Source organism: Protopterus annectens, chromosome 4.part0, assembly GCF_019279795.1.
Source record: "Protopterus annectens isolate FY-2018-M chromosome 4.part0, PAN1.0, whole genome shotgun sequence".
NCBI classification, from domain to species: domain Eukaryota; kingdom Metazoa; phylum Chordata; order Ceratodontiformes; family Protopteridae; genus Protopterus; species Protopterus annectens.
This window is the reverse complement of record NC_056733.1, coordinates 1,112,571,828-1,112,643,916: the sequence shown is the minus strand read 5'-3', so window position 1 is coordinate 1,112,643,916 and position 72,089 is coordinate 1,112,571,828.

Genomic DNA, 72,089 nt, shown 5'->3' with positions numbered 1-72,089 from the left:
GGGAAAGAGTCTTACAAGAATTTTATTACTGTTATTTATTTTAATAATTAAGTTTTTATGTTTAATTGGTGTTTCCATGGTCATGTGATTGCTTTAGATTGTTTATTTAATAATAGTTTTGTTGTGATTTGAACAGCTCTGATGAAGTCCAGATTAGGATGAAAGGACTTAACTATTCAACGATAACTTGTTTGTTATAATAATTTTTGACTTGTTGACATTGTGGCCGTTTGGCGTAGTTCTGGTTGACTGGAAGTGCTGAGGAATTTTGAGGTAGGACAGAAAAATAACTAGTGCCAAAGCCATGGCCTAAAGCTCAATGCCAAAAAAATGTATTATAATGCCCTTTAGGAAACTGTCAACCCAAGCTAATTACTCCAGTGATAAAACACCTCTAACAGTCGATCCAGTAGTTAAGGGATCTGGGAGGATATTTAGACAGCAATCTAGCCTTTGACCAAGAAGATAGCAAGACAATCATTCTATTTTGCACATCTTACAGGTAAAGGTATGGCATCTAGAGCCAAGGAAGTTATAGTATCACTTTACTTGGCCTTTTTCAGACCTTTCATTGAGTACTATGCCACCTTTGTCATGTACCTAACCAGACACTTGCAATAGTTGGAATGCCCACAAAGATATCTCACCAGGAGAATTCAGGTCATGGATACACTGTCTTACATTAATTGCCTAAAGGCACTGTCTTTGTATTCATTCTCCTACGTGCTACTGAGAGGGGATCTTTGCCTGGGTTACAGGGTTTCCTCAGACTAATCCCTGATGGATCTGTTGCACATGTGCAAACCAAATAGCCCAGAAACAATAGATCCAGTTATATGAACTTTCCTTGTGACATAGAACATGCTGGAGACAGAGATATGTGTCACAAAGGATCCACATGCTATGGAGTAGGCTCCCATCCATGTAAAACAGATTTCATCACTAACCCTATTCAAACCAAACATTGACAACTGGATAGGAAACCATAAATGTACTCTCTGTATGCCTCCCATATCCGAAGAGCAGAAATTAGCAGCAAAGGATGAGAACCACAGGTGCAAAATCCAGTAAAATACAATTTATTGGTACCAATAAACAGTATTTTACTGGATTTTGCACCTGTGGTTCTCATCCTTTGCTGCTAATTTTTACTCTTCTGGTTGGTGAAAGTTTGTTTTTTCCTGCCTCACATATCCCTTATGGACAGAGGCCATAAAAAAAGATTATTACCCTAACTAACAACCCCCCATCACACACATACCTTAGTTACTTCCCTATTAATATGCCCACCCCCACCCCCATATAGATGTGCATAACACTCTGGTTTGCGATCCAAATGGTTTGGGGTGCAATGCTAGACTTGTAAGGGCCTTAGTGGTTGTTAGCCTAGTAACAATCTATGAACTTATAATCATTCATTACAGCACATCTTGTAAATATAGAGAATCCTCAGAAAATCCCTGGTGGAAAATCTGGGAGCAATGGATCGAATCAAAAAGCCACATCTTGAGGTGAAGCCATCTGTTGTACCACCTGAGAAACTTGCCATTGGATTAGATGAGTATAGTTTTCTCTACTGGCAGGAAAATGAGTACCAGAAACCACACAAAGGATGAGTTTTGATCCTTGTTTACTCTGAACTCACAATTAAGATGCAGAATCAGGATGGCATACAGAAATCATACCTGCAGGAAAAATAGTATACATCTAACAGTGACTTCTCTTCCTTTCTGAAATGAGCAGAATGTGTTTGGGGATATTTTTGAGAGAAAGGTTGATCTCTTGTTAGCCCCGATCCTGGAAGACCTTGTCAAAGCAGGATTCTGTTATCCTCAGCATTAAGAGAAGCTTGAAGCAGCGTCTCTGAGAGAGACTGACAACACACATTTCATGGGATGCTCTGGTCTGTGACCAACTTGCAAGATCCACATCACCTCTCCACACAGTAGGTGCGATTGGATTCACTCTGTCTGTTCATGTACCATATTCAGTCCTGGACTAACAGGAGAAGGTAAGAGATCAAAGGATCCACATTTTCTCATCTGTAATATAAGATTTGATAATACTAACACTAAAGGTGTAATTATACACTGGATACTGGTCTCTGACCCCAGAAAATGTACAACCTCTGGAATCTATTCATACTCATTTAGTGACCATCTTCTAGCTTATACCCATAGAAGTACCACCCACCAACATAACACTCACCAAGACACCAACTTAAAACCAGAAACCTTTCAAAATTAAATATACACTCCATAATCAATACTTTGAAAGCCTTTAATCAGTCTGACCTAAAACTTCATCTACTCAGTGAGGCAGTCAATATTTTTAATACCTTAAATTTAAATACTTTAAACATCTATGCCCCACTCCACAAAAAAGAGTGAAAATTAAACACTCACCATGACTCACTACACAGACAAAAGCTACAATGTCTTACAGAGGCAAAGCTTGGAAAGACTGGCCTAAACTTAAAAACTGTGTATAACCTGCAACTTTACAGAGAATAGCACAATCTGAGTTAAAAACAAGTTAAACTATATAAAAAACAATATTATAGCCATCTTCAACTTCAACACAAAAATGCCCCCCCCCCCCCCAGTTTTAAACATCATCACATAACATGTCATACCTGGGCTCAAACAAGAACCCCAACCCTTCTCAATGGGAAAAAATATTTATTCCACTTCATAAAGGTGGCATCTCGGCTGACATCTCTAACTTTAGATTGATTGCAATATTATTGCCTCTCTCAAAAACTTTTGAAAGATGCATTCATAAGCAACTCCTCCACTGTCTTCTACAAGAACTGTTGTCAACATCCACCCAACATGGCTTCTTCCCAACACACAGCACAACTACTGCCCACCTACCATTCACTGACACCGTAAACAAATACAGGGACTCAGGCAAATGTCCTCCTTATTCCCTGACCTGTCAAAAGCTTTCAATCCAGTTTCTCACCCTAAACTCATCTATACACTGTCTCAGCTTGCACTATCCCCTTTTTCATAACTGGGGTTCAATTGCTACTTAACTGATAAGTTTCACTCTGTAAAATGCAGAATACTATCCATCCATACCTCCAAATATCCACTGGGATACCTCAAGGCTCTATTCTTGATCCCCTCCTGTTTAATATCTTTATCAATGACCTTTATACCTCCATAGGTCCAGCCTCTGTTATACAAAATGCAGATGATTTTACACTTGTATGTGCATTTAATAACTTGCTTCACCTCTTGCATATCACACAAAAAGCTTTTTCCTCAGTTGGGAAATAGCTCCATAATGCCCAGCTAATCTTCAATCCTAAAAAAAAAATGTTACTGCTATTTTTCCCCAAATCACACTTCTGATAAAGTGAATTTCAAAATCATTTCACTAATCAAAAAAACTGAAGTCTCCCATGAAAAATGTCTTGGAGTGATTATAGCTGATAACCTTAAATTTGACCTACATATTCAAAATTACATAAAAAAGACTCACCAAAAATTAGGAATGTTTTAAAGGCATAGCAGCACCACCAAAACCATTCTTACCACTGTCTACCTTCTTCCATCTCTCCTGTACGGTGCACCCATCCTTACCAACCTTCAGCCTACAGTTAAAAATAAGCTGGAGGAACACTATAATAAGGTTGCAAAATATGCCACCAACAAACAATACTGCAGGCAGCACTGTATTGCCCTTAAGGCTTTGAATTGGCTGAAACTGTCTCACCATGTAGATTCCATAGACCTTCCCCGGGATTCAAGAAGCTTGGTGCAAGGACGGTTTTAGCCTTGCGCTGAGCATCCTCACTACAGATGGCGCAGCAGCGCCATATGAATATGTATGAGGGTGCGCCGCTGCACCTTCGATGTGCACAGGAAACATGTGCGAGTGCAGGGGGTGTGTACAAGTGCTCTACAGAGGCGTAAACATGACCCGACAGTTGCAGAACCTACTATACCTACTAGTAGAGCCCGCCCCTAATAGTAAGTCAGTAATTCAGTGTCCGTGGATACCGAAATGTATGCTAAGCATACAAGGGTGTCCACAGACAGTGAAATAAAATCAAAGTAGTAAACACACAAGCACGTAGTGGAATGTTGAGTCCTGTCCCTAGAACTTTCACAATTAGATTTCCCCATGTCCCTATTATACATTTGAATTGCTGCAATATCAAGGGGTAAGCAAAGCGTAGTGTGTTTGCGCTTTGCTGCCCTCCGCCGAGCGTAGCTTACACATCATATTCATTCAAATAGAGAAAAACATGCGGGATCAACATAAATGTCAATAGTGTAGTGTTTAGAGCTTCCGCCTAATGAACAGGCATTCACAGTTCAAACCCAACAAAAGCACATATCATTTTCCATGTGGAATTAATGTCGTTTTGCTGTCAAACCAACATAAGAGTATCGCATGAGATATTTAGCTTAAATATAATTCAAGCAAAGTGGTAGTGTCATAATGAATAAGGCACTAGTAAGCAGGTGTAAGCACAAATAAGCAGCACTAAACACATATAAGTACCAGTAAGCAAGTCCGAGTGCGCTTGCGCGAGTCTAAGCAGTGCCCAGCATAGGAAATGTATATAAGTATGTACAGATATATAATATATATACATATATACATATATATATATCTGTCTATGAAGAAAGAACATCGTAACAATAAAGCATACAAAAGGAATGAGAAGGGAATCAACAGCAACCCCAGTATTATATAGCGCTGTCAGCGTATGTCATATCAAGCTGGGCAGGAGTGAGCAAAGCACTGCTACTCACACCACAGGCGATGTGGGAACAACACCGTTGATCTGCTAAGTCTACTTTACACACAGAGGGTAGTCCCTGGTGGGACTACCTAAAAATTGATAGACAATTTGTCCATCCGACCATTGCACAAGCAAGGGCAGGTAAGTTCAAGGACTAAATGATGGGAGAGCCTGAGAATACATGGGTTGGGACAACATACGTGTAGGGCCCCTAATGCTCGGGAGAGGGCAATGTGTGGAGGTGTGTCATGGCTGCGATAACAAGTGAACAATGGATGGTATGCATGTATGTTGAACACGGGTGGGGTGGAGGAACTATGGGTATGAAATTATGGAGCCAGGCGTGCCAGGGTTGGATGGGCTAGTTCTAATTGGACCGCCCCGTGGAGATCAGCGAGTTCGTTATAAGTATATATGCATACACACATGCAGACATCAATATGTAGAAGTACATTCTCTGTAATGCATTCATTCCATTTGCAGACATAAATAACATGAATGTGCCTTTACAAACCTTGACAGTAGATAGAATAATAGGTTGTGCATAAGAGGGATGGGACAAAACTGCTAAAATACAGAAGTGTGTACAATGTCCGAAGTCAGTGCTGTGCTGAAAAAATAAATGTGAGGACTTTCCCACACATGGAATCATTCCTGTGATCTGCCAGCTACAGCAACGCCAATTACTAAACCGGTATATTTGTAAAAGAAATACACCGAACACATAAATAATTAGGCTTTCATGTGTAACGTGTGCGTTACTACATAGTCATACTTATTAATTTATTGTAGTGTCATGTTAACGAGAGTAAGGATGTAATGAAGTACAGAGTCTAATATTGACATAAACACGTGTGTCCCATGAGGGATAACCCAAAAATTGCGAATAGTATTATTTTGGTCACTCATGTCACCAATGTATGTGGACTAAACGTTTGGGAGTTCTGAGGATACGTAGAGTGAGTCAACCGATGGGATGGGTCTATAGGAGTAGGGAGTGGCCAATGTGTAGTGGTGTGGATCCACTTCGAATCCAACTGGAGAATGGATGACTGCAGTGTTAGGGAGGCGTTGGGGTGTGTGTTTGGGGAACCAGGAGCCATGGGTATATGGGTATATATGCAAATGAAGCAGCACAGCAATAGTGTATTGGTTAGAGCAACCACCTAACGAAGAGACATTCCCGTACCGAATCCCACTGCATCACATGCCATTTACCATCGGTAATCTGTACATGAACATATTGCAACATCTGTCCACTGTATAACCTGCAAAATATCAATTAAAAGTTAACTGGAGCAAAGTGTCAGTGTCATAATAAATAAGGCACTAGTAAGCAGGTTAAGCATTTATAAACACAAGTAAGCATGAGTAAGTGCGTTTGCGTGGGGTATGCATTGCTTTACAGACACACACACACACACACACACACACACACACACACACACACACACACACACACACACACACATATATATATATATATATATATAAATATTCATATATGTATGTATATATATATATATATATATATATATATATATATATATATATATATGTGTGTGTGTGTGTGTGTGTGTATATATATATATATATATGTGTGTGTGTGTGTATGTGTATATATATATATATATATATATAGTTGCAAACATATATATATATGTGTGTGTGTGTGTGTGTGTGTGTGTGTGTGTGTGTGTGCGTGCGTAGATATACACAGATATACAGCTATGATAGAAAACAGCACACAAGAATGACATATGTTCACAGGCTATGCCAATGGAAGTGAGGGGCCCAAGCAAGAAACATGAAACAAGTAGCATGATCTTCCACGCCCCCCACCCCAGCCGGACACGGGAAACATACACACAAAAAAAAAAAAATTGGTAAGACCAAAAGAAGGTGATAGACCGAACATTCTGGCTGGGGTGTATACATACTCGGAATATAGGAGTGGGAAAGCCTGATGACCCATGGGTCGAGACAATTGTATGAAATTGGTCCCGTGAAGTGGAGAGTGGTCAAAGTATAGTGGTGTGTCCAGAACCGACCAGGACCCAGAGTAACAATAGGGGAAATTGAGGAGGTGCGGGTGGGGGAACTATGGGTAGCTACTTATGGGTCTAAGTGTGCAGGTGTTGGCTGATGTGGGCCTATATGGACAGCCCTAGGGATGTAAGCAAATGTGTTCATTGGGCAGAGGAATCGCTCAATGAGCAGCCACACCCACTACGAGTCCCACTGCAGCAAAGTGTAATCTATATGGCAAGGAATAGAATAACCAGATGTAGATGTATATATGTAGAGGTGTGTGTGTGTATATCTACCCATAGCGACATAGAGATAAGCCTCTCCCTCTCTGTAGTACAAATGTATACATACAGAGACAGAATACAGATACATACCCACGTATAAATATATACATATGCAGACACCCATAGACCCATATGTTGTTAGATATATATATATATATATATATATATATACAGCAAAATATAAATATACATGTATGCATACATATACAGATATATCTGTATATAGTAATGTATATAGATATATACATATATATGTGACTGTAAATATATACATGTATATAGCTAGGATATGATACAGCAGTTATGAGTTACATATATTCACAGGCCATGCATATGGTTGTGAGGGGTCCAATAAACAAACGTGTAACACGTAGCATCAACCCCCCTCCCCACCCCACCCCCAGCTAGGCCGGTGAGACATACAGACACACAATAAAGGTAAACACACCATGGCTTCCCAGACCACCGACAGGATACTACCAGTGGGAGAGACCTGCCATGTTTAATCTTGAAACATAGACATCGATGTCCCTTGTGGGACACCAAAAATTAATGATCATCGGAGGTAGTCCCAGTAATGATTCATCAAACCAGGCTGTAGATGTACACGGACCAGTAGGTTGTGCAAGCCTGATAACCCATGAGTCGACACAACATACGACATGTGTCCCGACATGGGGTGAGTGGGCAGTGTGTAGTGGTGTGTTTATACCCCAACTGCACCCACAGTAAGGATGAGTGCTGTAATGGAGTGGCAGGTGGGGGAACTATGGGCATGCAATTATGGGCCTAGGCATGCAGGTGTTGGTTGGGGCAGTCATATTAGGACCACCCTGGGGATGTAAGTAATATTCCGAAATGGACATAGCTGATGCCCATACCTCTCAACCCCTAAGAGCAAATCCACTGGACAGGACATAAACCATTGGGGGAACAAATAGGGACCATACCTCCGAACTGTCCCCGATTTCCAAGGAGTCCCTGATTTCGACTCAATTTCTAATTCTGTCCCACTTAATCCCTCCTAAAACTAGTGACATTTGGAGGAAAGGTGGTGAATTACACATAATGAATAATGACAACCTCAGAAAATGTGTATGAATTCATATGCTCTGAGTCTGTCAATGTGTCAGGTTAATAGCACCAATAATTTGTGTCCCTGATGTTGTTATGCCGTGTCCCTGATTCAGTTTGTATTTTCCCCAATCGTATGAGAAGTCCGATAGGGATAGAAAGCACATATTCCACTGACAACCTTAGAAAGATGATAAAATATTAAGTATGCAGTAGCATGACTTGGCTGAAGGATGTGGGTTCCAAAACCCAATTACTTGTTTGTATTGAAAAGTGTCAGTTCCCATGTATTAGCCAGACAGGTGCAGATTGTAAGAGGAACACACCAATAATATGAATCAAACTCTGGGCAGGCCGCAGATTCTGTACAGTTGAATGACATGTTTTCGCCTAATGGGTAGCCATTCCTGATACTGTAGGCATATAATCCGATGTAATAGGCATCACAAGGTAATATCGTAGTCCTCACTCCCACCCAGGGGTGTGAGTGTCAGATACAAACACCAAATGCAGTGCATTCGCAAGTGCAGGAGCAAGCGTGTGTAAGCCTGTTTGGCCACCAGTATGCGAGTATTACACTAGTAAAGCAATGTAGAGGCTAACTGAGTGTAAGAAACTGTAACTGGGGGTTAGCATTGCTTAGCTCCATGCAAACCCATGCACACCTGCTCACAATGTGCCTTAATCACTCCGTATCCAACGGCCTTGTTCTGCCCAGCAACAAAATAAACAGCCTCTGCAAGGCTCGAAACCAGGTTCCTGCACACACAGCTACTGTGATTTACCACTAAGCCATGGCAGATATACAGACATCAGATCTTATCACAAACATATCATCCAGGGCAGTCATTCAAAAGTATAGGAAATGTATTCCATTATTTAGATGTATGTGTGAGTGTTTATGTCCAGATATAGATACATACATATATATATATATATATATATATATATATATATATATATATATATATATATATATATATCAAGAACATCCCATGTGACAGCAAAACATTACAAAGGAATGAAAAGGGAAACACCAGCAATGCCTGTATTATGTAGTGGTGTTGTCTTATGTAATATCTAGACTCCCTCAGACAGACATGTGTCATTCATACACGCAAACATTTGTACATTGGCCAAATACATCACTCTGTGCATGTTATTTACATTAACACAACAGTTCCTGTCCAGTCATTATGTGAGAACAGTACTCTTGCAAGGTACTGTGTGTGACATCATCAACATGAAAAAGGTAAATGGGGTAACCATAGAGGGACCGGTAGTGTTATGTGTACAATGGGATTGTCCACATCACGTGTACCTGGAACCTTTAGGAGTCATGTGCATACTAGGATCGTGTGCCTGAGAGACAGGGGTGAGGACAACTGGAGTATGTCGTGATGCATATTAAAAGGGTTACATGTGTCCAGTAGACACGTGTGTGAAATGGACAGCTATGTATGGGGCAAATGTTGTTCTAGGAACCAATTGGCCTTTTGTTTCCATAGGGTGAGAGTGGGATGTGGGGGAAGGAGAGTAGGTATGCTCATGGAGGATAGGTAGGGTAGGATGACAGACAAGACATCATACAGGTTCAGTATATGACACATGTGCGGGGGATGCACCTCGGACGGGGGGGGTGTTCGGCAGTCACAAGCCCATGAGCCCCCAGATGGAAACAGTGAGACAGAGGTCCCCAGCCATGGGCAGCCACCACTGCACCAAAACAGCTGCAAAGGTGGCAGTGCTGGGGTTGTCTAGGAGTGGCAGGCTCACCCTATAAATGTGAAACTCTGCCCTCGAGCTGGCATATCTGGCCTTGAAACCCCTTATTGAGCCCCCTACGTACCATGCCTGGGACTGTACGACAGCAGACATGTTCCTGTCTGGACCTGCTACCAGGAGGGACAAGCCCCATCCTAAGTGGCGGTACCACCAGAAGGTGGTGCAGAACCAACAGAGGTGGTGGTCCAAGGCTGGGCCCCAGATATGCTGGTGCCTGGTGCCATGGCCAGCTGAAGTGGGACAGGAGGTTCTGCCATGACCTCCAAACCCATACAGCCTATGGTGTTGCAGTTTAAACACAGATATGGCTTAGTAATAGTCAACAGCATTCAGGATTACTTATAACAGCATGCATTGATATGACCATCAACCCAACCCAACAGATGGTATACATTTGCAGAGGGAGCACAACACATTCATATATACTGCATGACATATGTACAAAGTGTAGAAGACTTGCGACTGCAGCTATGAACAGTGGCCCATTATTGGCATGTCACTGAGAACCCCAGACATTGTCTGTCATACCACTGTTTCATGTGACATATGTCCAGTCAGTGATGTGATGGCAGTAATTCATCACTATCACCATGGACTGACTGCAATCCTCACACTATGCTCCTGCAGTTCACAGATGTGTGTTCAGTGAGTAACACAGGAAACAAATGCTTCCACACACTGACCAGTCCACAGATGGCCCTACAGATGGGGTCCATCACAAACAGAGCACTGTCTTGTCAGTTTTAAAACATGCAGAATAGCCATTACCACACAAAACTTGTTAAACAGGCAGTAGTCTCAATGAAGCATAGCTACACTTACATGCTGCAGTCATGTCTGGCACATTGCCCTCCTGTCTTTAGGCTATTTCCCACTGTATATGTTGTTTGAGGAACATCCAGATATCATCTGTGATGCCGTTTACCAAACACCAGATCCAGGTACCACTCAGAGCAACTGTCATGGGCAAACACCAACATGATGTTCCTAGATACTGTACTGTGTTTCCATGCGATTGGCTATGGGAACATCATCACAGCTTTTCCACATGCAATCAGCTAGAGGAGGACTGCAATAGGTGCAGAGGCCATCACCTGATCATGACCATCACTTACAAAACACAAGCTGCTGCTGAGCAGGTGTACAACTCCACATCCACCACAGAGTGTGTGGGAGGGACAGACAGAGGCAAAGTACATCAGAGAAGGGCTTGGAGACTAAAACCTAAGCATCGTCTGTCACACACCTACCAGTACAGAGTTTCTAACACCTAACTGACTAGTCATTACTATTACAAGTGCATGCAGTTACTCCATGTGCCACAAAGCTGACATGTTGGTGTGCTGTGAGAACATATATGTGTGCTGGTGAGCGACATCTGCAACAGAGATATAGTAGACATACATTAGGTGTAGCACACATGGCTGTCCACATGAACAGATGTCATTGTCAACACAACCCCACTCTCTAATGGACTCACATTGACACTCTTTGCCAGGCCCACAAATACACTTCCAAACTACTTAGTTTGCCACACTGCAGTAATGCACAGGTACTACATGCACCACAGGGGATATCCGGAGGTTCTATGGGCTAGGGCATGTGAACGTGTTTGACATCTGTTGGTATGCCAGTGGGAGTTATACTGGGAGTGGCTGTGGTTGGGAGCATCATACCCCACATGCAGACACAAGGTGTCAGTACTGACATGAATGTGTGCATTGCTTCATGGGTGTGTAGTGGTTGGCTGTGCAAGATGGCTGTACAAGGCTGGGTGAGGGGTAATCCTTGGCATCACGCCACCCAACAATGGTGTGCAGTGTGGTACGGGGTGTAGTGTCTGCAATGTCCAACACAGATGGGTATTGTATGAACTGTAATGCAACAAAGACAAACCAGTACTGGATGAAGTGTCTCTTAAGAAAAGTCCTATTTGTATCCAAAAACACAAAAGAGGCACACCACGATGATTCTTCAGGCTTTAATAGAGAATTAAAACATCAAACGAACAGCTGTAGGAAGGAGTAAGCGCTTTCACGTTTTAATAACGCTTCTTCAGACTTAAAATACATCTAAAAAAATGTGTTCTTATATACTCATAGTTAATTGAATAATTAAAGCAATTAGAATAATTAAAACTCTATCACAGTCATCCCTTGTTAAAGGTGTATTACTATGTTAGTAGCTTATATAAAAGACTATATCTTGTGACTGTATATATAGTAAATGCAATATACTTATATATTATACAAGACATATCTACTAAAATTAAGAATAGAACAATTTAAAATGATAATAATTAGCAGTACTAATATAAAGTAACCTACAACTTATAAAAACAAGCTAAAAAAATGGTGTCACATGTTTAACACTATCATATGTGGCCTAGCTAAATTAATAACTAGAATAGTGTAGGAAGATAATAATAACAAAATTATTGAACATATATATATATATATATATATATATATATATATATATATATATGTGAAAAATATATATATATATAAAAAATGTCACTGAATATTCACTGAAGAAAAGGAAAACAAATGGATATTAAGGCTACAAGCACATAGAGGCCATGGCCTCAATGATAAAATATCACTGAAACCTTTTCTAAAAGGGAGACCCTATAGTCATTAATATCCATACATGCACAGTAAACAAGTTAATATAACTTGTATACACTATCTCTGTACATGTATACTTAGCCAAACATTCACTGTAAGTATGTACGAACATACACATTTTATATATATATATATATTTTTCATATATATATATATATATATGTATGTTCAATAATTTTGTTATTATTATCTTCATACACTATTCTAGTTATTAATTTAGCTATGCCACATATGATAGTGTTAAACATGTGACACCATTTTTTTAGCTTGTTTTTATAAGTTGTAGGTTACTTTATATTAGTACTGCTAATTATTATCATTTTAAATTGTTCTATTCTTAATTTTAGTAGATATGTCTTGTATAATATATAAGTATATTGCATTTACTATATATACAGTCACAAGATATACACCAGGATTCACGAAGCCTCCGTGTAAGAGTTATAACTCTTACACGGAGGCTGCAGTTAAACTGAGTGATGTCAGCATGCTCTGCATATTCATGAGAGCATGCTGAATCACACCTAAGTCGAACACGGTCCGTGTAAGACAGTAGGGGGCATGACCGTAGGCAGAGCCCTGCAAGCGGACACGCCCCCAGAAGTGTAAAAGTGCCCAAAGCAGACACCCACAACAGAGTCCACGGAAATGTGAATAAACACAACACAACACATGCCCCTACAGACTATGAAACATAAAACAATCTAAATGAACATGTCATATTTTTTTTAAATTGTAAAGATGTTTAACCGTGACTGCGCTCGTTTGCGCGGGCGTGCCCGTAGCGCAGCTACAGTTAGCAGTCAATGGGAAAGCATATAAGAACTAAATATGCAAAATAAGCCAGGAAGCAATAGCGAAGTGGTAGAGATGCTGGCTGCAGAGCAGGCATTCATGGTTCGAGCCCCCACAACACAAATTTTTTTTTTTTCAAAATAAGCAGGAAACAAGTCCCTGACACATATGTACACATAAAACCAGAATATATGTAAAATGCAATGAAATAGCCCATTTATATTGAATAAATGTGAGCTAAGAAATGAATATAAACTGCCAGATGTGCCCATAGCTGAGCTACAGTTCAACAGAGTGAGGGTATGTGCCCGTAGATAAGCATTGGTTTAACTGGTGCAAAATGAGTGCCTGTAGCCGAGCAGTGGTTTACCACGCTAAATATATGTGCCCCTAATTGAGCTAAGTGGCATATGCGTGCCAATAGCCAAATGAGGCTTAAACCAGCGTACCCCGTTTGCGCGGAGCTGCGCACCGCGCAAACAAGCTAACCGACGGGCAACGTTGAGCAAGCCGTATCAAAACTGCCTTTACACAGACACACCCCTCAGCATGTCTAGACAGTCATGAAAAATAAAAAGCAGTGGTCAGGTTCGAACCCAGGATACTATACACCATAGTCAAGGCACAGAACCACTGAGCCATGACAGCAGTACCTAGAAATGCAATAATAGCTTATATATAGGAATGAATACAAACTGCAGCATGACAATGCAGGTTTACTGAAGTTGATACAATTCCAAATTGGCCAATCACAGATATGTGCGGGAAAAACGGACTATATAAGCCCCATAGGCGGGAATACACAGCATAAACGATTGTAGAACAGACCTGCAGGCAGAATGTCAGGTGTAGGTGAGGGTAGTCGCTTTCGAGCGCAGAGGTGGGGTGTTGAGGAGTCCAGGTACATGGCCTGGCTCCTAGTCCACAACCATGAGGCCCAACTCATGCAGGGCCAGGTCCTCTGGGGAGCGTACAAGGCTGAGGCGTGGGACCAGTTGGCTCATGAACTCACCAGTGCCACAGGAATTCCTAGGACAGGTGAGCAGGTCCGTCACCACCATGCGGACCTGAAGAGACGGAAGCAGGACCAACTGAACCTTTGGATCCAGGAGGCCCGGCAATCACCCAACGCCCCACCACTGAGTAAGTATCAATTAATTATGTTTGTAGAAAGTTAAACTACCTGAAATCATGGAGATGTGTATTCCAATATTACTTCATTTATATTACAGCTGCAGGTGTCCGTTCTGCGAACCGCAGAGCCTATGCCGATAGGCTGGTGCGGTTGCGCCACCAGGCAGGTCAGTAATCCACTACTAGTAACTGTAAAGATATATAAATGTATGACAGTCAGCATAAGAGTGCAGTGTAGCCAGGAAGGAATTAAATCTGCAAGTCACAGTGTGAAAGTGTATGCAAGTATTGCCTGATTACAACAGTTCCCAGCCTGTAAGTTGAAACTAATCATGAGACTGTCCAACACATATTTTGAAATAAAACTGCCCTGCCTGTAAGAAAATAGTACACAACCTGCAGCAGCAGGTAAAGTATAGCTGCAGAAGAGGATGAAATCACATGTGTGAAATATATCCCTGTGGAAATACTGAAACATGACAGAAGTGAGACTGCTGGAAAGAACTGTAATAACTACTGTTAAAACATGTCAATAAAGCCTAGAAGTACCAGTCTGAATAGTAACATGAAAGCAAGTGAGAGAGTGTGAGAAAGTGTCAGGAATACAGCACTACAGTAGTAATAACCCCTGAATAAACTATACTGCAGTCAGGACATAATTAAATGCATGTGAGACTCAGAACCAAACAGAAACATCTGTTCAAAGTGTTGCTGCATGTGGAATGTGTACACCAAAATCTGGATATGTTGCTCCCAGTCTGAAATATGCAGATAGGATGATTGTCTGATATACCAAACATCCACACCTGTCTACAAGTATAGAAAGCACAGTTAACAGGATGATGTATCTGCACAAAGTTCGATATGAATGTGTATGAACAGCAATAAAATGTAGAGTTATGTTGCAGTAACAGTCCCATCTGCAAGGTTAAGTAGTTAACATATAGGACACTGTAGTTAGAACAGTAGTGTGTATATAACTGTAGCTATTAGAAATGTACAGCATATGTAGTTGTATTCGAAGGTGTTAATATTATGTTTGATTTACCCCACCCTCTAACCATCTATAACCCATTCCACGTGAAAATGGTATGTGCAATCACAATTACCACCCCTGGACGTCTGTCCTGTTGGGTCATATATATTTGCATGTCTGTTGATGCATCCGCCCCGTTCATACATCCACACCTGATGGCCTGTTGCCATCAATCAACCCTGCATGTTGTTGGACTGTGTATTACTGTTCAAATTATGCATGTGTTATGCACGCTGTTCAATGGTGTGAATAACTGGGTGTTTGGTTAATGGGAATACTAATGCATGCTGTTACAACTAACTGTGAATGGTATTTATATGTCACTAACCCAAACTGTCATGACATAATGCAAAACATAGAACGACAGGGAAGGCGGGTTCCGGCGGACCCACCTCTCCCACCTCAGCTGGCGAGTGCACCTGGCACTAGTGCCCAGTCCGGACCCTCCTCCGGTGGCCCTGTGCCACCTGCGGGTGGAAGCGCTGCAGGGGATGGGGCTCGCCCCCCCTCTGCAAGTGTGGCCGGAGGAGATCCACCACTCACCCTCCGTAGCGTCCGGACTGTGGTGCGTAGGGAGATTCGGGACTCTGTCCTTGAGCCAGCTCGAGGCACGGGTGGCGCAACTAACGGGCATGCCTGTTGCCCCGCCTACACAGCCCCCAGCACAGCCCCGTCCTGGGCAGTGAAGGAACAGTGGCAACTGCCTATGGGTGGGGATATCAGTTCCACTGTTGCCATCTGTGGGCTCATGGGCTCTGGACATCCAAACCTCCGTCCCCGTCAATTGTGTAACCCCCCACACGTGTCATACACCGCCCCTGTATGCGTCTTGTTTGTCTTGTCTGTTAACCTACCCAACCTACCTCCCCAGCTGTACCGACTACCTTCACCTGACATACCACTCTCACCTGAAAAAAAAAAAAAAAAGGGCACTCTGTACCCACAAAAAAATTACGCCCCATACATAGCTGCCCATTCCGCACATATGTCTACTGGACATGGAACCCATCAATTCCAATTGGCTGTACAACAGGTATTATTGTTGTCCTGACACCTCTCTCAGGGGTGGAAGGTTTCAAATGTCACACCAAATTACATACATATGCACAGCTGTTGCTGATGAAGAAATGGGCAGCTATGGGCCTAACCTACATCCCTCCTGCACATCCCAAGCTTGTTTCCCTACTGTCTTACCCTCTTTGTGACCCCTTTTTCACCACTTTCCTGTCTCCCCATTTTCTTTTCTTTCAAAGAAAATAGCGCGGGTGTGCGCAAGAGTAAGCACGTTTAAGCGGTTGTAAGCAGGTGTGCGCATGCGTGAGCTCCGCGCAAACCAGCGCTAACCCGGTTACAACTGCTTAAAAGTGCCTTAGTCACTGTGATTGACAGGTCCTGTACTCAGTTCCAAAGAAAAATAAAATCCCACTGTGAGTCCCGAACCCAGGACCTTGGCAACTATAGTCTGCATGACTTACCACTAAGCCATGACTCTGATATAAAATCATTGTGCTAAAGTAAATATATCATGTAACAGTAGGAATGAATGTAAAGGGAATATAGATGTGTAGTACACAAAGCATGACATTTAGAATCACAAACAAAAATGGTGGATTTCAATAATAGTAGTGTGTGAACAGAAACAGCCATGCTAGTGGGAATCTAGTAGGTAATAATGTCACCATAGCACCTTGCAAGACACACACATACTCACAGCAGGATAAGCACTGCCCATACCCCACAACCCCTTACAGGAACACATCCGGACCAAGTAATAAAATATGTGGGGCAAAGGCCCAAAACCAGGGACACATTACAAATAACGGTACAACACACGCAGACAGTGCAGAAAGTAACAGGGTCTACACCTTGTGGGATGTTTGGAAGGGTATGCAGTCTGGCACATGAATGTTTGTCACCATATTCTGACTACAGCCCAGACTGCCTTGCCAGATAAAGGTGTGCATGAGATACTGACCAAATATGAGGCAGACATGTGGACAGCCTGCAAATATCTGTACACATGACGGGTCCAACACCACCATATTTGCATAGTCAAGGACCTAGACATAGCAACAGTGAATGTCTTACAGGGATGTACCACAGACCCCATGTGAAATGTACAAACAGTAGGCAGAAAGGTGTAACACATGCAATGGTAACTATGGAGTCTGGAAAGTATTCACCACTTGCATGGCAGAAAAACCGTAGTAATACATATGCCCATGCTAACCCACAGTCACAACTGCAGCATACCAGACAGTTCAATGGGTGTACCCCACTGATATGTACCATTCCATGAGGCACATAACTGATGAACCTGAAAGCCTCTGGGGCCTGCTCAGCAGCATACTCACATACCCTAATAGATGTCAAGGCCCACACCATGGCCAGACCACACTGCATGCTGTAACACCCTAGCAGATATAGCAAGCATTCCAGGGTGTGAATGTACATGGAAAATAGGAAAGCTACAGCAGCACACTACAGTCAAGACACCTAGCAGGCATACCAGTACTGACAGTAAAGGGCAACTATTGAAGCCTTAGCAACAGAGTGCAAGCAAAGGTGAAAGGAAAGCACACACACACACACACACACACACATTAACAATAGTAGTAGTTGTAGTTGTTAGTGTACATACACAGTCAGTACAGGAAACTGGAGAAATGAATGGAGGAATGTTAATCCACAACACACCGAGAAAAATGAGAGATACCAACCTTTACACTCACAGAACGTTGTCCACAGCATAACAGCATGGTCCCTGCCCTTAACATCTGAAAGGGCTACGCCTATCTCACACACCTTTTTATAGCACAGTTCTGAAATCACAGTGAGAACTGCAATCAGTACACAACAGGCTGCATGCAATTAGCAAATGCTGGCTAACAATTGGTGCAGAGGCCATCACATGGGCATATGCAGATACCTACAAAAGTATGCTGTACTCCATGTCCACGCATGCAATACTTTCATTGCACCCTGAGAGAGAAAGAGAGAGAGAGAGAGAGATAGAGAGGACTAGACTGCAACTAAGCAGACGGAAACGAATCCCTCAGCAACAGCTACCTGGAAGCTGACAACTGGGAAGTGGAGCAGCAGGACAGAGAGCCAGACAGTAGCAGAAGCAGCTGTGACAAACACAGGTACTGTAAAGTAATACTATAAAGGTGTACATACTGTGAACCCTCCATATGTGTCATTGGTCTGTATCCATATGTATATGAAGATGTGTAAAGGGCAGGAGACATACAGCAACTATCAGTGAAGGCTGTACATACATTTGTATGTGTGAGCATCTATGTGCACATATCAATGTTGTTTGATTGTAGGTTGTACTGCCATGTACAAATTAGGTTACACAGCTATGTATGTTTAGCAGTATGTTAGTGTGTGTATACAGTAAGGTAGACAAATATGCTGATATACCTGTCTAACATATGGATATGTATGTATGTCAACATATGTATGTGTATATATATATATATGTATATATATACATATGATATGCATATATGTATACATACATAGAGAGAGAGATGTAGGACTACATAGACAGATGTCGATAGAATATTGTAGCAACATATCTATGTAATGCACACATGCAGAGATAGATATATGTAGATACATATACATAGACAGACTGATCTGACCACCTACAGGTATGATTGTATATGATGACCTGCAACACAGCCTGTCCCCCCCTGTCGCCCACACCCCTCTGCGCCCCCCCCTCCACATCTACAGCAGAATATGTACATCAATATATATATATATGTGCAAATGTATACAGACATATTTACATATATATATATATATATATATATATATATATATATATATATATATATATATATATACATATAGACATATCTATATACATATATATATGTATAGAGAGAGAGAGAGAGAGATGTATATAGAGTCTGAGTGAGGCACATGTGTACAGATGTATTGCAACAGGTGCCTGGTGACAAAGGCACGGAGTGAACACCAGTGTCAAATCCGGAGTAACATACCACATTCCAGATCACCTACACCAGTAACCACCATATATGTGAGTGTCCGCCCACCACTGCATGTGTCAGGGGTGGGCAGGGTCAGACATGTGTACAATAGTGGCCCCAATGATAGTCACAGTGGCACACTATCCCTGGAATAGCTGCACATGGTATGTGTCCGCAGACATGGTGAGTCAGGCATGGACATGTAGGTCGGTGTACCCCCCACAGCACATAATGGATGCCATGGTATGGACCTCACATGACAGCAACAGATATGGAGAAGGACACAGTGACATGTACAACACTGTGACAATGCACCCAAACACAGTACCAATGCACAGTGACTGACAACACCACAGAGTACACATATGCTACCCACGTAGAGGTTACCACCCCAGATGCACATATGGAGGTCACACCCATGACAGATGTCCAACAACCATAGTAACACCACCCACCATCCACAACCTAAATGTCTGCTGTGTGTCGTCTGTGCCACTGCAATAGTGTGCACATGTGTAGGTACGGGTTCCAACTCACAGATAGGACACACCCTGCAACAAACCACACAGTGTTAAGAAGCGAGACTCCCCATGTGTACATGTCACACATACCCCTGCTGAATGTTAGTCAGATAGGTAATATGCCATATGAGTCACCCTGTGTAACTGTGTGATGGCAGCAGGTACCATCACACCACATGTGTCACAATGGTCAGGTTAGCAGAACAGTACGCTGCTGTAGACACAGGGGCATTAGCATATTGTATAGTATTGTATTATAATGTAATGTATTGTGTTGTATTGTATTGGTATGGTGAGGTGCCTCCTTCATGGAGTGGAACCACTGGTGCTGTGCGCCAGTGTACAGGTACATATCCTGTAGTCAAGGTAGTGTAACATAGCACTTCTATATGTGTGTTTAGCTCCTGTCAGAGGTTATGTAGCATGCAACTGGGGATACCATCAGGTCCCATCCATGTCGTGTATTCTGCTGACCTGCGGGTGTCTCTCACCTGGACATCTGTGATGACTTGGAGGTTAGGGTCAGCTGGGATAACTATGCCTTATTACAGGGGAGAGGGCGGGGTGACACCTGCACTGAACCTGTCCGCCACAATGTCGTCTATCTGTGGTGTCAGTGAAATATGTGTTGTGTACTACCTATGGGCATAGAGGATGGCTCCTGACCAGGTTGCTAACATAACTCAGGTAGGCCTCCTGGTCATCTGTAGTGTCACGCTTGACGTCTCACTCAACATTGCCCATGTAGTCAGTATGATGGGAAATAGATCCTTACCAGTGCTGCTCAGACATGCCCTCCCTTCAGTGACTGATGCTCTGTCTTGCAGTAGCTTACATCTTCTGTAATACAATCTGTCTATGGCTGGGGTCCGCCAGACAGGATGCTGTCCCTTTGTGGATAGTGTCTTGGCCATATATGGGAATGCATGAGCCATGCATTCTTGGAGATGTCTGTAGAAAGCAATTGTGTAGGGGTCAGCATTGTGGGTTGTCTCTGCCACTGGCCCAGTGGGCTGTAAGGATACCATATCACTGTTACAAAGTGTAATGTCTGTATCTGTAATGTTATGCACTGTAGCCATCTGTGCTGGTGGTGGAGGTGGGATATGTATATCCAGGGCAAGCAGGGTGTGGTCAGCCCACAGTATTTGCCGATGTAGGCCATACAGTACCTAGATACAAATCCCCAGAGTGAGGAGGTGCTCCTGACCTGAATTGGTGTTCTGACTGCTGGTGTTTGGTAGTATGTCGTATGGAGCCTGGCAGGTACTGTTGCACAGTTGCTGGCCGAGCACTGATACCTGGCCATCTACATGTGTATCCACCAATAGACAGACAGATGCTACATATGTGAGATATGTTGTATCATAACAGTCAAGTAGCATGTGTAGTATGTGTGCCAAAGTCTGCTGACATATATTGCTGATACCAGGTTATCTTCTTTCTCAGGTACATGGCCCACCCAAGGCATCCCACCTACTCCGCGGCTGAGGATGAGGAGATACACCAGAGCCTGGTGCGGGACTATGCAACACTCTTTTCCCGCACCAGCCAGAATCAGCAGGTGAGGGCTGCACTGTGGCAGGACCTTGTCCGTCGGGTAAATGATATAGGCATGCATAATAGGACATATGAGCAGGTACGACATCACTGCAGTGATTTGATCAGACATGTCCGTCAGCGTGCGTCAGATATCCACAGGCAACAGGTCGCCACAGGTGGTGGGGTGGCTACACATCCCCCACTCACCAGACTGGAGGGACTACTCCTGAGTGTAGTGGCTCCAGTCCACCTGCAACAACAACAGCAGCAGACATGCATCATGATGGAGGCTGGAGCCACACAGCAGCAGGACAGTGAACGTGCAGGTAATATGTCATATGTGTAGTTGACTGTTGTGTACACTGGTAGTTAATGCATGTGTGTGGTGTGTCCTTGGTTCGTAGCTGCCACCATAGTATTTAATGTGCAAGCGTGATATCCTCAATATTAGCTGCAGACCTGTGAAAGGCGACTGTTGTACTCCTGACCTGTATCATACTCAGTAACATTGGCACAGTTGTGCCCACTAACATTAGTTTCCTCATGTCTGCAGGACCCTCTGGTATCACTGCATTGCAGCCTATCCATGCTGGTGAGTGTCTATTTACAATACCTGTAAAAGTGTTGATAGTAATAGTACTATTTGGCACACTTAGTAGTGCTCTTTGTATGCATGTAGGTGTGTCTGTGTCTGTGTGTCGATATCACGCATACTGAGTACTGTACAATTGTGTGAAACTGTGTGCATGTGTGCATGTGTGCATGTGTGCATGTGTGCACCTGTGCATGTGTGCATGTGTGCATGTGTGCATGTGTGCATGTGTGCACCTGTGCATGTGTGCATGTGTGCACCTGTGCATGTGTGCATGTGTGCATGTGTGCATGTGTGCACCTGTGCACCTGTGCATGTGTGCATGTGTGCATGTGTGCATGTGTGCACCTGTGCATGTGTGCATGTGTGCATGTGTGCACCTGTGCATGTGTGCATGTGTGCATGTGTGCACCTGTGCATGTGTGCATGTGTGCATGTGTGCACCTGTGCATGTGTGCATGTGTGCATGTGTGCACCTGTGCATGTGTGCACCTGTGCATGTGTGCATCGCTGGTAATGTGTAGACACTGTAAACTGTGTTTCCTGTTTCCTTCCCACAGGTTCTGTTGCTGCTCTGGTGTCATGTAGCAGGGAACCTGAGTCAGGTGCCATGGGTACTGATGATGATGACATCTGTGTAATGGCACAGGATGGTATGCCAGGGTCCGCCATTGGTCAGCCGATTGACAGTACACAGCTGTCGACCCCATCAATGCGCACAGTTATCCTGCCAATACACCCCTTGTCACCACTGTCCCTAGGTGATGGACAGCATACAGTGGGCACTGACCAGGGTAATGTGGTACCTGTGGCACATGCCTCCCCACACAGCAGCCATGGCCATGGCCCAGAGATGGTACCACACAGACAGATGTCCAGGGGTTCTCGTGGGAGCATCCGTGGGCGTACTGCCCCTGTCAGACGTGCCCACAGAGGTCTTACAACCTCAGCTATGTTTCGGACTGTCATGCAGGCACAGTCACGTATGGAACGGTACACCAGACAGGGTCTGAGGGAGCTGGCAGCATGTCGCACAGCCATGACTGACAGTATGCGTGACATTGCGGCTGCCATCCGTGATTTCACCAATGTCATAGACAGACGTTGTGGGGACATATTAGACCAGTTCCACAACTACATGTCCATGAGCCAGGGTGATGGTGGGCGGTTGAGGCGTCGACGTGGCCGTATGCCAGCAACAGCAGCAGCTGGCAGTCGGCGCGGACGGCAACAGGGCCGCGGCCGCCCCCATAGTGCCAGCAGCAGCCCCAGCAATGCTGGGTCTGTGCTGTCATCTGACCACCCCAGGAGACCACGTGCACGTGGCTCTGGCCAGGCCCGACAGGGCTCTGTGTCCAGTCAACGAACACCTGCTTCTGATGACAGTACCCAGTCTGGGTTGGTACCGGATACGGTCCGTAGCACCCCTGCAAGGCACAGGTACCGTGTCCGTGGCCAGAGACACTGATCTGTTTGACCTGGCAGGTACAGTCTGTGGCTGTCCACAAACACCAGTATATGGCAGCCATGAGGTGGAACTGTGTGCATCCATACACACATGCAAATTGACAACACCTAGGGCTACCGCATACACACACACACTGCACCAACATTGCCCCACCTTCTACTGCTGTCCCTCACCAACACACATACACATACATGTCAATTGGCGGTATGGGTGGCTGGCTCAGGCATACCAAGTTCACACCCTGTGCATATGATGAAACTGTGCCACCTCCTGCAATCTGTAACAACTGTGCAGGTACAGGTTAACATGTTGCTGATGCACAGGGTGACCACATAGATGTGTAGTAATAGCATCATGTTGTTAACAGTACTGTGTGCTGAATTAATTGTGGGTATATCACAGCATGCCTGATGCAGTAAGTGTGTGGTTGTCACGTCCTGTTGTCTACACCCATGGTAGGTACCATAGTGTATCATCTGCACATGTTGGCATACTGGTGGTAATGATGTAAACAGAAGGCGACATACATAGGTAGCACGGGGGATAGGGTAATGAATGTAGTAATACACAATGATGGACATGTAGATTGCAAGTGGCATGTTGCCCACACTAGACTCTGCAATGCAGATGTTTGAGGATGTTGATATGTGTGCAGTACTACACGACTGGTACAGGACACACAGGGGCACCCTAGCACTGCATGCGCACATATCATACCATGCTAGACAGCCCCAAGACACATAACTAACTGTCACAGGAGGGGGGTCCCCATATATGTCAGGGATACTGTGGTGGCAGGCCAGGGAGCATACATCCTACTAAGTATGGCACCACTGAGCGAGGGCTCACCGTCTGGTATTTGACATGTGTATTACTGCAGGTATGTGCACATGGGTTTCTATCCAGTTATTGTACAGCCTGACAGTACATGCATGTTCTGTACACTTGTGTGCACTGAGACTGGACCCTAGCCATCTGACCCGTGTATTTCCATGTACATGTGCATAGTGCCTGCATAGTTGCAGTGTTACCTACTGGAACTGGTACAGCTTGTTTGTTGTACAACGGACTACATGGAGCCCTGTTTACTGTAACATTGTTTGCATGCATGTGAGCTTGCAATTACCCTGGAATACTGATCACACCTGCGATGCATAGTTATAGAGCTTCTGTGGACTCCTACTGCCATCTGCATAGCCTACTATATGTATGTCCATGTCCCACTTGACAGATTGTCACTGTTGGTCCTGTTCACATGTACATTGCCTGTGACACAGTGCATATGACCTGCCTGGCATGTGTCCACGTGAGCAGTCATATATGCTACTGCTAACTAATCACAGGCACTACACCTTCACACATTCATCTTCTGTTGAACTACCTGCTTTGCTAGGGACAGCCTGCACCTGTCACCCCTGGCCTTCCACATATTGGCATAGGCTCTAGCTACACCCATGTTGCCTATGTTAGGCAGGGCTCAAATGACAAACCCACCTTCATAGGTATCACAAGGGATAAGACACTAGGAGCAATGCTACCCACCGCCAGATGTCTAAACCTCCAGATGCATGCACCCGACACACTCCTTGGCATGGAACACATCGATATCTATGCAGTATCAGATGCCTGGTTCAGGGCTAGTGGGGGCCCAGCAGCACTACTGGGTGTAACCCGTTTGTTTCTTTGATACAGTCTCCAAGGCCATTGCCGAGGGGAAGGTGGTCCACACAGACTACCTGGACCTTGCAAACGCCTTTGCAACAATACCCCACTTGGGCATTCTAGGAAGCTCCCCAGCTTAAATATGGGCCCCTATGTCACTAGCTGGATTGCACAGTGGCTCAAGAACAGAACCCACATGGTTAGCATTGCTGGAGCCATGCCAGACCCCATAACAGTTACAGGTTGTGTCCCACAAGGCTCAGTCCTGGGACCCTCTTGTTTGGTATATGTTTATTGGAGGTACAGGCCAACACGGATGGACTGTGGCTGTACACCTGTGCAGATGACTGCGAACTGGCCACCATACTCAACTCTCCAGCTGACACAAGTATCATCCAAAGGGGCATCATAGCAACAGGCGACTTGTGCCAGAGCCATGGCCGTCTGCTGAACAGTGTTTAGAAGGGACATGTGCATCCTGTAGTCTGTTCACCTAGTTGCCAAAAGGGACATTGTCCTCAAACACACTAACCCCCCTCAGCCACAAACACACACTTGCCAATTGCAGGTGTCAAACCCCTATCTGACTGTTATGACACTTGAGACGGACACATTAGCAGAGCATGCTATTTGCATTACTGGGGGTTTCCTCTTCCCCTGCTATACTTATGGAGTGCTGACATCATCAGTGTTTCGGAAAAGGGAATGGGCATCCTGTAGTGTCCTGTCCTATTTGCCAAAAGGGACATTCCCTTCACACACACAAACCCCCTCAGACAAACACAAACACTTGCCATTCGCAGGATTCAAACCCCTACCTAACTATGTTATGACACTTGAGACGGACGCATTAGCAGAGCGCGCTATTCGCATTACTGGGAGGTTTCTGTTCTCCTGCTGTACTTATAGGGTGCTGACATCATCGGTGTTTAGAAAGGGAATGTGCATCCTGTAGTCTGTTCACCTAGTTGCCAAAAGGGACATTTCCTCACACACACTAACCCCCCCTCAGACAAACACACACACTTGCCATTCACAGGATTCAAACCCCTACCTAACTATGTTATGACACTTGAGACAGACGCATTAGCAGAGCGCGCTATTTGCATTACTGGGAGGTTTCTGTTCTCCTGCTGTACTTATAGGGTGCTGACATCATCGGTGTTTAGGAAAGGGAATGTGCATCCTGTAGTCTGTTCACCTATTTGCCAAAAGGGACATTTCCCTCACACACACTAACCCCCCTCAGACAAACACACACACTTGCCATTCACAGGATTCAAACCCCTACCTAACTATGTTATGACACTTGAGACAGACGCATTAGCAGAGCGCGCTATTCGCATTACTGGGAGGTTTCTGTTCTCCTGCTGTACTTATAGGGTGCTGACATCATCGGTGTTTAGAAAGGGAATGTGCATCCTGTAGTCTGTTCACCTAGTTGCCAAAAGGGACATTTCCCTCACACACACTAACCCCCCTCAGACAAACACACACACTTGCCATTCACAGGATTCAAACCCCTACCTAACTATGTTATGACACTTGAGACAGACGCATTAGCAGAGCACGCTATTCGCATTACTGGGAGGTTTCTGTTCTCCTGCTGTACTTATAGGGTGCTGACATCATCGGTGTTTAGAAAGGGAATGTGCATCCTGTAGTGTCTTTTCCTATTTGCCAAAAGGCACATTTCCCTCACACACACACCAACCCCACTCACACACACACACACACTGAGCACTTGCAGGATTTGAAACCCCTACCTAACTATGTAATGACACTTGAGACGGACGCATTAGCAGAGCGCGCTATTCGGATTACTGGGAGGTTTCATTTCTCCTGTTGTACTTATAGGGTGCTGACATCATCTGTGTTTGGAAAGGGGAATGTGCATCCTGTGGGGAGGCAGACACCAAGCACACTATGGCTAAGCTGTCATTCCCTAGGGCAAACAGCCTAGTGTTGACCTCTACACCATTATGTTTACATGTGAAATGCACATTATTTGTTGCTGATAGACTGTGTGCATATCTTTATTGCCATAGCATTCCCTGTTGGTATGAACAACTTCTGCATCTGTGGAATATGTTTGCATATGGGAGGGATCCACTATATCACGTATGTCTCTGCAGTCATTTAACTGTGTGCACTGGGCAGACTGCTGTCATGTGGTTGGTTCCTGGCATAACACATAACAATACCAGATATGTGTGTCCAACTGCTAAACCAAGATTTGGACTAAGTGTGTGAGCATGCCCAGTTCAGCCTTCCCATGGCATGTTGTCAAAGTGTGTGAGCATGCCCAGTGTGAGCATTCCATATGTTGGACTCTGCAGCCCACCACATGTGTGGATGTGTGTGAACTTCACAAACTATCACCCATTTATGGTTGTGGGTTGTGTGTCATGTTGTGTAGTTACTGTACAACTGCTTTGTGTGTGAACACAACAGGATTATACTGTGCCTGCAGTGTTTGCATGGGATACTTTGCATACAGTTGTCAACATCCTTTCACACTGACCTAACACTGTAGTACTGTATAGTGTACTGGTAGTACTTTGACTGTGGTGGACAGTATCCTGGGCTTTACTGCTATCACCGCTTTACATTTCGATAGTGGGCACAACAGCCTGGTTGGGGCCAGTTGTGTACATCTGACCATGTTGCATTCTGTTCAGATATGAACTACTTACACCAGGCTTGTCCAACATTGTTAGTGTATTCCACAACATAGGTGTACAATTGCAAACACTAGCGATGTGCCCTAGTCCATGTCTAATGCAAGTTGGAGAGTGTGTTTGTCCTACAACACACATTGTAAGAGGGGTTTGCCATGACATATGTCATGGTTAGTATACTGTGCCTCTGTCTACCTGTGACATGACAGTGATACCCAGGATAAACCTACCATCTCCCGTCCACCCATCAGGATTCCTATTGAGGAAGATTGATAAGTGACTCTATGGGTAGCCTGTGCTGAGGGTTCACTCATGGGTGGGAGTGGCTTCTGTGTTATGGATCACACAGTACAGCTTGTCCTATGTAAGTCAGTGCTGGGGTTCAGGTCTGTCATGTGCATAGCTCACTGCCATTCAGTTTGTACTATGTGCATCATGTTTATTGATGCCAGCAACACAGGCAACACATGGCATCTGTGTAGGCTGTTTGATACTCCTGATGAGGTACTGTTGGGGACTTTACAGTTGATGGAGGTGTCTGCTGAGGTACATCCCACAGGGGCTATTGTGGTCGATTGTACCACTGCTGCAGGATGACTGCGGAGCCACAATGACCTCCCCTTCTGTAGATCTGACAGCCTTCATGATTAGGTGGGTATATGGTATGTTTCTGTCAACACTACAGCACATGTTTGTCCAATGCAGGATATCTATCACCCTGTGTCCCCAGGTCTCTCATTACATGTTAACTACATAATGGGTTAACACCTATGTGGTAATTGGTGGGCACTTACTGTATATCCACGGGGGTTGACTATACACATTTCTGCACTTAGCTTGCTGACATAGCTATGGCACCAGTTGTCTGTTTCTATGTGGCCCTTTTGTGGGATGCATGTGTCAGCTGGTGGATCGTATGTGGTGAGCAGTTTGTAGTCCTCTGCAAACATGTTAGGACACAGTCCTTCCATGTTTGCCTGTACCTATGGGACATATATACCAGACGAGGGAGATACCAGGACAAAGCCTTGTGGGATGCCAGTTATATCCGGTTTGTAGTCTGACATGGCTGTAGCATGTCTGACCATGTCTGTTCTGTCCTTGGTCTGGTTTGCAACCCCTCTACTGACATGTGGGTTTATATTTACGCTGGTGAGCCTATCTATACTGAACATGTAGGGTATTGTATAGATGCCTTTGCAAGGTCCAGATACACTGTGTGGAGCACATTGCCCTCATCAATGACCTTAATGACTGTTTCAATTGAGTCAAACATGGTTGGGGGCAGGATCTGCACTTGAGAAGGCCACACTGGGTTGGGTCCGGTGTCAGTAGGTCCCCAACATCCTTATGTCTGTGGTACATGCTGATCCTTTCCATAGCTGTGCAATCTGGGCTTCTCAGGATTCTGGGGTAGTACTGTTCAGTATCCATTCAGGCAACACCTTTGTTGAGAAGGACCACTGTTGTTGTACACTGCTCTTTGGGTACGTATTCTGTGGTAAGGCTGACATTGAGCAGTAGTGTGGTTTGGCATTCCATACATCTTAGACTCCATGTTGCACTAAGCCCAGGACACCATCTCATACCATTGCTGCTGTGTGTTTTGCTTTGGAGATGTTGTCTGTTACCTCAGCATCTGCAATGTCAGGGGGCCAGCAGTCTGCTGGAATAGATATTCTGCATTCGTGGGGGTGGGGGGGGTTTGCACTGCACCTGTCAGGATGTATGTTGGCAATATGTGTGTGTGTTTGTGGTATTTGTGTGATTCAGGGCATATCTGTGAATTCCCAACATGGCTCCTACCATCAGTTGTGTAAGCCTTGGGATTATCCTTAGTGTCCTGTACAATTTGTATCTACATAGGTTCATAGGTTCATACTAGGCTATCCACCCTGGGCATTTGTTAGCCTAGCCAGAGTGTGTGTGGCTTTTGAGACCCCTTGCTATGTGGATATTATGGCCATTTATGATTTGCTTTGCTGTGCCTCTGTCTGGACATGACACAGTGAAGACCCCACTGTATCTCTACAATCATCCATCCACTTGGCAAGATTCCTGTTGAACAGTGTCAGTGAGGGGCTCTGCCTAACATGGAGTGGGATTCTGGTCCAGGGTGTGGGGAGCCTCTGGATTATGTATCTGTCCCACCGGCACATCCTATTTCATTATTTGTTGAGGTTGACATCTCTCACTCTCGCAGCTCCGATGGATATGTGTTGTCTGGGGTGGAGCATGTCCATTACTCCTGTGTTGGGCATGGCCTCCTACAACAGGCATGCAATGCCTCTGTGTGGGCAGTCTGTGACTGGAGTCAGCTGGGGTGTCTACAGCCAGGCAGCATATGACATATATGTGTGACACTTTATCCTCTTGGTGAGGTACCTTTGAGGTCTTTCTAACTGCTGCAGGTGTCAGGTAAGGTAGATCCCATGTGAGGCATTGTACTGGATTATGGGTGTGATTGGGGTAAAGTATAGGGGCACAGTGACCTCTGTTGCCGTAGATGTGACTCCTTTCCTGATACGGTGTCACATGTAGACAGTCTTCCTAGCCACATTGGCAATGTGGGTGTCACATAACAGGTTACTGTTCACAAATGTCCCTAGGTCCCTGGTTACTCCTTCCATACATAATGGTTTACCACCTATGTGGTAATTCGTGTTACCTTGTTTGGTATTTGGTGGGACATTCATACTGTCCAGTGTCTTCAGGACGGTTGGGGGGGTTATTGTGTGTGACAGTGTGGTCTGTAGCATGCTACAGACTGCACAGCAGTCTTGCCTACAGTTAGTTGCACATGGGTGAACTCCACTGCCTTGTGCATTGTCAGTTACCTGGACGTATGGGTGTCTGTGCTGCCTATGGATACTCACCTCCTTTTATGTAGTGTTCCAGGTTTTGGGGCCATGACACATGATACGTGGTATAACCTGGTAGTGCTGGTGTGCTGTCAGGAGCCTTGCAGCAGGTTTCTGTCACTGCACAGACATCGATGTTCTCTATTCTGGGGATGGCCTCGGGAGCATGCATATTGGGGTGTACACATCTGGCATTGGTCAGCATTTCCCTTATGTTTCTTCCCACTTATGTTTTCTCGGGTGGTGGGTCAGTCTTTTCAGCCTTGCCTACAAAAGGCTGTATGGAGGTGGCAAAGGCCTTATCCAATATCCAGACACCCGGGGTAACAGGTGCAGGCCATCCCAAGGGCAGCTGCATGGCTTGTCAGGCATGACATCCCACGCAGACAGACATTGGATCCCCTTGGAATGACACCAGTAAGTGTGCTACTTGCTATGACTGCTCATTCCGTGTTTGTACTGTGGCATTATTCTTGGTAAGGGTAGGTTGCTGCGAACGGTGAGTGTCATACCGGCCTGGACTACATAGTCGGATAGCTCATCTGTGTCTCTTTACATGTAGTCTAGGGCAGTACATCTCAGGTCATTCACACCAGCATGGACTATGACTGCATCATATTTCTATTTGCTTTGGAGTGACATACATATTTCTGTTATGTGGCATATTGTGGCAGCCTACAGGCAGCTTACTGTACCCTTTCCCTTGTTCAGTCTGGTGTGCGGGACAGCAGTGTGTCTGACTATGGAGTCACCTATTACACCTGTATCAGGCATGTTGTTTCTCCTTCTGGCCTGTGACTGTTTGGCACACCAGCTTTGTGTGCTATGTGTTGCATGTGCTATGTTTGGAGGCTGTTTCATTGGGTGTCTGCTTTAGTGGCCTCTGTTGGTGTGCTGTGTTTGTGATTTCTGCCTCCGGGAATGTATTTCTGTGTTTATGTGTTTGGTTTGCAGTTGTGATAGGTCTATGTGGGTATGTGTTTGTGGTGTGTGTGGTTACCTTCTCCTACTGACTTGTTTTGGGTGTACTGAGTTGGGGGAGCTCTGCCTCCATTTTGGATGGGTGGTTGCATCTTTCACATATATTTGTATTTCTTGGGTGGAGTTGGGGGTTGTCTGTGTACTTGGGGCAGGTGTACGATTGCCTCAGGATTCACAGATTCCACTTGTTGAGGCTGGCCTTAGTGGATTGCATGTGTGGACAGATTATATTGCCATACTACTGATCAGTAATTACTTCAATGTTCATGTTTGCTCTATCATGTAGTAGCTTCCTCATTCTCTTGCATGTTTTGGTTATGGCTGGTGTCCACCATGCCAGTTATAGGCACTGTGTCCTGTTTTAATTTGGGACTGCATAATCCAAGCATTCCTGGCAGTGTTCATGGAATGGCTGTATTACAGGTTCTGAGGTGTGGCCCATATTTTGCACCTGCATGGGACCTTTAATGGATTCCACATCAGTTTGGAGGTGTGCAAATATTGCTTAGCACATGTTTTCCACTGTGGTTTTCCGGCCAGGGACTGTGGTCAGGATTTGTATATCCAGTGTGATTACTATATGGTCTGGTTTTATCAGTGAGCAATACACTTCTCATCTTGACATCCCGTACCCATGTTGCTGATTATCACATCCAGTATGCTTACCCCTCTTGTGGGAGTGGTACGTTGTTCCTGGGCCTTTTGGATTGTGGATTCTATGAACTTTTGTCCTACACTGTTGGAGCTAGTATAATGCTCCCAGTCTATGTCTGGGTATTTGCAGTCACCCAATATAATGTGGTTTGGAGGACTTGATATATTCATGTATTCCAGCATGGGCTGGATGCAGTTCCTGGTGTTGGGCCAGTAGTCTGTAGCAGGCTATACACTGGGGGGCAGTTTTAGCCACTGTTACTTGAGCATGGCTAGTCCATACTGCTTTTCGTGGTGGTACCAACATGGGGTGTGTTTATCCTTGACAGTTCTTGCTAGTCACCCTCCTTTTGTAGCTTGTTCCAAGTTTTGAGGATGTACAGCACAGTATGAGGTGTAACCTGGTAGTGTTAGGGTGCTGTTGTGAGCCTTGCCTCAGATTTCTGTTACAGCACAGTTATCAACATTCTCCATACTGGGTGGGCTTAGACTGCATGCATCTTGCTGTTTGAACTTATCCCTTATCTTATTCTTATCCCTTCTGGTGCCTATGGAGATAGGTTTGTGTTTTGAGCCTTACCTATTCAGGGCACACTGTGCGTGACAACAGCCTTTGCCAGTATCCATACGGCCTGCACTGATAGGTGCACGCCAGTCCTAGCAGGTGGTGCATCATGTCATGCTCAGCATGTCATCCCAGACTGGCACACATTGGGTCCCCTTTGCCTCACTGCAATACTTCAGCGATTGTTGCACTTCCTCATCTCGTTGTCATGTTGTGGCATGCTACTTGTTGCGGGTAGGATGTTAGTCGGGGTCCTCAGGTGTGCATATGGTACTTGGTGTTACATTGCTTAACACATAGCATTCATGCCTCAGGTGGTGCTGCAGGGCTGCCTCTGTCGGATGCACATATTACACTTCCCTGTACATGTTTGTGAGCAGGTTGTGTCACGTTAGGCATCCCTGTTACTATATGAGTGAGTCAGAGAGGGGTATCATTCCCAAGGTTCCTACTGAGCCAATGTATGTGCGTTGCCTCTTTGCCAAGGCCAGGGCATACTGGGCACGCCTCCTTCTGCCTACTGGGGCAGGCTCAGGTTGTTCCTCCTCCGAGTCACGCTGTGCCTGTGGTGGCCTTGGCGATGGTGGGGGGCTGTTTGGCCCAGCCCTATGCTGGTCCTGCTGCAGCTGTTTTCGCAAGATCATATTATGTAGCATAGCACATACCATGACAATTTGGGTACATGTAGTTGGTGTGTACTGCAAGGCTCCACCGGATGTGTCCAGACACCGGAACCGTGACTTGAGCAGCCCAAACACACACTCTATTACATTACGTGTTTGTGCGTGTGCCTCATTATGGCGTTCCTGTTCAGGTGTGTGTGCGTTTCTGATGGGTGTCATCAGCCACGGCTCCAGTGCATATCCTGCATCCCCCACTAGGTGTCCATGTGGGATGTCCCCATTGGCAAATGTCTGGTACAGCTGCGTCAAATGCCAGATGTGGGAATCGTGGTAGCTCCCAGGACAGCCAGCACACACATTCATTATTATGCCCTGGGCATCACACACGACCTGGCAGTTGATGGAGGGGAAGCCCTTGCGGTTGATGTATGCCCTACCCCGCTCACCGGCAGGTGCTTTGATGCGTATGTGCGTGCAGTCTATTGCACCCACTACCTCAGGGTATTCCGCTATTTGCTGGAAGAGACGATGTTGCTGGCCAATACCTCACGGGCATTGGGGAAGTATACATGATCACTGACATGTGCTGACATGGCATCCAGGAACTGGTGCAGTACCCTGGAAGCTGATGCCTGTGATATCCCCATCATATCGCCAGTTGGTCTCTGGAAGGTACCTGTTGCTAGTATTCTTAGGCCAACACATACCTTGGTTTCCACTGGGATGGGTTCCCCTCTGTTGGTTCTGTGTGTGAGGCATGGCCTGCACAGCTCCACTATTTGCTGCAGGAGGTCTCTGTCCACTCTATAGCTCTACTATCTCCAGCTCATGTAACCCGTGGTAGGTGACCCTGGGCCTGTACACTCTTCTCCATCTCCTCACTGCAGGTTGTCTGGCACCATCTGCATTGTCACCACCCTCAGCAAGTCGCCTATGTCTCATTATGACAGCTATGGCAGCCCCTAACATTTCTGCTGTGAGTTCAGCTATTTCAGTTTTCACTTCTGATAACTTAACTCCTGTCTTGCAGTGTCTCTTGAGAGAAACATTCTGCACTGCTGTTTGCAGAGTTTTAAGTGCTGGGCTGGCCTAGTATTCTGCCTGTGTAATTGCCTGCATCTAATTGTTTTCACCTGCTAGCTCCAGCAGTATTCCCTGCTAACTTCCTAGTACATCTGTTGCTTCCTTTTTCCTCTCTGTTTCCTCAGGGTGGAGCCGTGTGCAAACCAGCAGAAACACGCTCACAGTGGCTTACACGCGCGCACACATACTTACACAGTTTTGGATCTGCTTATTCGGATTACAACGCGTGCACGCCCGCGCAAACGGTGTTAAACATCTACCAACATGCTCCCACATGCTCAGTCTGCCTTACACGCGCGCACACTGTCTTACACGCGCGCACACCGCCTTACTCGCGCTTCGTGGCGCGCACACGTGCGCATACACGTCCAGCAAGAAACTTTGGTGTAGGCAACAGTGTACACCTTCCATTTCTTGACTTTCTCATGTTTACTTAGTGGCACACCTCCTTCCTTGATATCTGTCTGACATCTGTCATGTAACTCTACCCTCCAATGAACTCCGTCCCTTTCTACCATTCCCCCCTGTGATGTCACCTATCTCCTACTCTGTTCCTCCCCCTTCTGTAACTCTTACACTACTCAGAATGTGCTCATTTGCTATGTGACAGTGGAATTCAGTATCCTTACACTCATTTGCATCAGATTGCCTACTAATGCTTAGTTACATCTCTTAGACTTAGCTTCCCCCCTTGACAACCACTACACGGTGGCCATGTTGGTTTTGCTCTGCTGGTCCCTCCATTGACATTCCATGTATTGCATAAAACCTACATTTGTAGGTTTAAAACCTTCGTTTTTATGCAGCCCGTTTGCGCGGGGCTGCGCTGGGTTTACACATCGGCAATTGCCGAAAAAAAAAATTATATTTTTAATATTTTTGCATGGGGTTACCTTGCCAATGGCCACATATTTGGCCATTGGCATGCTGCCTATAACATGTGCACCCTTTATTTGGAGCTGACATGGCTCCATTGCCGTGTTTGCAGAAACGTACTCAGTTGTCAACTGAGTACATTTCTGCAGCTAACACGGCTCTTACACGGGCTGTTCTTGGCTTCCTGGATCGCTAATCAGCCTCATTTGCATGCTATTCGGCTGCAAGTGGGCTGATTAGCTTAGCCACGCCCACTCCGTGTAAGAGCCGTTTTAGCCTGACTCTTACACAGACTTTGGGCTGTTCCTGGATCGCGAAGGCTGCATGGAGTCTTACACTACTCTTAGACTCTGTGCAAGCCTTCGTGAATCCGGCCCATAGTCTTTTATATAAGCTACTAACATAGCAATACACCTTTAACAAGGGATGACTGTGATAGAGTTTTAATTATTCTAATTGCTTTAATTATTCAATTAACTATGAGTATATAAGAACACATTTTTTTAGATGTATTTTAAGTCTGAAGAAGCGTTGTTAAAACGTGAAAGCGCTTACTCCTTCCTACAGCTGTTCGTTTGATGTTTTAATTCTCTATTAAAGCCTGAAGAATCATCGTGGTGTGCCTCTTTTGTGTTTTTGGATTGTATGAACTGTCCTGACATCCTGGTTACCATTGTGTATGGCCATAGCTTTGCAATTCATGCCATGTCTGTGTTAGATAGTCCTTGACGTGGACATTGCCTGGGATGTGCAAATCCCACAATAATGTACAGTGACATGTACAAGTGTACCTGGTTTGGCTGGCACATGTTGTGTACACAGACTGTTTTCCTCTGATATGCCAATACTGGTCTGGTGTGGCAGGACCTGTTTATAGACAGCAGGCTGACCCTGCACCTGCATTGATAGCATGATACAGGTATTCCCTGGTGTCAGTGGCATCGGTCCATACAGGGCACATGTGTAAGGCATTGTATGGCCTCTGTGGATCACATTTGATGGCACCACATGTTGCATGCATCCAGTGGGGAACATAGTGAAGGCACATTGTCCACAATTATGTGCCTATTGTACTGCTGTACAGGGTGCCATGCCCTCTGCAGCCCACTGCAATCACACCATGCCTATCTGTCATCAATGTGCCGGGTACTAGCAACATAGCGGGATATTCTAGGCAAGTGTGTTTGTGTATGACACATGGGTTCAGAACGTATTCCGGGTAATAGTAGGGTTGCATACTTTGTTCACCAGGCCTTTTGCCAGACGTAGGGGTATGGCTTGCCAACACAGTCCCTTGGCTGACTGACATCTGTACTCTTCGTGAGGTGGACATTGTGACATATAATACGGACACCATATAGAAAAACTACAAAATCCACTCCCCAACATATCCAGTGGTTAGACACACACAGGCTGTGACTGTCAAACACACACACACACACACACACACACACACACACACACACACACACACACACACACACACACACACACACCTGCCATGTCTTGGAATAGAACCCCTACCAAACTACTGTATCACACTACAGCATTACGCAGCTACAGCACACACTACGGAGATTACAGGATTACAGCAGTCCCAGAGGTGTATTACTAGGTGGGTGACAACAGCAGGATTGCCAAAGGTGGTTATGTAAATTGTAAAGAGTGTGCATACTCTAAAAAGCATTGTTCCTGTCTCAGGCAGACAGAGACACACACACACAGTTGGCCTCAGTTTGGAATAGAACCCCTACCTAACTAGTTTATCACACTACAGCAATACGCAGTTACAGCACGCGCTATGGAGAATACTGGGTTACAATAATCCCAGAGGTGTATTTCTAGGTGGGTGACATCAGCAGGATTTCCAAAGGTGGTCATGTGAATTATAAAGAGTGTGCATACTCTAAAAGCATTGTTTCTTTCACAGGCAGGCACACACACACACACACACACACACACACACACACACACTTGACCTGTCTGGGATTAGAACACCTACCAAACTTGTTTAACACACTACAGCATTACACAGCTACAGCACACGCCATGGAGTTTACCATGTCAGTAGTCCCAGAGGTGTATTCGTAGGTGGGTGACATTAGCAGGATTGCCAAAGAATGACATTCCAAGTGTACTGCGAGTTGTACATGTCTGTTACTTGCGTGTACCCTCTGCTTACTGTCACAAAAACACATTTACACCTGCTTACAACTGCTTAAAAGTGTCTTATGCAGTCCTAATTGACAGTATCAACAAGGCTTGCAGGTCTTGAACCATGGACACTGAGGTCACTGGACGTACCACTAATCCATATGGGTTGTATACATGTTGCATGGAGTCTATAATGCACATCCTACTATAGGTATTCCACAGTACTGAAAACAAATGGGACAATCACTTTGTGTACATATGTACAGTACCCTTGAATGTACTTTACTCTGTGAAACAACAAAGACAAGTCTACATCTGTACAACTGTCATAACTATATATATATATATATATATATATATATATATATATATATATATATATACATATACACCTACAGGATGTGTACACACACACACACACACACACACACACACACACACACATATATATATATATATATATATATATATATATATATATATATATATATATATATGGGTTCACTTTAAATAATAAAAAAATAATCGAATGTTCAGAACATCGACGTTCTGATCAACGAGACCAGAACATCGATGTTCAGAACATCGAAGGTTTAAAGTGGAAGTGCCAGGTAAGTGAGATTGTGGAATGTTGGGTGTGTATGCAGGGCAGCAAGGTGCCCTGCATGTTGTGTGTGTGTATGCAATCTGAGTGTTGGCATTGCAGGTAGGGTACGGGAAATCTCCCGTTTAGCGCTACTGCATATAGCAGTAAACGGGAGATTTCCCTTACCCCACTGTAGTGCAATCTCAGAGTTGGAATATTAAAGTAGGGGGGGTGTGGGGGGTGCAGGCGGGTGAAGCCCCCCTGCATAACATAGTGTTTGTGATTTTTTTATTGTTTTTATGGCTCATTTTGAACCTTCGATGCTCTGAACATTGATGTTCTGGTCTCGATTATCAGAATGTCGATGTTCTGAACATTTGATGATTCAAAGTGAATATATATATATATATATATATATATATATATATATATATATATATATGTATATATATATACATACATACATGTCTGAACATCCTTTGTGACACAGAAGGGTTCCAAAGGAACTGACGTGTACACAAAACAGAGGCATCTCTTGTGTTATAACATTTAAATCATAAGCAGTTCACCAGAGAAGGGATGGTTGTTGTGTATGTGGAGTCTGGTGTGGGGAATGATGGCTAATGTAATCTACTCCGGGGACTGTGGAGTTAGGGTGGGGGAATGATGGGTATGGACCTACACCCCAGCGACCACTTCTGTGTCACTGCTTGACAGTGGAACAGGAAAATAACATACCCAACTGTAGTCGTGCTTGACTGTGTATTCTTTACCATTCCTAACTATGTAATACTATGTAGACACCGGTCCCCACAGATGGCTACCATGGCGTGCTAAAAGACATTACACATGTGTATGCCTGGCTACATGGTAGTCACACACACAAACAAGCACACACTTGCCAGTATTGTGCATACATGTCTTGCCTATGTAAAGGTAACTAGTACAGAGGTATGCAGTTGGGGCATGTGCCACAGAACACATACAATTACACTTACTCTGATTCCACTTCTGAGCTGGGTAGCATCACCGGACTGATTACTTGCAGTGGGGAGGGGGGAAGAGAGAGGTTTAGCAGTTGACAAGGATAAAGGCCAGTGCAAAAGGAGGTATCTCTTTGGAATGCAGCAAAACCTGCTGTCATGACAGGATGCAGACACAAATACACACACACAACCACACTCAGCCATTTGCTGACACACACACTCACAAACACACTCAGCCATTTGCTGTCACACACACAAACACACGCACACAGTTGTCAGTGGTGGGATCAGAACTCCTGCCTATCTACAGATCCCTATTACAGTACTATGCAGTTACAAGACGTGCCACAGATATTACACATTCCAAAGCAGTCAGACCGCCCTTCTAAGACTGAGGACAACAACAGGGAGACTGACAGTCATGAAGTACATAGCTGTAAACCTGTGTGTTTAAAGTAGGTGTCCATTACAACCTGTATGCACAAACAGGACACATCATCTGCAGGAAGGCCTGAGAGGTGTAGTTGTAGCACAACAGGAACCTGAACTGGAGTATGGCCATCTGTGGAATGGACAACTACTATCATTATACAGGGTTACAGTGGGCATGCTCATACACTTAGCACAGGGCCGTTTGGGATGCACTATGATTACAATTGCACAAGGTTATACTGGGCATGCTCATACACTCAAATTACACAAGGTGGCAGTGGATACACTCATAAACTTGGTAGCACAGGGCTGTTTGGAATGCACTCCGATTCTAACCACTGAAGGCCACAGTGTGCATGCTCAAACACTTACATGTACAGAACACGTTGTAATGGACTCCTATTGTAAACACACAGGTTTACAGCTAGGTACATTTTACCTGTCAGTATATATGCACATCATACTGGTTTACTACTTGATACCTGTATGTGGCCCGTATATTATATATCTGTGTCTGTGCTGTGTGATACACATGCATACATGTACATGATTTACTGACATATATATGTTAAGTATACACATTCATGCATGTGTGGACGTGACAGACAATAGGTTACCTGGGTTGCACAGGCAGATGCTACCTACAGCATGTGTCACACACCTTGCTGCCTTGAAAGGCATACATTGATAGCAGGTTGTGGACAGTGGCATTATACGTGGAACAGTGGCATGTGCAGGCATAATGTGCGAGCCACCTTGTGTAATGGTACTGAGGTGCAGGTGTCAAGATGACCTCTCCCGGCTGTGTTAGTAGTTGTCATTATTAGCAGGGCTGCTACCCTAAGTATATCTTACATTGGCCATATAAACAAGTTCTTCTTCTGTCCGTCACCTTACATGAGGCATTTGCTACCAAGCACATTAATGCCACGTGCAGTGATGTCATGGTACAAGTGGCAACTGCTAGACTAAAACAATGAGCCAATATCCTGCTGTTATTATGAGGCTGTCCAGTATCTGTCATTCCGGGCTGTCATGACCAAACAACAAGCCTTCAACACAGAACACATGCATCCATGTTTCACGTGTGTGTGGATAATACCTAGGTCGCATGTACCCATATAGCTGCATTCTAAGGCAAATGCCCTACACCCAGAAGTAACACCCTGACACCTACATGACAATTACATTAGATGCTTATGCTAACCAGTGCTAGATGTGTGGCTTTAGCAATCCATTTGCTCAATGTAGAACCTACAATGGGGAATACTGACATCTGTGCAATGAGGAACACCTGGCTGAAGGCTCTGTAGTGCACAATTGCACTACCCCATATAACTCAGATCCAGACATGTGGGCCATAACAGTGGTATGGACCATTCCAGGTAGTGGTGTACACATATTCATAAAGGATACTCACATGCAAAGACCACTACTCTGACGTACAGGTGACAGTGGCAAATGCTGCATTCTAGGTTGTATCCTCATATACATCCACCACCTTGTCCCCAGACTAGCAACACACATCCATATGTGGTATGACATAGTATGGTAGACCACCAGATAACCCTCTATTGGTGGACTGTACCTAGGCCTACATCAGCTGTGCAAAGTACCCATGTACAGACACAGCTGCATAATGTGTTATGTAATGCAATAATACCACTGTTTGTAACCAGCTCAGTTGTACACATACCAGGGTCCCTTGGATATTGTCAGCATTAACACGGTCGACTGTTGCTGTACACCAGAAAACAACACCCTCATGGTTGGATATGACCTAACCATATCTGCCCTGGATATGTACATCCCACACTCATACAACATAAATGACATTACCATAGCTTTCGTTATCCTTTCTATATACAGTTGGCTACAGTCATTACACACATGCACATGGCAGATAGCATGCTAACAGTACATAAGGTTTGATAGCTATGTTAACAGAGGAAATATTCCCTGTCTACTGGTCACCCATGACACCAATCATATCATACAACACCCTATGTGGCATGTATGTCTTTAGACATGTCCACCTAATGCAATGCCTACAAACATACCCAAATAACAGGACCATAGGACCAACACAAGGCCTGTATTGACAGACACAGGGAAATCCAGTTCTGCTCTGTATGTTCCTGAGTAGTCACAGGTGATATGTACATGACATGTACAGCCATGTGTGGCCACAGCTCCTACATATACCCCATGTCAACAATTGCAAGCTATGCATGCTGTGTGCTGTCTGGACATTAGCCTTAGTACCACAATAGCCAGTACATGCTTGGGTGAGATGTTTACAAGCAACAGACATCGCACATGCTTGGATGAGTGTACTGCCTAGCTCTAACAGAGCACATTGCTGGCACTCTTCCAGTAAACATGAGATGTGTGTGGCAAATATGATGTGCTCACTGTTGACCATTACAGTGCCCTGGCTTCACCATGGCACTGTCAAGTAAAAGTTTGTAGGAGCATGACATGGAATAATGATGTATGTGTCTCGCTGATATGTGCTGTTGTAATATATGTACACTTGGCTACTCGGTGAAAGTGGTGGTGTCCTACCACTACATGAATACAACATCCATTATGGTGTAATGCTCGGCTATGGTTCACAAATAGCGTGGAGAAGGTGTGGAATGTATTCTCTTGACCTGCTAATGCACTTACTGATGTAGACTGCATATGTGTACATGTTCATAGGTTTATAGGTTGGTACTAGGCTATCTGCCCGAAGGCATTTATAAGCCTAGCCAGAATGTGTTGGCTTTCGCCGCCCCCTTAGATTAGTTCCCTGTGCCTCTGTCCAGCAGAGCCACTGAAGTGATCCCCAAGGTAAACTTTCTGTTTCCCATCCACTCGTCAAGGTTTCTTTTGAAGAGTGTTAGCGAGGAGCTCTGCCTAATGTAGATTGGGATCTTGTTCCAAAGCATGGGAAGTCTCTGGGACAGGAATCTATCCCTCCAGCATGTCCTATTTATTGTTGTAGTGAGGTTTACATCCATAGAGCGTGTGGCTCGAGGGCATAAGGTTTTCTTTAGGTGGAGCATGTCCATCAATTCTGGGTTGGACATGGCCTTGTATGTCAGGCAGAGATCACCTCTGAGTAGGTGGTATGCAACCAAGTACAACTGGAGTTTCTTCAGTCAAGCTGCATAAGGCATCTGTTTGAGGTCAGTGATCCACTTGGTGAGGTACTTCTGTGGTCTTTCCAGCTGTTGCAAGTATCTTGTAAGGTACATCCCAAATGGGATGTTGTACTCCAAGATGGGTCTGATGAGTGATGAGTAGAGGAGCACAATGATCTCTTTTGATCTGGATGCGAACCCTTTTGTGATTAGGTGGGCCACACAGAAGGATTTTCTAACCACTTTGGCAATGTGATTATCAAAGGTGAGATTACTATCTACTTGGGTCCCCAGATCCCTTATCACGTCTTCCGTATTTAGGGGACTACCACCTATGTGGTAGTTTGTGGGTACTTTGTTTTTTCCAAAGGGGATGACTATGCACTTTTTGGCATTTAGCTTGAGGCCATGATTTTGACACCAGGTATCTATCTCAGTAAAACCCTTTTGGAGGATGTCTGTGTCAGCCAGAGAGTCAGTTATAGCCCCTAGTTTGTAGTCGTCTGCAAACGTGGTCAGCCATAGTACTCCTGTGCTTGCCTGTACCTCTGAGAAGTATATGCCAAACAGGAGGGGTCCTAGGACTGAGCCCTGGGGAATGCCACTTGTAACCAGTTTAGAGTCGGATCTAGCTCTGGCAACTCTCACCATGTGGGTTCTGTCCATGAGCCAGTTGGCAACCCATCTTGTGATGTAGGGGTTTATGTTCAGGCTGGTAAGCTTGTCTATAATACCAGAATGGGGAATGGTGTAGAAGGCCTTAGCAAGGTCTAGGTAGGCTGTGTGTACCACCTTTCCCTCATCTATAGCCTTGGTAACTATCTCAAAGAAGTCCATCAAGTTTAGGAGGCATTATCTGCCCTTAACAAAGCCGGACTGGGTAGGTTCCAGTGTTTGGAGTTTCCCAGTGTCTCTGTTAATGAGTTCCATGGTGATGCGCTCCATAGCTTTGCAGACTAAGCTAGTCAGGCTTATAGGGCGATAGTTCCTGGGGTCTGTTTTGGCTCAACTTTTGTGGAGCAGAATAAACATTGCTGTGCGCCACTCTATGGGTATGTAGCCTGTGGAGAGGCTGAGTTTGAACAGTGTGTTTAGGTGAGGGGTTAGCTCATCTTTGCGCTTGTGTAGGATGCAGCTTGGGACACCGTCTGGTCCCATTGATGCTGTTTTTGTATTGATGTTTGTGTAGAATCCATGTGCGTGCAGTGTCTGATATCTGAAGATGACTGTTGTCTTAGTACATCATGCTGTTGCAATACAGCCTCAACATTGCCAACTGTATATGGTGATATGCTCTAAGTACAGTAAGCCGTACATGAGGTACGGACAGATGTTTGGATATGACTACTAAGTGGTGGGGCTTCTTTGCAGATGAATGATTACTGAGGACAGCTCACTGGTGCATTACAACCAGTCCTACAATATCCTGTGTAACTGCTAAGGTCAGATTTTGTTAATTGAAGTGGAAGACAGACAATGTAGAATGCTGTAAGGGTGACACTGAAGGCAAACCTCATGACAACTGTAACAGTAATACCTCCCCTGTATATATATATATATATATATATATATATATTGTGCATATATTAGCACAGGTGGCAAAGGAAAGAGTCAGTATACATTGTACCGGATGCAATAGTACTGTGCTTCTGTAGTACCTGTCATGAGATAGGCAGGTGTTTGATTCACAGTACTGGCACGTGTGGGTGTGTCTGCCCATATATGTCACATATTTTTGGGAATACAACCCACATGTTATCACTCTCCTGAACACTGTTGTTGACAGCAGTACAGAGTGAAGTGTAGAAAGAAAGGCATAGGCAGGTGGTTAAACCTCACACATGTAAAGTGTCTGTATGTGTGTGACATAGGTGTATATCTTTGTGAGTGCCACAGTGTGTGTGTGTGTGTGTGTGTGTGTGTGTGTGTGTGTGTGTGTGTGTGTGTGTGTGTGTGTGTGTGTGTGTGTGTGTGTGTGTGTGTGTGTGTGTGTGTGTGTGTGTGTGTGTGTGTGTGCGTGTGTGTGTGTGTGTGTGTGTGTGTGTGTGTGTATGGTTGCCCAGGTGTATGGCTGTTTGGTCCCTGGAGTGAGGCTGTATTTTACCATAGTGAAAAGTGAATGCCCCCTCCCCCCATCCACTCAATACAATCTAGCATCCCTGTTGATATAATCAATCGTATATGGGCATTCTAACTGCCTGTTAACATGTATACCCTGGGGTGTGACCTCTTGTTACATAGCCTACTAATGGACCCTCCTCCCCACATACACTCACTGCACTGTAGTATCCCTGTTGATGTCCTCGATCTTAGGCCATTCCAACTACCTGTACATGTGTAATCTCTGTGGCGCATCCTGTAATTGCTTAGTACTATAATGATGATATGCACATAGGCAGGGATTCTCATCCAAACACTGGCAACTGTGTGTGTGTGGCAGAGTGTGTGTTACTGTGTCTGTGAATCCCTGAATGTGTGGGTGTGTCTGTGTTTGTATGCTGTCATGGCAGTGGGTATTACTGCTTCCCAGTGAGAAGCCACTATTTCCACTGGCCTTTACCCTTGTCATCCGGCATACCACTCTTTTACCTCCTCCACACTCCAGGTAACTATACCTGTGATGTCACCCACTATGGATGTGATGGCTCTGAACACAGTAGCTTACTACACAGCTATCATGCTCTTGGATCATTAGAACAGTAAACATACTTGAAACATAGGAGAATATAACTGTGATGTGGAAGCTACAAAGTTCATGCAGATATTGTCATACTGACCCTGTGGGTAGTCAACATGTACATATGGGACACTAACCGCAAACACCGACATCCCCCGGCACATGCAACTACACCTGAAAGAGGAAGGCAGAATGTCAAGATCAACATGCTATTAGTGTTGTTACACATGATGCATACTGTCAAACGTACAAAATGCATTCTAAAACTGTAATACATGGTATGTCTGCTGCCTGTCAACACTACTCAACAATATTAGTCTACAATTGTCTACCTAGTATGTTCACCCTGTGCATCAGACCATATGAACATGTCCCTGCACCAATGGTGTGGATGACAGGGATGTGGCACAGGCATCATCATATGCACACAGTGATAATGTTTGCCAGAGGCCTAGGCTGCACCATTGGATGACATCATGTCTGTGTGTTAGGGCCAGTGATATCAGTGGGTGTGTGTGGATGTTATGCGTGTGTGTGTTGAGGTGCCCTACATTTGTTTCCAGTATGTGTGTATGCTTGCACACAGGTCTGGCATGTGGCTGGCCTATACAGGGGTATTATTGACAGCTGCAGACTGTACAAGGCAGGTGTCACAGTTCACAGTGTCTGGCCACAGCCTCTTGACCTGAGCCTGCCAGGGGTTGCACGGGCACTACCAGGCAGAGGTCCAGATTGGGTACTGTCTGATGACACATGTCCACTGGAATTGTGTCCCTGTTGGGACCATCCAGGACCATGTGCACATAGCCTGCTGTGTCCTGGTGTGGACTGGACAGCACCAGCTGCACTGCTGCTGCTACCACCACTATGGGAGCGGGCATGTGCAGTAGCATGTTCACGTAGACCTTCAACAGGTGATGTAGCTGACCTACGTCCACGTGCCCGACACCTCACTCCCACCAGATGTTCCAGCACAAGACATTCCATGCTCGAGGATTGACATGCCACGGTCAAGGACTCCCACCATGTCACCCAATCGTCTATTCAAAACATCTGCAAGATGATGATGAGCATTTGCAAGTGCCTGGATGTTGTCAGTTAATGAATGGACAGCAGCCCTCTGAAGCCTTAGACCTTCTCTGTTGTGCCATTGAGCAAGTGCCTTGCCTCCATTACAGCCTGAAACATGCATCTGGTGATTCCAGCTGATGTGTTTTGTATCGCAGGGGAATGTTTGCCAGTGGTCCTCCTACGAGCAGTGCTGGGCACATGCCTGTGTGGGAAATCACCAGTCTGTTAACTGGGATCATGATGTGCAGGCACACCTTCCATAGTCACCACACTTCCCTGTTCCATGCTACCACCCACCAATTGTCCTTCCTCTATGGCCACTGGTGATGGGGTATGTGCATGTAGGGGAACTGTGTGCGAGGATGAGGGGGAGACAGGTGGAATGGCAACCAATGGCACAGATTCAGCCCCTGACAACCCTGCCTGCCTGCACCTCAATCATACTATCATCATCACTGCTAAAGTCTGTGGGGACACTAACATTAGGGGGACCGCAGGAGGCCAACGCACCTACATCAACACCTATGAGGGAAAGACAAGAACTGTACATTACACGTTATACCAGACACACACAGATACACACAGACAGAGACACACACAGACAGAGACGTATACACACACACACACACACACACACACACACACACACACACACACACACACACACATACACACACAGACGCACACACAGACAGAGACACACAGAGGCACACAGAGACACACACAGACACATGCACACACACACACACAGACACACACAGACACAGACATACACAGACACACACAGACACACACGCTACATGCAGGTGATATGGCAGATGACATTCAGCTTAGACAATTATAGCTTCAGCTTAGACAATTATAGTGGTAGTTGTCATACATCCCTGAGATGCACACAATAGCATGCATGTGTTATAGCAGATGGCATGCACCTTTCACAATTATAGTGGGTGGTTAGCATACTTACCTGTATTGCACCATTTGTGTTAGTAGCCTATGCCCCATACCTGCAACACAATGCATGCACTTTGCACCATTGCACCGCACTGCCATGGTATGTGCAACATACACCACATGTTATCAGACCATCGCTGACCTTTGTACATCTGCCACTGATGCTTTGTGTTGGCCACTGTCCCTATGTTTGAGGACATTAGCAGTAGGGTATGTCGACTGCATACTATGTTTGCCTGAGCCCTAGCTTGCATATCTCCCTCAAAGCAGTACATGTCTGTTCAACATTATTCCGCCTACCCCTGAGTCTAGACATTGTGCATGTGGCTGTACACACATATTTGACATGGCTGTCCCTACTTTGCAATGGTGCTACAGACCACCACAGGTTTACAGTACACCGGCCTGCTTTGTGGCGTATGACCTTGCCAATCACATGTAGTTTGACATGTCTTCTGCTGACGTGTTGAATGACATGCATACAAGTGTAACACAATGGTGTCCTTTCCAATCTACAGTACGGTAATGGTGTCCCAATGTAGGGATGTGTTATACTAACATGGGCCTTCAGCTGATGCAATGTTGTCTGTCCACCCTACAAATATGCAGGGACATACTGCACATTGAGCTGATGTGCATAGCCATTGCAGGGCATCATGTTGCTTCACAATTGCTATACAGTGTGAGCTACTGACAGTTCATAGCCATGACTATGTTCACATACAATACATATCTAATGTGGAAAGTAACCCACGTCACTGAGGTGTATACACAATAACCCCTAATGTGGAATGTGTGACACAGGTCACAGAAGGGTATACGGATGACACCCCTGCACATCTGCAACCATATTACTGATGCCTGGCAACTATGCCCACACATGGTTAACTTAGCAGTACTCTCTGTCCCACATGCCATCTGTGTACCTCACACACATGAGGAGCAGGCATGACAGTGATGTCTGACACCAGTAAGGTGAATGTACTGTATCTGTGGCTTGATGTGGATGCATGTGTATGTTGTGCAACACATGTATGTATTTGGATACTGTATAGGTGAATGCTTCCATGTCGTGGTACACTCAAGATGTTCAAGACATGTTATGTGGTGGTTTCATGTTATGCCTACACAAGCTGTGCACAGGCCTGTATGATGTTTAGTGTTTCACATCTGCAATATCATCATTACATAAAGGCCATAGTTGTATTGTGTTGAGCCAATGTACAACAGGGTGTACACACATGTACATCCCTTCTACTGTGTGTGTTGCTTCATGTCTCTGGCCATCCTCCATGGCCATGTGTACATATGTTCAGTCCAATGGTTGTGATGGCCATCTTATTTCACATGTCAGTGTTATCCCATATGACATACACCCATAGATGTTATATGCTCCACTGAGGACAGTGTTATGCAGACAAAGGGTGTTATGTATGGGATGTAAGACATGTTTTTCAGGATAGTTGAGCAGTGTTGTAGTCAGCCCACTACATGTCATGGACATGCCAGATAGCACATGACATCGTGTGACATTCATAGCAAGGGTATACTCCACAAGGGTGTATCCTGTAGGCCGGTCATACTCCAGCTCCAACACATTTAGAGTGTGTGAACACATATGCACTCTGTACAGTACTGTTCGTATTCCCAACATGTGTAATGCTGATATCTAGTACCTGTCCCTACAGTGGAACACACCTCCATCATTGTATTCACTGTTGTCCACACATCTGGCAATGACAGTTTGGAAGGTTTAGTATAGGCGTTTCATATAGTCTTCAATGGTTTCACATAGGTAAACAGTGTGATGCATTGTAGGTCTGACCAGTGTCCATTAACAGGACCACCATACATTATGTGTACGTGTGTTATGGCAGATAGCATGCAGTTAATATGTTCCATGCATTATCAAGCCTGGTAAATAATAACAATCTCACCTGACACAGGCTGCTGTCACCGCAAAATGCCAGAGGTACCTAAACAGGAGTGTCACAGCAGTAAGATCATTATCCACACCTGTGTGATAGCTACAGGGTGAAATGTCCATGTTAGCACATAAGCCAGTACAATACATTATACTATGGAGTATGCACATCTGTGCATACATACAGTAGCAGACTATAGTATGTGGCATGTGTGCATACATGCTTTGCATATGATGTTACATTACATATCGTACAGTAACACATGTAACTATGTGAAATATATTTGTGTTTTATGTGCAGTAGTGACTTACCAGGCAACTCCGGGCTCGGTGGTTGAGAGACACCCACCTCCACAATACCAGCTAAATCTTGTGAATGGAGGTCTGCAGGTGTCCCCAGGTTGGTCAGTAGCTCCTTGGTACATGTGAGTGGGGGCTGGGTGAGTGGCCCACCACCTGTTGCACCTTGTTCCCTGGCAATTGCATTAGCACTCTGTTTCACCCATCTTATGATGTCAGTGCAGTGTCGGCACACCTGCTGATAGGTGTGATTGTGACCACCAACATCATTTACCCTACTGCAGAGTTCCTTCTACAGGGCTTCCCACTGCTGTGCATCTTGTGGCACATGGCTGAAGAGCATTGTGTGGTTGTCGAGGAGGTATGGGATGAGGACCTCATTCTCCAAGCCGCTGTATGCCGGCAGTCTGCTACGTGGCATACCTGGAAGACATAATGATGGAGACAGGTCACAGTAACTCACAGATAAGTACAGCAGTACAGCTGAACATACATGTGTATCACATTTATTAAGATTACAAATACATCTTTGCAAATCTACATGACACTAACACCACTGACATGTATAAGTCACACACATTTGACACCTACTGGTGATGTGATGTTATCGCCATATATGTGTGTGTCATGTGATGACATTGCTCATACACCATGTGGATGTTGTCTTGACGTGGGCATGTCTGTTTGCCTGTACTGGTGTCTTTACCTATCAGCACATGCCTGGATGTGTTCACATTAATGCAATCAACCTTAATGCTGTGTATATGTCACATATATAGTCATACATAGCTGTTAGGGACATGACCTGTGACCCTGCAGACTTGCAAGCATGTATGTATTTTGCCATATACATCTAGATGGCACTGTACAGCTGTGTAGCATCCTGCCATGTATTGCCTGTGTTGCACATGTGTAACACATGGGACAATAGCTAGCCTGATGGTATTTGCAGGGATGGATATCAACTATAGCATGTATGGTCATAGTGATCTAGTAGGCTATATGCCCTGGGCCATTTATGAGCCTAGGCAGACAGGTTACCTAGCTGTAGGCAACAGACAGGTAAGTTTCAGTGGCCAGTTCAAGCTGTGCCACAGAACTGATACACATGGTTACTGATATGTTTGGCATGCGGTCATCACACCATGTCACAGAGAGGGGTGATGTGCAGCTTCGCAGGACAGGGATGCATAGTATGGCAAGAGTATGTTAAGTGTATGGGACAGAGATCTGTCAGGCATGTTGTGATCCTTGTACTAGAAAGGTGGATGTCCATGACGTATGTGTTTATTTGGGATCAGGATGTGTTAAGTGTAGCATGTCCAACACTTCTGGGTTGGACATGGCTTTATTCAGGGTAGGCTACATGCTACATAGTGCAGATAGGGATTGGGAAGGGCAGTGTAGGCCATCTACACATGGGCAATAACCCTTAAAGGAAATATTTGTTCTATTATGGGTCACATGGGTGTTGAGTATGGCTGAGCAGTTATCTCTATATTCCTGGATGTCATGATTAGGGGTGCCACATATGACTACCTGTCTTATGTGGTGAAGTAACTATCAAAAGAAAGTACTGTCCAGCTTCATCCCATACACACAGTTGCCATTATGTTGACCACTGCCTAGCTGGTAGTTACTGGGTACAGGGTTTGTAACATAGGGGATGACAATGCAATACTTAGCTGTCAGATTGTGGCCATACATCACACACCACACATCTGACACACTAAGGCCCTTCTGTATGTTGAATGCAGCACACATTGAGTCGACTATTGCTCCTAGTTCATAGTCATTTGCAAACATCAATAGGCTGATGCCTTCTGTGTTAGTCTGTGTGGTATATATAATAAAGAGGAGGAGTACCAGGAATGACCCCTGTATTACTGTGGCTGGCACTGGTTTGATGTGTGTGTATTAATCAGATACCTTCTGTAGTGTTGGTTCTGCCAGCAGTCCAGTTGCCAACCACTCCTGTGACATAGGAATATACACCTAGTTTACTGAGTGTAGCTGGAGCACAGTATGGGTGATGGTGTCCTACGTCCTGGCAAGGTCATAATATGCAGTGTGAATCAACCCTACTGTCATCTACATCTGTACTGAGTACATCAAAGACGTTGATCATTGTTCATGGCCGTATAGACCAGAATCAGCAGGGTAGTTATGCACTATGTCCCATTATCAATGGTGTCTCACCCTTTGTGGGGTGTGATAACTGTTGCTGTGAACCATTCAGTGTGTAAACAGCCTGACATGGAGCTATGATTGAACATGATGTGTATGTGGATAGCTGAATGTTCTTACATTTGTGTAGGATACACCCTGGGATGTTGACAGGTCCCATGAAAGCTGTATGCATGGCTTTAGAGAGTGCAGCTTGTACCTGCATAGTCATTAGTACAGGGGCCCTGTAGTGTACATGGATATATTACTAAGTGTACCTGTTGGGGGTGGGGGGGAGGTGGGAGTGGATTTAGGTTCTCCGAGACCGTATCTGGATGCTATTTCTGTAGGTGCAGTACTTCCCATGTCATAGTGCTGTGCAGCACGGCAGGTCTCGTCGTTGCCATTACGATTAATGACACAGCTATAGAATGCTCTGTGCTTGGCCTCATAATATGTGGCTGATTAGTTTCACAGCAGCTTTGTGTGGTTTTATATGGTGTATCTGCATCTTACTGATGCTGACCAGGGATCACCTACACTCATGTGTGTTCACTCTTGCAACAGTTACTACCTTCTGTGGTACAGTGTAAAGCATGGCACCACCAGTTTGCCTTCTTGTTTGTGTTGGGTTGAATCCTGGTTCTGTTTCAATGGCACAATCACTGCACATATGTGACTGCTTAAGGTTCATTTGTGTAGGATTTGGCATTTGCACATGCATTGTCCATCTGCATGGGTGCCATGACAGTCACCACTCTGCTCTTAGGAAACATAACATTACCATTGGAGACTAATGATGTGTAGCATACTGTTAGCCCTGCTTGTGTGACTACTGTGATCCAGGTCAGTGGGGTCAATGGAATCCAACATGCATTGAGCGCAGGTTTTGGTATATGAGGGGTCTTCCCAGTTCATAATGGAATAGTTGAGAGTAGCCATTAGTATGGTTCTGTCTCAAACCTAATCTTCCCCATTACAGCACATTATGACAGTTGGGAAGTCCACAGCCTGGTGGGTGATCTGTCTCAATGTGCATTTTGAATTCCACTTTGGCACAAAGGTAGTTGCTTAGCATAATGCATCTGATGTAATGCAAGTGCAACTAGTGTGGGGGTGCACATATCCTTCAGGAATATGGACACACCTGTGGCCCGTGTGTTCCAATAAAGGATAATGGGCAAGAGGTGAGGTATGTATTATAACATGGTCATGCAGGTATGCTCTCTGGACCACTGAAACATGTCTCAGCCACTGCACAGATATGTTCTCCATGTTAAGGATTGACATATGTGTGTCCGTATAGTGTTTCTGACATGTATCATTGTGTAGCGAGACTTGCAGTTTATTGCTTGGCTGTCCCTGTAACAGCAGTGGACCCTCACTTGAACCGTGCATGATGAAGGCACTATAGGGGAAGCATGAGCCCTAGGCAGTATCCAGATTCCCAGGGGTGACAGGTGCAGGCCCTGTCTGGCAAAGCATCATGGTCTGTCAACCATGTTATCCCACGACAACAGATACTGGGTACCCTTTGACATGCACCACTACAGTAGACAATTGTGGAATACAATCCTTTTGTCCCTATACTGCAGCATTATTCTGGCCAATGGCAGAATGCTACCCAGGCCCTGGGACATACCTGCATGGGCTACAAGACCTGACAGTTCCTACATGTGTTTCCATGCAGTCCAGGCTACTGCATCACAGGTCCTGCACAACAACATGGAATATGCCAGAGCCATGTGTATTGTTCAAAAGGTGGTCTGAGTGTATGAGTATGTGGCTAATCATGGTAGGCAGGCAGCTGACAGTATGTATGCCCTCGTATAGGTTGGTGTGTAACATAGTGCTAGAGTTTGCATTCACAAATGAGTACTGTTGGGCATGTTTCCAGTCACGTGTTCAGAGGTGTGGCACAATTATGCAAACTATGTCACACATTTTGTGTATTTCGGTGTCTGGCTCTTCCTGCTTGGGGGGGTGGGTCACTTGTTTGGCCAGATATTTAGATGCGTCTGTGAATGCGTGTGATTTCTGGTAGTGTGTGTGGGTGTCCTTACTGTGTTCTGGTAAGGGTATGTGTTGGTTGTGGTGATGAGATGCATGTGTTAACCTACACATCATGACTGTCCAGTCCACTCATGGCTGTAGACTGGGCTGCCTTCCAGCTTACCCCTGTAGCTACATCCCAAACAATGTGTGGGGCATGGTGTTAAGTAAGTTTGGCAGTGTACATGGCATAGAGATTACATTCCCCCAGGATGGCCACATACACAAAGCTAACATTAGTAAACACCAGTAGCTGACTGGTGGACATGCCTGTATGAGCAGTCAGTACTACAAGTACCAAGTACTGTATATAGTTTACGTATTGCCTATGAAGATGTTTTAGACAGTGATGCTCACATGTAAATATTTGTGTTATGGACGTGACAACACTGGCTATTACGGAAACATTGTTGCTACCTTTAACAGCAATCCTCCTCTGAGGAGCACATCACATCCTGTTAGTTGATTACAGATGATGCAAGTGTCTACAGGTCTGTTTCCTTCTCTGGGTATATACTCACATATCTACCAGGACCATGAGCTCTGTTGGGCACAGACACCCACTCTCCAAACAGAGTCATGTATCAATAGACTCTGATGCCACTATCAACATGATCAGGATATAATCAGATAGTCTGAGCCATCACCTATGATGCGGCTATTACACATGGGCAGCTGTCTCCTACATCTTACACTCCTACTGCAGATGTTACACTGGAGTTAAAGATGATATGCAACCTGTTTCATTACCAGTGCTGTGCACTACCTTACATACAGCATGTGCAGGTGGCTGTTAGGTTGCAATGAGAGGTTGGGCAACGCAAATCTGGTAGTTCAACCAGAGTGTCTGTACTCTCAATATCCACTCTATGTAGGTATGCACATAGCCATTTGGCCCAGCCCTGTAACAAGAATCACTACACATTTGCATAACATGTACACATGCACAGCTGTTATTGCTTGCAAACAATACTAGAGAGGTGGATATTACATGTGTTATGTGCATGGATAGTTACCTAGCTCTTCCAATTATCTTTGCTATCATGCTGCTAAACTGTCATATGAACACAAATGCTATGTATCTTGTCATTGAGTATTGTAATTGCCAATAGACATAACTACTGTTTGCATAACATCACAGAACTGCTATGTAGAATAGAATACAGATCTGCCTAGAATACTGTACATTACACAGTTATTGGCACAATATCCCACAATGCACATCATATTTGCATGGTAAGCCCACCTTTAACATGTTCATCTTACTTATACACCCATACATATGTCAACTGTTACAATATATCGACATATACTATCCCCTGTTATAGCACATACTTGTTGGACCAATCCTGACACTGACAGTGGCTGGAAGCGAATTGGTGGGTTCCAAGCCCATATCATCTTTTGTGTTGTATGCAGAGTTTGCCATGTGACCTACAGCAGTACACACATAGAATACTACAAGCATTACTACTGCTCAACAATACATCACTACAAGATAGCTATTTCCATTATATGCACTGATTACACTGTAATTCTTACAGAACAGGTACTACATACACAGACATACTACATGTTATACATACCTTCTTAGTAATCCGAGGTGTTATTAACTAGTATAATGCTCATTTTCGGTTGATCTTTCACTGTTTTGTACTGTCCTACAGGTAGATACAAATGGTTTGAATGTGCGACAAGGCAACCTTTTATAGTTGCAGATCAGTAATGTGTTATCTCGATGGCCAATTGGTGTTCCTAAGTAGCTAATTACATGCACATCAGCTGCGCTGCTACTGCCTTAGCCAATACCATGGCTACAGTGGAGTATAACTGAGTACTCCACTTGGGCATTATCCCATTGCCTTACTTGTGAGGAAGACAGCGTGAAAGTTTTGTTTGGAATCTATTGCAACAGCTGTATGGAGACGAATAGTCATATATTGTGTGTAATGCCTAGAGGATTTGGTCTAAATGTGAGTACTGCTGTTATAGTTCTGAACATTGCTACTTGTGCAGGGTTTGTCTGTACCTAATACTTCTGCACATGTTTCAGTCTGGCCAGGTTGTTTAACCAGCTCAAGGCTGCATAGCTATGCATATAATGTTAGGGGGTTTACAGTGTGATTACCAGACATATTTAGTTTGGTGTTACTGTGTATCATACTGTGCTGATAATCAGTACTCAGTAACACTTCCTGGTGTACGAACCTTTCAGCCATCTAAAATGGGATTAGTTCATACAAACCCTGTTACATCAGCAGCTGTTCAATTGTATAACGGCAACTGTTTCACATAGGGCCATGTTAGTGTGTCTGTGTCCAGGTATGTTAAGGTTTCAGCAGATGTTGTACAGTAGTTGAATAATTGGTTATGGTATGACAGTATGTATTGATGCAATTATTTCGGTTGTGGGGTAGATGTTGGCGAGTGTACATAGCACATGCAGGTGTGTAGGAACCCCTTTTATACAACATCTATGTGTGTGGGTGTTCTTTCCCTATGTGAACACCTATCCCTTAGTGAACTACTACTATGGTAATTGCAGGCTGATTCATTAAGGCACTATTAAATGCTTCCTGTATAGCATGCAGGTACTGTTAGTCCTTGAATCCTTTTGGCAATACATCGGAATGTAATAAAGTTTTGCAAAATGAAAGCTGTCTGTGTATTTCTGTCATGGATATTTGCAGTCATTGCAGTTGTGTTGGTGACTGTGTCCATAGAACATATTTATAATAGTGTATTGACATATACTCTTCATATGTTATGTTTATATTGTTTGGGGGGGGGGGGACAGAATGTGTGATTGCTATGGTCCATGTTATACTCAGATATGACCACTTTGGATGCTGTCTACAGACATGTATGTATGTGTGTGTGTATGTGTGTGTATATATATATATATATATATATATAGATATATATAGATATATATGTATACATATATATATATATATATATATATATATATATATATATATGTATATAGATATATATATTATTGCATACGTTTATCTGTACCTCCATAGATGTGTAGATGTTTTTAACATATCTATATATCTACATATATGTAGACCTGTATATATCGACGTCTCTATGTATCTCTCTCTCTCTCTCTCTCTATATATATATATATATATATATATATATATATATATATATATATTAGCATACACCTTTAATAGGGTACATGGCGGGTTTTCCTATTTCAACACATTCCTCCCTTTTGTGTTTTAACCTGTCTGTATACACAACTGGGATAGGTACATCCCAGGTAGCTTAGTGTTAGGTTACTCTGAGGATGGAGTACATGGTTGCAGGTTCTACTCCTGGAAGGTGTTATTATTTTACCTCTCAGAGTAGACAATGGTAGGGAAAGTGTGAATAATGCACATTTACGTGGGTGTGAGCAGGTTTGCCCGTGGTCTGCGTGACGTTAAGCAAAGGTTAAACATGTGAAGCGCTTCTCCGTTTACTGTTTCAATGCTGTTTACCGATGTGCAAACACGTGGAAACCCACTTACAACTGCTTAAGAGTGCTTTAATCCACCTGCATCCAACAGCCCTTATTCTGGCCCTCAAAATAACCTAACAGCCCTTGAACCCGGGACGATGAACACCACAGTCACTGACTTTACCACTAAGGCATCTGAGATATGTACAAATGTTAGGGTGTTTAGACTATACATTGTACTACAGACATTCCTTACTACTGAAAACAAATGTGACAGTCAGTTGGTGTACATATGTCTGATACATGTTAATGTTCATATGTTTGTGAAATTAGGTTTTGCAATGTGACATGACAGGGTGTATTATGAATGCGAAAGGTTCTTGCTTTGTGTCCTTTTTATATTGTCCCCATACTCCATGTATACCCCTCCAGTTCACTTATCGGACATCCGAACCAGGCCATCCTTGATACATGATTGCATTACCCATCATTCCTCCCCCACCCCAATCTTCACATACACAACAACCACCCGTTCTATGGTGAATTAGGTTAATATTAATTGTTATAATACCAGAGCTGCATGTGTTTTGTGTACACTCCAATTCCTTTGGAGTGCTTCTGTGTTACGAAGTGTGTTCATAGATGTTTATATATATGGCTATTGATGTAACTGTATAATATATATATATATATATATATATATATATATATATATATATATATATATATATATATATATACCACACTAGCACTACCAGACTACAACCCATACCACACATTTCAGCCACAGAACATGGACTGACACACATATCCATATTCATCAGGGATACCTATACCTCCAGGTTAGTGGGGCAGCATGATACCTCTGTGATCATCCATGTGCAGCTAACATCAGCCACAACTGTAATGTAAACTGTGGCCTGCTATGGATCACCCTCCATGACCCAGGACCTCCACTCAACCTATCTGGAGACAGTGGAGAACATGACAGTCCTAACACACATCCTGGCATTGGTCGATGTCAACTACCATACCATTAACTGGGAAACGTACTCCAGTACTCACTTCCAGGCCCAGTGCTTCCTGGAATTTATCACCTCATATGCCCTGTATCAGGTGGTAAGCTCTCTAATGTGGGGTGGAAACTACTAGAAGTGGTCATCACCAATATGGGCAACAGGTGCACCACAGCGGAGGTTAACCGGTCACTGCTTAGATCTGACCATGAACTATTCACTGTTTCTACACCCAAACATCTCCCCCACCCATGGATACCACAGTGTATACCTTTCCTACAGCTAAATTTACACTACTAGTGACAGGGGTGGGGGGTTTCACAGCCCCCCACGCTAAGGGGAACACTGCTCAAGATTTGCAAATGCAGTCTATAAGCACCTACATGTCTGTATGGATCGTACCATCACTGGTAAACCAAGACTCACTCCTCCTAGACAAGGACACCGGTCTGGTAGACCTCTGCAATAAACAGGCTATACTACAGAAGTAGGATAGTGTTCCAGACACACAGCAAATCCCATGAAGGGCAGACATCCGTGACCACTATTAGTATGATACGTAGGTCCCTCATGACATCATCCAAGGCTAACATCAGCAGGAGAATATGCAAGGATTAGAAAGATAACCACAAAGCCTTCTTTGGCAATATCAAGGATCTACATGGTGACACACAGATTTGCACTGTGCCGGTGAAATATAGCACAAAACATGCTGACCCTACTGATATCGCCAACATTCTTGCAGATACATTTTGTGCATACTTCACCCCCTAAAGAGCCCACAACACTACCCGAAAGGTACAGTATCCCACACATCAGAGACACACAGGTAGAAATGGCCCTCTCTAACAGCAGAACACAGCATCAATGGAGGCAGATGTTGATCCAGACTGCATCTTGCAAACTGTACAAGACAACCTGCCCCCACCTAATTAAGCATTCCTACCTCAGCCTCTCCACAGGCTACATGCCCATACAATTGTGCATGACAACTGTTATTCCACTCCATCAAGGTGGAATCACAACTGACCATGGTAACTACCACCACATAAGCCTGACTAGCCTGTTCTGCAATGGTATGGTTTGCATCCTCATGACACTCATTAACAAAGACATTGGTAACCCCCGAGCACATGACCCAACCCAGGTCAGCTTGGTTGAGTGCAGTTCATGCCTACTGAACCTGTTTGATGTCTTACATACAGTCACCAAGACATGAGATGACGGCGGCAGTGGTTCAAACATACTACCTGAACCTCGCCAAGGCTTTTGACACCATGCCCCACTCAGGTATTATTGATAAACACACCAGCCTGTACATTCACCCATACATCACAGGTTGGGTTGCCAATGGGCTTACACACAGAAGCCACATCGTATGACTAGTGGTCTCCAGGTCCAACTCTTGACCAGTCATGACTGGTGTCCCACAGGACTCAGTCCCGGGAGCCCTACTGTTTGGCATACACATCTCAGAGGTACAGGCAAACACAGGTGGACTATAGCAGACCATGTTTGGCAATGACTGCAAATTGGGAGCCATGATTGATAGTCCAGCTGACACAGATATCCCTCAAGGGGCTTCACGGAGAATGTCACAGGGTGCCAATGACACGGCCTCCAGCGAAGTGCCACTAACTGCATGGTCATTCCATTATGGAAGTGGCACCCACATATTAACACATAAGTGGCAGCCACTTTAATACAGACGAGGTAATGGGGTATCTAGGGACTAAGGTAGATAGTGATCTCCCCTTTGACAATCATATCTCCACAGTAGTTAGGACAGCCTTCTATGCAGGCCATCTGATTACTAAAGGATTCCCATCTAGACATACTGGGGTTATAGTGCCCTTTTACTCATCACTCATCAGTCCCATCATAGGGTGTAATAACCCATGTGGGATGTACCTCAGAAGACACTTCCAACAGCTGGGGGTCCATGAATGTACCTCACCAAGTGGAATACTGGCCTCCAACATATGGCCTATGCAGCCAGACTGAATAAACTCCTGCTTTACTTAGTGGCATCTCGTTTACCCAGAGATGATCTCCACTGGCCAACACAGCCACGTCGAACTCAGGCTTGATGGCTATGCTCCACCTATGGGTATCCATGTCACAGTGAGCCACACACTGTAGTGAGCTGAACCTTGCCACAACAATAATTGGAAGATGCTGGAGGGACAGCTTCCTGTCACAGACACTCCCCATACTTTGGAACAACATCCCTAACTACATTATACAGAGCCCTTCACTAACACTTTGCAAGAGAAACCTTGAAGGGTGGATGGGGAACAGTAGATGCACTCCAGGGATCCCACCATTGGCTCTCCTCCACAGAGGGACAGTTAATGAATCAATGGGATCACAAAAGCTGACACATTTTGGCTGGACTTATGAATGGCCTCTGGCAGTTGGCCAAGTACCTACCTATGAATCTATGCATACAGTATCTGCATATGCTGATAGCTTAATTTACTGTTCAGGTGTTGACCTACCTTGTGCCAATGGCAGTTGTGTGTGCAATAGTTGAGGGCTGCCTATGTTGGAGGCACACAGTAGACTGCCTATACATGACAATTTACTGGTAGTCGTGTGTGTGCCATCCATTTTTATTGTGTGTGCAAGTGGAGAAAGGTGTCAGTTCCTAGGTGCCTACACTGTCAGTGTGTGTGCTATATGTTCCCTCTTTGCCAAGGCATGGGCATACTGGGCACGCCTTCATCTGCCTACTGGGGCTGGCTCAGTTTGTTCGTGGTCTGAGTACCTCTATGCCTGTGGGGACCTTGGCAATGGTGGTGGGCTGTGATGGCCTTCACCATTCTGTCCCTGCTGCAGCTGTTTTCACAGGACCATATTGTGTAGCATGGCACACACTATGAAGATGTGTGCACATGTGTCTGGAGAGTACTGCAAGGCTCCACCAGATATGTCCAAGCAACCGAACCGTGATTTCAGCATCCCAAACAAACACTCTATGATGATTCTGGTTTGTGAGTGTGCCTCATTATGGCGTTCCAGCATGGGTGTATGTGCATTTCTGATGGGAGTTATCATCCATGGTTCCAGTGCATAGCCAGCATCCCCCACCAGGTGGCCATTTGGGATGTCCCCCCTGGCAAATAACCGATACAGCTGTGAGGCATGCCAGATGTGGGAGTCGTGATAGCTTCCAGGGCTGCCAGCACACACATCCATGATAATGCCCTGGGCATTGCACATGACCTGGCAGTTGATGGAGGGGTGTCCCTTGTGGTTTATGTAGCACCTACCCTGCTCACAGGGTGGTGACTTGATGTGTATGTGCGTGCAGTCTATTGCACACAGTACCTCTGGGTATTCTGCCACATGGTGGAAGAGACACATATTGCTGGCCAACTCCTCCTGCATTCGGGGGAAGTATATGTGCTCATTGGCATGTGGTAACATGGCATCCAGAACTGGTGTAGTACCCTGGATGCTGATGCCTGTGAGATCCCCATGACATCCCCAGTTGGTCTTTGAAAGTACCTGTAGCTAGTATCCTCAGGCTTACACATACCTTCGTATCCACTGGGATGGGTTCCCCTCTGTTTGTTCTGGCTCTGAGGCATGGCCGGCACAGCTCCACAAGTTGCTGTAGGATATCCCTGTCCACCCTGTAATGCTCTACTATCTCCAAATCATGTAGCCCCTGGTAGGTTACCCTGGGTCTGAACACTCTCTTCCTCCTCTGGTGCCTGAGGTAGTTGCATGCATCATCCTCCACACCACCTTCATTCTCCAACACATGCTGGTGGATCAAAGCTATGACAGTCCCTAACATGTACATAATAAAAGTTCCCCATCTGTATACACCACTGGTGCAGAGTGTATGGGAATACACAAATGTGTGTGAGGTGCTTTCACACTTTATAGTATTTTGCTATGGATGCTGCTGAAGTAAGTGGGTGTGTATGAGCTATTCCAGGTGCAGCGTGTCTTAATTATGGGTTTTGCAATGAGTACTGCAAGTGTGGGGCCTTTACTGTGGAGACCTACTTGCCTGCCTTGATTAAGCTGTTGCCCTTTAATTCACTTTTAGACCTGGATCCCCTCCCATTATCAAACATGCATCCACCTGCCGTCTTTCTTGTTTTGTACTTTCCCTACCCAGTCATGGCAAAATGTGCCTTGTAGCTGATATACTGCATATCGGCTTTGTTCTGCTTTGACACTTTGCTGTTTTCTTTGCAGTGCAGCCCTTCCCCTTCCCTGTTCTGCAGGAAGCTGCTTGCAGCCTTGTTAGCTGTTGTCAATGGCCCATTGTAGGCTCCTAGGTGTTAATTAGTCATTTGTGCTCCAATTTCCCTGCTGCAGCATTTCCTTATTTCTTTCCTATATCCTTCCTGTTTCAGCTGCAGTGCGCGCCGTGTATACCCTTTTACCAGGTTTACGTGCGTTTTCATCTCCATTCACATGCATACTTGGTTACCTTGGTACTCTCAGCTAAGCATAGCTAAGGCCAATTCGACACACCCCTATCCTGCAGCTTTGCCTAGCTATGGGCAGACCTGATTAGCAATGCTCCAATGTGCTTATAGCAATGGCGACACACCCCTCTCTTGATGTCATCTTTATCTCAAGGGCACACTTTGGTGTTATAACACTATGCTGTGAGGTGCACCCTTACACCAGCGGGGAATCTGTGATTCACTATTACTCCTCTCATTTGCATGGCATTGCCTACTAATTCCTAGCTACTGCGCATAACACTGTCACTGCCCCTTCACAACCCTTGCGCCATGAGTATGGTGTAGCATGCCTGCCATTGACTATTATGGGGAAATCGTGATATGTGTTTCATTGCGGTTTTAGTCTATATTTTTATATATTCCTTGTGATCCCCTTTGCGCACCACTGCCCTGTACTTCCACTTCGCGACAGTGCGACTATATATATTAAATGTTAATTTTATATTTTGTACATGTTTTTTATGCCAATGGCTATATATTTAGCCATTGGCATATATTAACAATATAATACATGTGTTTGGTCAGCTGTCATGGCTCCGATTTTATGTTTGCAAATATGTAAACCATTTTCTACGGTTTACATTTCTGCATGCTTACACTACGCCTGCACCATTTCTTGAATCGCTACATCCCTTCATTTGCATGCTACACTGCTGCGCATGGGGTAATTAGCATACAAGGCTCGGGAGCTGTGCGGGCGTAATGTACGCAGGTAGTGCACATGGAAACAGCTCATACCTGAATCGCTCGGCGGCCATCTTTGGTGTTTGAACGCCGACGCTACTCCTGCACCTGGCGCAAGCTTCATGAATCCCGGGGCTTATCTGCACCACACACTATTATTTGCGAAGCTGATGGCTGCCCTGTTTTTACTCCTGTTCTCTATTTGTGTCATCCTGGTAGATCGCGTCAGTCTAAACAACATCTTCTCAGCATATATAAACCCCACAAATCCTCTGACTAAATTCTCTACTTACTCTGCCGCTGAAAAAATGGATTTCCATCCCTCTGCAAACCTCTCCAACTTCAAATAACTACTAGAAGACTACCTAAATAAAATCTGGATCTGCCCCTGCCCTACCCCAGGCTGATCTAGTCCTTTCCTTCTTCCACCACCAGCATACATTGCTCATGAACAGAAGGAAGGAATTACTAAAATCTATCTCTTAGCCAAATATCAAATGTATTTTTGCATAGGCTGTATTACCTAGTCATAACTATATTATGTAGTCATCTCTATTCCAAAGAGTGTGTTTATTGTCACCTCTATGAACTGCAACATGTGAATACTTTATCTAGTGATGATGTTCTTTTTCAAATTTGTTATAGCTGTTCAGATATTTGCAGTATGATATGTATGTATAGATGCACACTGAATGAAGGGAAGCTGAATTTTTACTTAGTTAATATGTCATAGGATCATAGGAGGGTTACTAGGCTACTGAGGCCCTTATAAGCCTAACCAAGAGTTTAGTCCATGTTTAGACAAGTCAGCACCCAGAAACCCTGTCCAGCAGGGACACAGATGGAATCCCAGGAGTGTATTTTCTGTTTCCCAAACAGTTATCCAGGTTGTGCTTAAAAAGGGATAATGAGGTACTCTGCTTGATGTGGAGAGGAAGTCTATTCCACAGATGAGGGATTCTCTGGACACAAATCTGTCCCGCCAACAAGTCCTATTGATATCACAGACCAGGTTGAGGTTGCGTGTATGGGTTGCTTGAGTGGAGCTTGACTTGCGGATATGCAGCAGTCCCATCAAGATGGGATCTGAGATTGCCTTGTATGCCAGACAGAGGACACCTCTGAGGAGTCTGTATGAAACCTGAGTAGAGGGACAGGGCATTTAACCTATCTGTGAAGGGTAGATGTTTGAGGCCCTGGATTCTTCTGGTGAGGAACCTCTGTGGTCTCTCTAGTTGCTGCATGTGCTTTGTGCGGTACATGCTGAAGGGGGTGCTATACTCAATAATTGGCCTTATAAGGGAAGAAATACAGGGATCTTATGACCTCTTTGTCCTTGGATGAGATACCCTTACTTATGAGGTGGGCCATGTAGAAAGCATTCTTTACAACGGAAGCAACATGGTGGTCAAAAGTTAGGTTGCTATCAACCTGGGTGCCCAAATTCCTCACTACTGATTCTGTACTTAGGACATTGTTATTAATGTGATAATATGTGGGAACGTCACTCTCCCCAAAGGGGACGATGATGCATTTTTAGGCATTCAGCTTGAGGCCATGTTTCTGGCACCAGTTATTTGTTTGGGTGAGACCCTCTTGGAGGACGTCCACATCACTTGGGGAATTGATGACTGCACCCAGCTTGCAGTCATCTGCAAACTTGGTCAGCCATAGCCCACTGGTTTTGGCCTGCACCTCAGAGAAGTATATCCCAAATAACAGAGGCCCCAAGACCGATCCCTGGGGTACACTGCTTGTTACGGGTCTACTGCTTGAGATGGCTTCCCCTATTTTGATTAGGTGGGTTCTATCAGTGAGCCAGTTTGCTACCCATCTGGTAACATATGGATTGATACCTAGTTGAAAGAGTTTATCTACTATGCCCGAGTGGGGAATAGTGTCAAAGGCTTTGGCCAGGTCAGGGTAGGTGGTGTGCACTGTCTTCCCCTCGTCCATGGCTTTGGTGACTGTCTCAAAGAAGTCAACTAGATTTAACAAACATGACCTCTACTTGACAAAGCCAAACTGTGTGGGGTCGAGTGTTTGGAGGTTGCCAATGTCCCTGTTAATGAGGTCCATGATAATCCATTCCATGGCCTTGCAGATCAGGCTAGTTAGGCTGATGGGTCTATAATTTCCTGGATCAGTGGATGCTCCACCTTTGTGTAAAGGAACAATAGTGGCTGTCCTCCACTTGGCTGGGACAAAGCCAGTACTCAGGCTTTGGTTGAATAGGGTGCCTAATGGTACTGCAAGTTTATGCCTGAGTTCATGTAAGATGCAGCCTGGGATGTTATCGGGTCCCATGGAGGCTGTATTTTATGCCTTTGAGAGGGCAGTGATGACCTGTTCACTAGAGTTAAGGAGTAGTAGCAGGTACTGGGGATGTCCTGATTTACTGATGGGGGACACAGGGGAGAAGTTTTCACTGAATCTGTCAGCCAGTAGATTGGCTATATCTATAGCACTTGTGTATGTGGTGTCCTTGACCATCAGTTCTGAACAGATCTGGGTGATTCCTTTGAGATTGTAGACATATGTGAAGAAGGTCTTATGATTGTCTCTAGTAGATGAGGCCAATTTCGACTCAAAGTTGGCTTTAGAGGATTTCACTAGTGCTCTAATTTGCTTGTTCAGGCTAAAGTGAGATTGCTTCCAATTGGGCACCTGCTCCTTCTTGACCCTGGACAGAAATTGTTTCCTTTTGTTATATAATTTATTTATTGCAGATGTCCATCAGACAGGTTTACTCTTCCTTGCGGAAGATGATTTTGTCCTGTCAGGTATTCCTGATTCCATGCATTTATATAAATGCCCGTATAGTACTTTGGTGCAGATTTGGTCATTGGTGCCAGTTCCTACAGTGAGGGGAGGAGACTGTGAAGCTGTTAATACCATCCCTCAGGAGGTGGTAATCAGCTTTGGAGAAGTTTTTTTTATTTGACTCTAGCTAGAGTGGGGTCAGGGGCAATGGCGACTTCAAAAGTGACCGCTTTATGGTCAGAACTTACCAGGAAGGATGATACGGCAGGCATGCTGCAGTGGTTACTCATGCTGGTTAATACCAAGTCCAAGATATTATCACCTCTTGTGGAGGTATCGACTAGCTGTTCCAAGGTATTTGCATTGATAAAATTGAGGAATCTCTGGGCATTTGTGTTCTGGCATGAGTAGTTTTTCCAGTCTATATTTGGGTAATTAAAGTCACCCAGGATCAGGATAAAGGGTTGAATCTTGATAGATTTAAAGAGGTCCAGATAGGTGGAGTTGGCATCTTAAGTCAAATTTGGGGCCCTGTAGCTAGCTATAATTTGAATAGGGGCCTTGCCAATGGTTAACTGCACCTGGAGTGTCTCTTGTGCATTATACTGTTTTTGCAGCCTGGAGGTGTGTGTTTCTTTAATATATATATTGAAACTCCACCTCCTTTGGCTTTGCTGCCCACATTTTGGGGTCTAAATGTATGATAGGATGAGTAACCAGGTAAGGCTAGGTTGCTCTCCACAACTTTGAACCATGTTTCTGTGACTGCACAAATGTCAACATCTTCCAGGGTTAAGAATGCTTGCAATAAGTGCAGTTTCATGTTTAGACTCCTAGCATTTAGAAATATGACATTTAATTTGCATTTTGTTGAGGTTTTTATGTTGGTAGTATCGACCTCATGACTTTTCCTAAAAAAGGCACTATGGGGTAGGCAAGGGCCTTTGCTAGAAGCCTGAAGCCCAAGTGAGATAGATGCAGGTCATCTCTAGCAAAGCATCATGGTCTGTCAATCATATTTTCTCAGGCTGTCAGGCACTGAATCGTCCTGAAATGACACCAGAAACTAAGCCAATTGTTAAGGTCAGTCATTTTCTATTTGCATTGAGGCATTATTCTGGGTGATGGCAGAATGCTGCTTAAAGCTAGGGACATATGTACCTGCCTGGGACACACATTCAGTGAGTTCAATCATGTCTTTCTTCATATAGTCCAGGGAGGTACATCTTAAGTCGTTCACGCAAACATGGACTATGGCAGAGTCATAACAGTACCCGTTGTTGAGAGACTTGAGTGCGTGTGTGATATGGCGGATTCTGGCACCTGACAAACAACTAACCATGACTTTTTCCTTATCCAGCCTGGTGAGAGGCACATCTGTGTGTCTCACAGTGGAGTCTTCTATGACTAATATGTTGGGTTTATGGTTAGGCCTTAGTGGTTGCGGGACACTGGTGTGTGAACTATGCATGGTATGTGGTGTGGAGGTTTGTGGAGTTCTCATGTGTTTTTGCCTCTGAGGTCTCCTTTGTTTGGGTTTGTTTTTGTCGAGAACCTCCGCATACGTGGGTGTGTATTGTGTAGTTGTGGGTGGTGTTTAAAGTGCAGTGATTGTGTTGACAACCTTCTCAGTACCAGATATACTGGCTTGTGAGGGAGAGAACATAGACTCTAGCTTCTTTATGTAATTGCATCTCTCACAAATTGTGTTCCTAGGTGGTAGTAGTAGATGGTTGTCCTGGTACATAAGCCAGTTGCTACACTGTCTCAGGATGCCCATATCAACCAGGGTGGCAGGAGAAACTGTAGGAAATGTTCTATCCATATTTGTCAGAAGCTGAGGGAGAGGCCAGGGATAGCTAAGGGGTAGGCCTAAAGCCCAAGTGCTTAAACCAAAACTAAGAGGCTTAGAATAATACTTAAAATTTAAACAGGCTAAAAACAAGCAGTACTAAATGCAGAAGAAAAGATGCAATTGGACACTTTGGAGAACAAGTAGCAGAAAAACCAAGATGAAGTGATAGAGTAGGAGGAGGAAACACAAATACTGTAAAAGCTGCTGAGTAAAGTTTTTTTTTCCTTCTGTAGTAAACTTTGCAATAACTTTATTTAACTGAAACCATATTATGTCAATGTGGAGCTTTTCTACCAGGTCCTCTGCTGAAAATGGGATATTATCCCAGTTGGACTTTCCCAGTAAACAAATGTCAAAAAAGTAATAACAATAATAATAATAATAATTAAAAAAAATAACAGTCAAAGCCTCCTACTGCCATCTCTGCCCATGAGGTTACTTTCTCTTGTTAATTCAGCAGTGAGCTATGGGCTTCTATGGTGTGGAACTTGAACAAACTAGGTATAAACACTTATATATACTACCTGCACAACCAGAACAAGAAATACTCTGGTCCCATCTCTACTTGGAGAGATTTTGAGGCGTGGAATATTGTTTGCATTGGCTTTAGACAGTATGTGTGAAGAGCCAAATTTCTTGTAGATCTTCATTCTGAGTAAGAGAGGAGCACAGTTGGGCTGACAGACCCACTTGCAAAACATCCGTCTTTTGGCCTCTGATGCTGGAAAGGAAGACACACAATGAAATTGATAGGAACTGTCCATCTTGCCAGAGTCTGGTGACAGGGGTCTGACACTAATAGAAGGTGACTTTGAAGACATTGATACCACACAGTCCACTGCAGCACCTCCTGCCTCCTCATGACTGTGAAACAAACTATGAAGTTCATGGCTCCCATAAGGTTCAGGAGCCAAAGAAGCATGTGAGCTGGATCTTCTACTATATACTTACTCACCCTGCTTCATGGAAATGAGAAGATGACAGTTAAGGCTGTCTAACTCATCCTGAAGAAGGCAATCCTCTGAGATGCTATCAGGGAATACCTCTTCCAACCATCACCATCGTATCTTCTCTGAGCACAGAGGCAAATCCAGAGAGAAACACTTTTTTTAAACAAGAAACATCTTTATTAAATTATCACTTATGACATAGGCAATAATGCATTTATTTATAAATGAAAACAAACCATATTGACATAATTTCAGTCACAAGTATTTTACATCACAAACCATACTGACACAATTTTAGTTGCAAACATTATACATCGTTTATGATATACCCAATCATTGTCAGTCAAACATTGTATAACATTCAAATCCTGCCTTCTTTTAAAACTCATTCCTCTCCTGTATATATTGTTCCTGCAATTCCCATTTTTTCCTATGCAGTTTGCTCCTATCCTTTTTAAAGATCTCAATTCCAGATGTTTTATCTCTCTTACTATATTCACTACTTCTAGTACAATTGATTTAGACTTTGATTTCCATTTTCTAGTAATTGTTTTTTTGGCAGCCACCATAATTTGACTGATGTCTAAGCAATTCTGATTCTGTATCATAGCTCAGAAAAAACATTTCCCCTTGTTACACCAATCTGCTCACCCAGTATGTCTGATAGAAGGGTGTATATTACGTTATCAAACTTTTAAAAGTTCGAACGTCATATGGTCGAATCCATATGATCAAACTTTTAAAAGTTCGAAAAGCTAAAAAAAAAAAAAATAAACAGAAAAAACGTACCTGACCCCCACACCCCTCCCCCACACTTTAAATATACCAACTCCGAGATCGCACTACAGTGCTGGAAACGGAAATCTTCCCGTTCCACACTGTATGGAGATCTCCATTGAAACGTTCGAACTTTTAAAAGTTCAATCATATGGTGTCGACCATATGACGTTCTAACTTTTAAAAGTTTGATAACGTAATATACACCCTGATAGAATAGTCTCATTGAAATCTCTCCAGTGAAAATTAAAAGGAACTTTTATTTATTTGTTTGTTTATGAATCATCATCATCAACTCTCCTTTTTCCTATTTTCTACTTGGGGTCGGGGTGTCATATCAACTGTCGCCATCTCTCTTGATTCAATACCACCCTCCTACCTTCTTTGACAATCATTCCTGACTGTTGCAGGTCTTCTCTCACACACTTTGTCTACCTCTTTACTGGACACCATTGTTTCCTCTTACCTTCTTTCTGTCTGTCCCAAATCTTCTTCACCAGATTGCCTTCTGCTTTTCTGCACATGTGCATGAACCACCATAATCTGTTCCCTTTGACCTTTTCTGCAATTGAAGCTACTTTGGGTTCTGCTCAGACATCAACATTTTTTGCCTGTCCCAAGGTGTGTATCCTATCACCTATCTTAGGCACTTTATCTCCATCAACTTTGGCTTCATTAGCTGTTCTGCCTTTAAGGCCCCGGATTCTGAACCATACGGTAGTACTGGTCACACCACTGTTTTATACACCTTATTGCTCAGCTTCTTTGACTTTCATCTGTCATACACTATCCCTGACATGCTGTGTCAATTGGCAGCAACCTCTCTGATTCGAACTTTGACCTTCCATTCAGACTTCCCTTCTTCTCATCCAACCCCCCCCCAAATACTTGAAGCTGTTAACTTGCTCCATTATTTTCCTTTCTATCTCAATTCTCAGCTTCGTTTGACGTCTCCAATTTGCTGCCATTGCAATGGTCTTATCTGTACTCAGTTTCATCCTATGTGCCTTTGGCTTTGCATTCAGTTCCCCTACCCATTTGCTGATGTTCATGCTCAGAATCTAGATGATGTAATAACACATCATCTGTATAAAGCAACTTTGTTGATCTGTCTCCTCCAACCTGAATTGCTACTGTAATCCATCACCATTATGAACAACAGTGGGCTCAGAGCTGAAAACTGGTGCACACTCACTTCCACTGTGAACTCCTCTGTGAGATCAAACACTGTTCGTACTTGAATAATTAGGTCCTTGTACATAACCGGTACTAATTCTACCAATGTCTCCGGGACTTCAAACCACCACAGGACTGCCCAGATCAGCTTTCTTGGGACCTTGTCACATGCTGTTTCCAAATCTAGGACTGTAGAGTTGAACTCTTTCTTCCTTTCTATCTTCTTCTCAACTATCTGTCTCATTGCAAACATCAGATCAGTTGTGCTGCACCCAGATCTGAATCTGAAGTGCTCATCTTTCATCTTACTTTCTACTACTCTGCATATTTGTTTAAAAATGACCATATCCAGAGCTTGTATGCAGTGTGACAGGAGTTTGATACCTCTGAGATAAGTACAATCAGGAGCTAGTTCTTCCTTGTCTCATCCAACATCTGCTGCAACCTCATCTGCGCCTGCAGCTTTCCTTGCCTTCATTCTTTGTCTCATCCAACATCTGCCGCAACCTCATCTGCGCCTGCGGCTTTCCTTGCCTTCAATCTTTGTCTCATCCAACATCTGCCACAACCTCAGCTGCACCTGCGGCTTTCCTTGCCTTCATTCTTTGTCTCATCCAACATCTGCCACAACCTCAGCTGCACCTGCGGCTTTCCTTGCCTTCATTCTTTGTCTCATCCAACATCTGCCGCAACCTCATCTGCGCCTGCGGCTTTCCTTGCCTTCAATCTTTGTCTCATCCAACATCTGCCACAACCTCATCTGCACCTGCGGCTTTCCTTGCCTTCATTCTTTGTCTCATCCAACATCTGCCACAACCTCATCTGCGCCTGCGGC